Below are 72,089 nucleotides of genomic sequence, written 5' to 3'. Positions count from 1 at the left end.
ATTCATCAAGGCTTACGCTGTTAACTGTGGGAGGCAGGTTTAGTTGGCATCTGAGCAAACAGAAAAGTGTTGTGAAAAACATATAGCTTGGCAGATGATTTATACTGCTTATCATTGTATGGGATATTAAGTAGCACTGCGCTGCTGTGGAAGACCTTGATGATAGGCGGTTAATTACAAAGTGAATTAATTCAGAATTAATTACAAGCCATAGTTCTAGAAGAAAGTTCTTAATTGATTTGTTTTCCCTCTCCATCATCTCACACCTGAAATTGGCGAATAGAATGTAAACCTATGGTGTGTAGTGTTATTAAATGCTACCAAAATGTTTGCTGTTCACACACACCTGCAAAAATGGCCTCAAATGCACTCCGAAAGTGTGTCTTCCCAGGTCAAAGCCATCTTTCGGCAGTATAAGTCTTCTTATACTTAATAATAATTTAATGTACAAAAGGAATGCATCGCTCCGGTACACAGTGGCAGTGCAGTAAATTTACAATTCGCTTGAGCGTTGTGATGTAGTTGCTCATGTGGATACTGAACACATACCACTAATGTTGTCTGGACCAATATGCTGTTTTAAATCAATGAGCAAACCCACAGAATTTTTGAGAGTGATTATGACTTTGTGTCTGCCGCCTAAAAACAAGTAAAACCACATGACGTTGTGATCATTTCTACAACAGGATCATGGAATGTATATGTGAAAGAATTCTGGATATATGCAAAGATATGCTAGACTGTTTGGGAGGGGAGGCAATGGGGGTTTATGTCCTTTCACCAATGAAAGCCATTCTGTCTCTGGAAGGGAGAAAAAAAGACAGCGCAGTGAGTGACAGGTTAATTGGCAGGATCTTCGGACCTTCAGGTCTGGTCCTCATGTGGAGGATAGACGGGCGGGATGGTATTCCAGCTAATCCCCCTTTTGCTGACACTCCCCGCCCCACACACATGCACCCCACCCACCACCACCATGCAGGACAACCTCTCCATAGAGTAAATGCCAGCTCAAGGAGGAGGATCCACAACTGAATTGTTCCAGCTCAACTCTCATCAAGTCAGTGCATGAGTTGGCTTTGGAATCTATAGTTCCATTTTCTGAAAAAAAAAAAAAAAAAAAAAAAAGTATTCGGAATATACAGTATGTGTCATTGCATGAGGTAAATAGGTCAGTGTGACTTCATATTGTAAAAGTACCTAAATATAAACTTAATTATCAAACTGTTTTCTACAAACAACTTTTGCAGCTATACCCCCTAATCAAAAACAAAACCTGTCTTGTGTCTAAATTATACAGAATAATGGCATGCGCAGAAAATGTCATGTTTTAGTACGTTGTGTATAACGTTCATTTGTATACCCAAACAGTCACAGCGTACAATATATAAACGAGAATCATTTAAATGTGAATATTCTTTTAATATACTTGTTTTTTATAAATTTATACTGAAGCTGGATAAAATAACTTAATATCCATTGCGGGATTATCCTCCTTGATAAATGCTTGCATGTTTTTCTTTCTCCAATACGCCAAAAGACATATCAGACATTTTCCACTGTAAATAAATAACTGAACTGAAAAATGTGAGCCATTCATCATAATTTACTTGTTGAGTCCACTTCTCTACACCTGGTTGCCCAGTGTTTTAATGTCTGCTGCCTACTGTTATAAAGCACTGAGAGTTTTGAAAGTATTCAATCTGACACACTTGTTTCTTGCTTAATGGATTAATGATTCTTTCCACACATTATATTTAAAGCCTTGAGTCTCAATACCAGGAATTTGTCCCATATTCAAAAAAATTAATAACATTATTACAGAAGTAGGGTTGATTTCAGGCTTTAAGTAATCCTTGTTAAGCAATCTGCAGACAAATAGGATGCAATTCAAGTTTTAAAATGTCATTTCCAGCTCAATTATTCATCATTATTGGAATTCACCCATGTGTTTTGTTTTTCTCATCAGTTCTGACGTTTCTATTTGATTAATTTAAGAAAGTAATCTTAGTTTTACATTCAAATATACTTCTCACATAATGCTTCTCTTTCTTGAATTGAGGCCCATTAATAAATAATTTGCTATCAAATGAGCAGTTTTCTAACCTTTGTGGTAAAGTTTTATACACAAATGTAACTTTATATCCTCAAAAACATCTCACTTTCCATACAGTTAAAATAGCTACATAAAGAAAAATATTAATTTAGTGGACACAATGTTGAGTAATGTCTGCAAACATTCTAAATTTATGGCAAATGTTAAAATTTCGAGACACATTTTAATCAACATTACCTACACAGGCTGTTTAATGCACTCTTCAATAATAACAACCCTTTATAAGGTTTCTGCTAAGGTATAGTTTCTCAGTTTAAAAATCATTAGAACACAAGGTAAATATGTCACATGTTTGAGATGAGTAAAGCCAGAAAGAATGGTAGTTTGTATGACGGTGATGTTTTTTATGTAACTAAAACCCCTCAGTAAAATCCATTTTGAATATCAAATGCAAAATTACTGAGCAAAATGTTACACTTTTGAGTGTCATACAGTCTATTATTTGTATGTGTAAGTATCATTTTAATGCCACAGTGAAAAAAATGATGCTTAGTAGTGACTTTTTTTTACATGCATAACAATGCATGAACTAACAAAACCTTAAATTGTTTGTACTTTTGTAGATCATTCCGTACTTGTAAGGGGCCAATACAAACACAATAAAACAAGCAACTGAATCAACCTTTTCAGTACACAGAAGCCGTTAACATTTTCTTGGAGTGAATCAGTGAATATGTTTTTTTAAAGAAGAGTATAAATACATTTTATTTTGAGTCCAAGTCAGTCCTGCATAATACTTTAGTGAACGGAACTTCTGCACTTTTTCAAGAGCTGTTCTTTAGCTCAGCTCCCTAAAAGACCCGTTTTTTCGAGTCCCAAGTGGTTCCTCAATTGTTTTTGTTGCTTTAATTCAATTTATTAGCAAATTACGTGTACATAGAGTTACTAAAATAAAAAAATACATTATATCAAATGTGTGTTATTCATATTGCTTTATTAATTCACATACTGTAATCATAGTGTTGCACAAAATAAACTGTAAAAAACAAATACAAACACAAAAGTACCCTCAAAAAGATGTTATATTTTTGTGTTTTGTTGAACTGTTGTAGGATCAGCAACAGTTGCAGTAGACACACTTGCATGTTCATTGGCCCTGCTTACCTTTTCTCCTGTCACTGAAGTAATGGGTGAACAGTTCTTGTCTGCCTAATGCAGGTTGTTTGTGAAACCTGCTCGTTATGAAATTTTAATTTTGCAAAGTCTACATTCTGCCCCCAGTTTGTGTGCTTACTGTGCTGCATGCCTGTCACCTCCCATTTCCCCCTTCTGCTTAGTGTGGCCATACATCTTGCCCAATCACATACAGCTTTAACAGAAAAGAAACAAGAAATAACAACAAATCTGGCTATCATTGTTCACTCCAAATAGTTGGCTCTAAGAACCGGATCGTTCGCGACTGACACGTTACTAGACTATAATGTGGAAACAGTCTACTTGAAGTCAACCTGCTGCTATGCTTATTTAATAAGCTACGTGAGAATGATCTGCATACATCTAAGGCATACCACCTTGTCAGCCTTTTAGTAATTTTACATTTATATTCATAGCATGCCCCTTAGGGGCATTTCAAAGCAGGATACCACTGTAGGCGGTATGAGAGGGTGGAGAAAAATGCCTCCAAATCTGCATCTCAAAATGAAAGTATTGGAAAGATAAACATACGTAGGCCTACCCGTCAGTAGTAGTCTTGATTATTCACATTAATAGGTACTCATCACCGACTGAAGATTGTGACCACTGATGATTTTATTCCCCCTGATTTAACCCAAGCCAAACAGACACAAAAAAAAACCTTTACTCTTGGTCAGCACAACAAAAACATCCCAAATTAGTGGCGGTTTGTTTGTGAAATTGTTAGCCACTCGCTAATGTAGCAGTTTGTCCCATATAATAAACATACATTTGTTTGTATAAAATCAACACTATTTGGTGCAGATCCATCTTTTCCATCTGTCTATATCGATAAAGGAGAACTAAACCCCCCAAAATGTAATGCAAGAATACACTGCATGTGCCGGTACTAGACAAAACACGGTACTTTGATTAATACCTTTGCGTTCGTGGAATAAGAATTAAACAGAATAATTAATCACTGTAAGGGGGATACCATGTTGGGTGAACTAATTATGAGTTGCAGACCGGAAGTGACGTCAAAACTACAGTAGCGCGTTGCAGTGGTCTATTGAACTTTTTTGAGAGTACTGCAACCCATGAACTTCCATTCCATTGTTTGTTAACCAAGGATAAATGTCTGTTTTGATATTTTACGAACTCTGCAGAAATATTCCAAATGTATGCCTTGATGTCTGTGTCAGTGTGTCAACTTTACAAGCGCAGCTGTGAAATCTTGAGAACTGTTTGTCTTGATTTTGACTCCAAGCAGCATGAAATGTGATTTGAACCATAAGCAGTTGATTTTCCAAGACTAAAGTATAAACAGTCATCCGATATGCTTGACCTACGAGTAAAGAGAGTACAAAGTTGAGGGTATTTTATATTAATATCTGTTTTCAATTATGGGTCAAAATTGTAGAGTAGATCCAAGCTGATGGGTGCGGTCTTGTCTGGTCATCAGTCCTCTCCGACACGCCCCCGGGGTATTTAACTCCTCACTCCCGGCTTCTTGCTCTCTCTTGTGTTTTTTTCTCTCTTCGTGTCCTGGCTGGCTTACCTCGCCAGCCACGGACTGGCCTCAGCCACCCCTCCCCCCTCTCCTTTCTTTGTTCGGGCACGCGGCTCGGTAACCGCGGGCCTTGGGGATGGAGACTCGGCTTCCCAGCCCGTCCATCGGCCACCGCTAGGCGATCAGAGCAGGTGCTACTAAAGTACCAGATACGCTTCCAGCCAAGCGTGATCGCTCTGAAATTGCTAAAGAGTCCCTGAAAAGGCAGGAAGAGAGACTGTCATATTCTCCCAACGAGGCGTGACGAACAACAATTCTTCTTCTTCCGCCTCTCTTGTTTTGTTCCATTTTTCTGCGTCCTTTTTCTCATTCCACCAAACCTGTCTCCGTGCTTCCCAAGACAGACCCCCACCACCCACCAGCTTATCTACGTTTGTGAGTAACACACCAGTGTTTGCCAGAGTGTCCAATCTTAGTGCCTAATAATTTGGGGGAAATTACTAGCTTCACACCAAATCCTAACTTTGTCCTCTCTCTCTCTTTTCAACTTTAGTCCAACACACGGTGTTCTATTTATCTTTTCGTACGCCTATTTTTCTTCTTTTCATCATTATTAGTGTTATTTTCTTTATTTATTTAAATCCCTATGTGTGCTTCCCTATCAATCCCTCGTAGATTTCTTTAAATATTCTATAAAATTCCACTCGTGGTTGTGTTTTGTGTGTGAGTTTAAGCAAGCCTCTGTCATCTAGAACTCATCCATCCATCCATTTTCTGAGCCGCTTATCCCCACAAGGGTCGCGGGACATCTAGAACTTTATACACAATCATGACAATCACCTGTTTCTAATTACCCTGTACACCTGTGGAATATTCCAAAGGGGTGTTTTTTGAGTATTCCTCAACTTTCCCAGTCTTTTGTTGCACCTGTCCCAGTTTCTTTGGAATGTGTTGCAGGCATCAAATTCAAAATGACAGAATATTTGCAAAAAAAAACAAAAAAACAATAACGTGCATCAATTTGAACATTAAATATCTTGTTTTTGCAGTGTATTCAATTGAATATAAATTTGAAAAGTTATTTTAAATCATTGTATTCTTTTTCTTTTATACATTTTATACAACGTCCCAACTTAATTGGAATTGGGGTTTGTAGAAGAATTCTAGGGCCATAACAGGGTCATTTCAGAAGTGGAGGACATTTTCTTTCCCCTGGATAAAATTTCAAACAATTCATGCCAAAATACAGAGACATGCACTAGTTATTCTGAGACAAATTGTAATTATCTGAAATGTTTAAGTAATTTTGTTGCTCAACTGTCAAGTATAGTTTTAGTGCCATTTTAATGCACTGATACACTACCCAATGGGAATATGTTTGAGCTTTCACTCCTCCCTACTAAAAAGAAGTAGAAAAATATAGTAAACATTAGTTGGATGCATACTAATGAAGGAGGTGGGAAACGAGCAAGCCTCAAGAAGAGCCGCTTGCTTCAGTGTTTGACGAGTGTTGATGTGTCATGGAGCTGAGAGCACACAAGGGGAATCACATTGCTTTTCTATTTCCAGCCTCTCGTTGAGATAAGATGAACGGGGGAGTCTTTTGTGCATATCTTCGTGATAGACCATTTGGAGTCTTCCCACACTCAATACTCATTCTCACAATGATTGGGTTGCTCAATGTGAATAGTTAACACAACAAAATGTATTCAGAATACAGAAACCAATAAATAAATCAGCAACTTGCTACAAATGTCTCAGTCTTGTATTTGGACCAATCAATTTATACTGTGATTACTTTTTCCACACACCACAAACTCTAAGATTGAACTAAAACCTTTGTACACACATAAGTGCCATATTCCTTGTTAACCCTAAAGGCCAGCTCTGGCCCAGGAACTGCTCTCAAGATGGATTAAACAGCAATCGTTGAGGAAGAGGGCTCTTAAGCCTGAGGTTATGCATGTGCAAGATGCCCTCCTTCCTGAAGCTGAGGGCAGTCTTATCTTGACTTATTTTTTTCTGTCGGCAGGACATAGTGGCACTATGTCATCGGCTTTTCTGTTAACTCAATAAGTTTGTAATTTGGTCTTGTACTCTTGTATGTACCTTCAGGTTTTGGAGTTTAGAAGACAAGTAGATGCTCCAACAATGTATTTACGGTAGTTAACATTGTGCAAAACTCCCCAAAATACATCTTCAAAAGTGATTCACGATTGCATTGTACAATTCGACTTTGTCTCAGAATTTGTCTTTTGACAGCAACATGCCTAAGTCTTCTCAAGCACTATTTTTAAAAAGGCAAGACAAACTGCATTAACAAAAAAATAAAGCAAACATTTATTAGTAATAAGTTAACACCCGCTTCATAGTCAAACCTCCAGGTGGATAGGGGGCAGCTTCTGGACATTAAACTGTCCCAAACAAAAAACAATATATTAACAGAAACAATAGAATTAATTTCATATGAACTGAAGCTGCAATGTCTTAAATTCCGACATCACGTTGCTGCAGTATTTAACGATGGCCAAATGAAGACCTCTACACACAGTAACTTGTGATACAAAATTATGATTTTTATTTTTTTTACCAATCCAAATGATTGCAATACAGCTGTTATGTGAGATTAGATACAGCATATTGCAAGGAATGCACGTGGCATCACAGTACAATGGAACGAATAGAGGAGGGTGGTTGTCTGTTATTGCCAATTGTCAGTTATGTTGAAGCACTGTTTATTTTATTATTTTTTTGTGGCGATATGCAACTATATTATTGTACAGTACAAAATTATTGTTTTCTACTTTTTTCATGGCCTAAACTGCCCAGTATAGTACAGGGTTATCGTAATTAAATATAGAAAAAAGTTTGAAAACCTTTGAAAAGTTTCATCCAAACTTTGATTTCGACATTATTGACATTAGGGATGGGCTTTTCGAGAATCAGTGGGAACCGGCTCGATTCTATTTTAATTGATGACATCATTGCGCATCTTACGCAGTATATCCATCACATGGATCTGCTGGTATTCACACAACTACTGACCTCAATCCCACTACTACTTCCCTCAAGTGGTATTAATATGCTACAACACATTAACTATTCTGAATAAGCCACCAAGAGCAGCAGTAGACGCACGACTAAAACCGACACCAATTTAACTATAAACGGCGAGAAACTTTAACAATTAATCCCTCTCTGTACCATAATAACACAAAGATGCATTTTAATGCAGTCAAAACGTCCATCTATCTATTGTCTTTACCGCTTATCCTCACGAGGGTCGCAGGCGTGCTGGAGCCGATCCCAGCTATCTTCGGGCGAGAGGCGGGGTACACCCTGAACTGGTCACCAGCCAATCGCAGGGCACATATGAACAAACAACCATTTGCACTCACATTCACACCTACGGGCAATTTAGAGTCTTCAATAAACCTACCATGCATGTTTTGGGGATGTGGAAGGAAACCGGAGTGCCTGGAGAAAACCCACACAGGCACGGGGAGAACATGCAAACTCCACACAGGCCGGGGCGGGGACTGAACCACGGTCCTCAGAACTGTGAGGCCGATGTGCTAACCAGACATCTGCCTTGCTACAAGGATTCATTTGTTGAGGAACCAAGTGACATCATACACACACACATTCATGCAATTATTTATCATCCCGTTTAATTTACTTTTTGTGATTATCAATTTCGCCATACTCACAATCACTCACTCACGTCTCTTTATTACAATTTAATAATAATACTACGAGGGATTCAATGTACCTGTATGTGTTTGAGAAATTAATGTTGACTGTGTCTGTTGAATAGATGCAATGTGGATGTGCTTCTGAAGCCAAGTGCGTGACTCGATGTATGAAGGTCGGCTGCAGGGCGATTGTGTGATTTGATCTGACTTTGGTATCTTTGCGTTTACATGTGCAATGACAGTTTAGCATGAATGTATTGGCCTTCAAAAGTCAAATTCCCATGTCTCACTCCTTGTTGCGCCACAATTATGTGCTTGTCAAATAGATTTAAAACACGTATGGAATTACCATCGTGAAATTAAATATGTTGTTAATCCATCCAAAATGAACCACAGGCATCCATGGCCCTTAAATAAAGAAATTATCCAAACAAGCCTTATGTAGATCTTAAACTCAAGATCGCACTGGAAAAAACAATGCTCACGATAGTGTGCCCTTTTTTCACTACACAGACATGTTTCCTCATTCAAATACAGACACAAGGTATGATTTCTGGTACCCACACAGCTGGGATTCCAAGCGGGCTGTACTGATACAGTATGGGTAACAAAAACCACTCCTGGCCGCTCATTTGTTGAGCAGATTCGTCATTGCTGCTTCACAGTCTCCACTTTAGAATGGCAATCTGTTTTGTTGCTGACAGGAGCCTTTTCTCAAATGAAATGTGTCTCCTTGCTGTGCCCAACAGACTTACGCAGAGACATTCATTTTCTTATACCAATTTACATAAAGATGTAAATACACAAAAGGCCAGTCTACAATGAGCGTAGTTTACATGGCGATGCAGATACTTCTATAACTGGAATACAGGATTTGTTTTAATCAGACCAAATAGCCGATTGGCATTTGTGTGTGTGGAACGTAATGTTTTTACTTGTTGTCGGCAGTTCAAAAACACCACATTAGCAGTGTATGTCAATGCGTTGTATTGTTATATTATGCAAGTTTCAAATTAAGAGTCGATGATCTGCGCAGTGTGCTGTCTGCTGCCGTAACTTGTAGTAAAGTGAGCCTGCTTTTCATTTATTGGAACGCGATTGCAATATTTTTCATATTATAAGACTGTGTTTTGAACATACAGTTGAGCAGTATAAAAAAGCCCTCATGATGCGTTAACTGCATTTTCACGAGTGATGCCAGACCAATTTCCCGCACGATTGAAGCCGTCCTCTTTTGTAGTGGGGAAACAGCTATGTCACACGGAGGTGGGTAGTTCCAAGTTTAACTGTGCCGAACCAAACTGGAAAGAGGGCTTTAATTTGAATTTTTAAAGAGGTGACATTTTCAACAGATGTGGGCTGAGGCCAAATGCAATGTTGTTGTATTGTTTTTATTGGACTATATCTAATTTAAAAGTTGTGATTCAGAATTTTTACTGCTCCCATTGCTGACTTAAAGGCAAAAACTATTCAAAGCTCAGTATTGGTATACAAGTTCACTAAACAGTCACCAAACACCCATTATAACTCCCGATCACTTAGTGGCCTTAAAGACCAGGATTGCGCGGCTTTCTCAATATGTCATTCAGTAACGGTGCTGGCTTGAATGCCGCCCTGTGTGATGGCCATAGATCGCCCCCCAGGTTTCTCCTCAACGGACGGGGGTGGGAGGGGTAGTGAAGGTAGCTGACGAAAGATTTTTGCAATCCAAACAGTCATTCATTGTACAATCACAAATCAACGGGGGTGGACATCTTCTTAACGGGCAAAAAAAACTGTTAACGGGGTGGGGGTGTTGGTGGTGCACCCCTTGGAGATTACCGACCCGGGTGACTGCCACCGTCGCCCATATCAAAAACTTTACTACTCCGCCCACACCCACCCCCACACGAATCTTGAACCAAAGTCATACCCCTCACTGACACGAATGTGAACATGCACGAAACGTCCACTGTATGAACATGCACTGGAAAAAAGCCAATGTTAGTGACGGCTGCTACATTGATAGCAAGACAAACATGATAGAGTGTTGCAAAACACTAAATGTTATCGGTTAAAAGTTTTATTTTTCTGTAATGTACGATCATTAAAAAATCAAAAAGAGGTGATAAACGTACCCGTTGAGCTGAAATGATGCTAATTCTGCGTTGGTTATACCTGCGGTCCCTCAACCTCTAAGACAGCTCAAGTGCTGGTCAAGTAAGTGAACCTTACTCCCGAATGTCTTAAACAGAGGGCTTTGGCCTGTAGACTGACACCTTGGGCTTTTAGCCTAGCGGTTAGCGCACTTGGCTACCAACTGGTAAGGACGGTGGTGGTGCGTGTTCGAAACCCAGCGATGTCTGAACCCCGTAGTACACTACTGTCACATACGTTTACATTTACCATTGTTTTTGTCTTGAGATCTGTCTAGTACATTCTTTTACATTGTGTTGCTACCTGCAGGTGAATAATCAGTGATAATTTAAACAAAGCTTCTGAAGCCCAATTAAACAAGTGTGAGACTGAGGGTGTGTGGGTTGCACGGCTGCATCACTTATTCTGTCTCTGATAGGTTGTTCTTCCTCGGGGGTAGTGGATTCTTAAAAAAAAAAAAAAAAAAAAAAAAATGCATACTCCACCTTCAGGACGAGACTTTTCACTTCAACAGACAGATTCATCAGTGCCTCCGTTCTCGCAACGTGAGCCCGTCTTTGCCCTATGTAAACTAGCAAACTCAATGAAGGTATCATTCATTTTAGATGAAGCATATACAAAGGTGGCTAATAATGCAAAGGTCTGCTAACAAAGCCTTGGTGCAAATGCGCGTAATGCATTCCTACATACAGGATTTTTGTGTGAAAAATCAGGCTATGGGTAATAATCTCTTGCAGTATAATTTGAGTTTGAATTATAAAACAACACTCATACACTGTGTGTGCCCACATTAAGGGAAATATAGTGTTACAGAATAGCTAAAAAGATATAACACAGTGGTAAGTTGAAAAAAAGCACGGTAGTAAAACGTGAGAAAGGAAGCGAAGGACGGGGGCTAGTGAAGGCATCCTGAAGTATTTTGATCGCTATGTGTGCTTTTCTCTGGAGAGATGAGGTGCCAGGACACTGCATTACCAGGCAAGAGGGAGATTAAAATTCCTGGGATGCTACAGTATGAAGAGCAGCAAGAGCTATGAGAGAGCTTGTCTCCAGGGAACTGTCTCACTAACAGGATGTAATGGAGAGGGGGATCTTAATCTGATTCCAATTTTGTTCCAACATATGAAAATCAGTTATCATGTATGTTAAAAAAAAAAAAAAATCCACAAAGTGAAATTGTACACCTTTTGTTCTATGCAACAGTGTCTGACCAAGGCTTGCTATTTTTACAGTTACTTTAAGTGGGAAATTAAGTTTTGACAGTTTACAGAAGTACACCTGGGAAAGTTCTTATCTACCTTTTTCCCTCTGATGGTCATTAACTTCTTTAGTTCCCCTATGTAATATTCACACTGATGTGTGTGCGTGCGTGTGTGTGTGTGCGTGTTCGTGTGGATGTGTGCGTGTGCATGTGTGAGTGAGTGGTATAACAGCTGTCATAGGAGGAAATATGGGTGTTTGAAAGGAAAGTGTTGTGACATGCAATACAGTGCTGGGCAAGCCTTGTGTGTCTGAGTGTGTCTAATGACAGAGGACAGCCACTGTCTGTTCTTTGCCCTCCCACTACTTTGTATGAACACGTCTTTGGTCGCCGGACAAAAGGCTCCTTCAGTAAACTCTGTCTGCTCTCCTATCCCAGCTATCTTCGGGCAAGAGGAGGGCTACACACTGAACTGGTCGCCAGCTAATCGCAGGGCACATAGAAACAAAGTCACGTTCACACCTACGGGCAATGTAGAGTCCTCAATCAACCTACCACGCATGTTTTTGGGATGTGGGAGGAAACCGGAGTGTCCGGAAAAAACCCACCCAGGCATAGGGAGAACATGCAAACTCCACACAGGCGGGGCCGGGATTTGAACCCCGCTCCCCAGAACTGTGAGGCAGATGTGCTAACAAGTCGACCACCGTGTGTGTGTGTGTGTGTGTGTGTGTGTGTGTGTGTGTGTGTGTGTGTGTGTGTGTGTGTGTGTGTGTGTGTGTGTGTGTGCGCAGTAGCTTATGATGAACTATCTCATCTCTATCTTTTTGTAGTTTCTGACTCCATATTTTTTATTTCACTTTTTTATTTCACATTTTCTTCACACAAACAACAAGAGACAATATAATTTTTCACCTCATGTTTGCTAAATGCCAATGTAAAGGGATAATATTTTATTTAGTTACCGGTATTTATGATTGTATTATTGTTTTATTTATTTTATTTTATGTTTCATGTACAGTGCTTTGTTACAGCTGTGGTTGTTGTGAAAGTGCTATGTAAGAAAGGTCGAATTGATATGATAACTTCTGAGGTTCCTCTGTCAATGAGTGCCCTGGTCGTAAAGTTAAAAGCTGCTCTTGTACATTGTATTATGTCTACATTTATGTATTTGCCCTTTACCCGGCCATATTCTGTGACTGGGTGTATGTGTCTATCTTGGTCCTTGTGTGTACCAGTGAAGGGATGACACATGCTTTCAGACTGTAAAGTACAATGAGGAGTCAGAGGAGCTGCTCTCAAATGTTGTGTTCTCTGACCCCAAAGTGCTATAAATTTCCAATACTTCTCTCATTCCTTTTTCAAACAGAACTACTCTCTCATGTACTGGAAATTCCCTCATTCATAACTGACAAAGGCAAATTTGTGTATTCACTAGTTTCACAACGATAATGGGTTGACTGTCTTTATTTTACTATCAGGCATGTTTCAATTTTTTTCACTCTTTCCCTTGAGCAAACCCAAATTAATTAATTCCTCTTACTCTTAAAATAAATATTCTAAAACTACAGGCAATTAATGAATGAGTCTTGCCAAAATGCAGTTGGATTTAATCAATCACTGAACCTGCTGAAATCATGTCACAGAAAGCCCTTTGATTAATAACGACATCCCAGTGAGAGTAAACATCAGCATTTGCCAATAGCCTACAGTATTTACCGAAGTAACTTATTAGATATTAAATAATAAATCTAAAATTAAATATAGTAAAATAAAGTAAATATTTTAAGATGTTGTATTCATTCAAAACTCCAACACGTCTTATAAACAAATCAACATCCTGTATGCCTTTTTGTTTTTTTTTTAGAACGCGCTACCCTGTGGTTCTGTGAGGCCCTGGGTGCCAGTCACTCTTACACTCTGTTGATTGTTGCATTTTTAGTGAATTTACAGAGAGCTGAATAAAAATTTGCTGCTCAATTCACCTTTAAATCTTTTTTTTTATTGTAGTAATGTTAACCACAAAAGAAAAATTTTCAGAACCCCGCTGTGGGCATATATCAGGTTCTGAAGGTTTCATGAATCCAAACCCTGTGGATTCTAATAAGCGCCAATGTTTGAAGAAGGTGAACATGTAGCCTACCATTAAACACAGAGACACACAAACAGTATGCACAACAGGGATTCAGTGACTTTGTCAGGCCAGCACAATGACTGAAAGGACAACTGCAGTGTAGTATAAGGTTGATTTTTTATTTAGTGTTTTGAATTACAAAAACACATTGTGGAAAGAAAAAGGAAAACATGACATCCAGTGCATTTGGAACATATTCGCAGCATTTTACTTTTTGTTGTTATCCCTTAGTGTTGTTAGCCTTATTCAAAAATGTATTAAATTATTTTTTGGGCTTAAACGTATACACAAAACACTCATTAATGACAAAAACTAAGAAATTACATATCCCTAACTATTCACAGCCTTTGCCATCAGGCTCAAAATTTACCTCATGGGCATCCTGTTTCCACTGATCCTCATTGAGATGTTTCTACAACTTAATTGGGGCGTACCTGTGGTAAATTCCATTAATGGGGCATGATTGGGAAATTCACACACCTTTCTAGGTCTCACAGATGCATGCATGACAAAGCACAATCCAAGCATGAAGTCAAAGGAAGTGTCTAGAGATCTCTGAGACAGGATTGTCTTGATTGTCTGGGGAATAATACAGAACGTGATCTGTGGCTTTGACGGTCCCAATGAGCACAGTGGCCTCCATCAACTGTAAATGGAAGAGGTTTGGTACCACCAGGAATGTTCCTGGAGGAGGCCACCCTTCTAAACTGAGCAATTGGGGAGGAGACCAAGAACCCAATGGTCACTCTGAGGAGAACCTTCCAGAAGAAAAACCATCTCTGAAACAACCCAACAATCAGGCCTGTATAGTAGAGTGGCCAGAGAGAAGCCACGCTTTAGTAAAAGGCACATGTCAGGATGCCCCAAAGGACTCTGAAAATTCTCTAGTCCGATGAGACAAAGATTGAACTCTTCAGTCTAAATGCTGGACTCACAAGGGTTGCGGGTGTGCTGGAGCCTAGTAGGCACCGGTCATCACTGGTCAATACCACACCTACAGTGAAACATGGTGGTGGTAGCATCATGCTGTTGGGATTTTTATCAGCGACAGCCACCAGGAAACTTGTCTTGAGGGAAAGAGGAAATTATGAATGCAGCAATGTACAGAGATATCCTGGATGAAAAACTGAGCGATCTTGACCTCTGACTGGGGCGATTGTTCATCTTTCAGCAGGACCCTAAATACCTAGCCAGAGCCCAGACCTAAAATGAAATCAACATCGCTGGAGGGATCCGAAAATGGCCATGTACTGACACTCCCGATTCAACCTGATGGCGCTTGAGAAGTGTTGCAAAGAGGAATGGGTGAAACTGCCTAAAGATAGGGATGCCAAACTCCATATTACATATATATAGCATCAAGTATTGAGCAAAGGCTGTGAATAGTTATGGACGTGATTTCTTTTTTTCTCTTTTCATTTTTTTGACACTTACTATTATGTGTTGTGTGTAGAATCTTGAGGAAAAATGTATTTATTAAACTTTGATGCTCAGGATGTGAATACATTTTCAAGTGTTCATGGTGAGATTTAAAGTCCAAGTGAAATGGATTGGGATTGTGAGTCAGGTGCAGGGCGTATGTATTAATGTACTGTAGGAGTGAGGGTAGAGCAGCCTAAATGGAGCAAGCTCTTTTGGGTGGCTCTTTCCTCTCTTTTGGGTGGCTCTTTCCTCCAAGTTGATCCCACAGAGTTTAATCCTTCACATCATGTGAGCAAAATCCCACCTACTATTACAGTCTCTTCCGGGTACCCTGTGGATTTGGGTTTTATCAACCCAGGGAAGGTGTAAGGCAGCACATCAGTAGTAAATTCTGTTGCTGTAGTGCGCACTCTGAATTTCAAATTTTGAAACAGAGCATGTATGCAGATATGACCATTTCTTTCCTTTTTTTTTGTTTGTATGTGTGTGTAGAGGGGAGGAGGGGGGGGGGGGGGGGGGCTTTGTTCCGCTGGAGTAGCTTATATAAATCGATTTTTTCAGAAACTTCACTTGTAAAGGTTTGGCTCATTAATGGAGCTTTCAATGATAACATATTTAACATTCTTTTCAACACTTCATAAAATATCATCTTCCAGATAAATGAAAAAAATATGAATGACATTACAAAATACATTTTTAATGGTGGACAGAGCACAACTTGTTTTGTTGTCCACCACAAACACAAGCACACACAGACAGGTGCAGTCTAAAGTAATCAGATTAATGACACTAGTCCAGTGATTCTCAACCAGTGTGCGATGGCACATTAATGCTCTTCAGGTGTACTGTGGGAAATGATCAAATATCACTTAATTGTCAGAAAATGATTTATTTACAACAAATAATGTATCTTAGTTCATCATTCTATGTCAGTATAGTGACAGAACAAATAAATACTCATCTATTAGATGGCAAAAAGTACATAATTGACATCTATCCACTTTTTGTGACATTTTTGTATGGTGGTGTGCTGTAAGATTTTTTTCAAATGTAAAATATGCGCCTCGGCTCAATAAGTGTTGGGAATCACTGCTCTAGTCTGACTTGAGTCCAGGTCATGTGACTCGAGTCCACACCTCTGCAAGTTGATGTCCTGCGATAAAAAATCCATCTTCCATACAGCTTATCCTTGCTAGGGTCGTGGGCGTACTGGAGTCTATCTCAGCTATCTTTGGGCGAGAGGCGGGGTACACCCTGAACTGGTCTCAAGCCAGTCGCAGGGCACATATAAACAAATAATCTTTCTCACACACATTCACTCCGCAATGAAAAATTAATGCAAATAATTCCAGTACCCACACCAGTAAACATAAAATGTTGACTTTAAATGGTAATTTTCTTTATTCAGGGGGGGGACAAAAAAGAAAGAAAAAAATAACTATTTAAAGCTACCGTACTTTTTCGTGTATAATACGCACTTGCAAAGTTCTACCTATGTAAAATGATGCTACCCATATGATCAAAACATGAAGTATTATCAGTATTTTATTAGTTTTTAAAATAATTATTATGCAGTTAAGCACTTTATTTGAACAAGTAATACTTTCTTTTTATTTACTTGATCTTATTTTGAAATTCACATCCCTGCTTTTCTTTCGTGAATGAGAAAACACACAGTTTTGCTCATGTTTGATTACTCAGGAAGAATTTTTAAGATGTGTACAATTCTTTAAAGAAAACTTGAAGGGCCAGGAAAAACACATTTAATTTTATTTTAATGGGATTCAACTTAAACTGTCAAGCATTTCAGAAAAGCATGATCATTAAACAAAACATAACCATAAAGAAATTAATGATGGTTGATGTTCAGTCATCAGTCGCATTTAAAAAAAAAACAATAGTTCACAAATTCTACCAGGAATGTAAACTTAATGAGCACAACTGTACATATTTGCAGTCGTAGGTACCCCTGTCATATTGGAATGAAAGCGTAAGCTACACCTTTTTCATAACCTCTAGGTGACGGTAGCATATTAGAATGAAAGTGTACACCTTTCTCATAACCGCTAGGTGGTGGCATACATTTATAAAACGTGATTTTTTTTTCCATTTTCCCCTATACCAATGTATAATGTGCACTTTTGACAATTTTTTACCTACACTTGATTCATGATTTAACAAGGGGGCCGTTGTTAAATCATGAATCAAGTGTAGGTAATCAAATTTTTTGATTCAGCCTGTTGACCTCCAAACCTATTCAATCAAGAAATTATTAAAAATATAACCTGTTTGAAAAAAGGAAGGAGAACATCTAAAGAACTGCAAGCCTCCCTTTCCTCAATTAAGGTCAGTGTTTACGACTGGGCAAAAATGGCATCGATGGCAGAAGAGTTCCAAAGCAAAAACCTGCGCTGACCAAAAATAACATAAAGGTTTGTCTTACTTTTGCAAAAAAAAACAATTAAAAAAAAACATGTGAATGATTTCCAAGACTTTTGGGAGAATATTCTACTGAGTGACGAGACAAAAGTTGAATTTAATGGAAGGTGTGTGTCTTGTTACATCTGGCATAAATGTAACACAGCATGTAATGTAACAGTCAATAATGGTTGTGGTAGTGTGATGTTCTGTGGCTGCTTGTACCCTTCAGGAACTGGATGACTTGTCACAAATTCTGCACTTTACCAGAAAATCCTGACGGATAATGTTTGGCCATCAGTTAGTGACCTCAAGTTGAAGCGCAATTAGTTTCTGCAGTAGGACAACGATCAAAAACACAACAGCAAGTCAACTTCTGAATGTATTTAAAAACAAAATAAAGGTTGTGGGGTGGCCTATTAAAAGTCTGTACTTTAATCCGATTGAAATGCTGTGATATGACCTTAAAAAGTTGCTGAATTAAAACAATTCTGCAAGAAAGAGTGGACCAAAATATATCCACAGACAGTATTGGGAAAGTTCATTTTCTCCTCGAACTTATTCAAAGTTCAGGTCACTGTTCCAAAAAATGAACCAGTTAATTTCATAATTCAAATTTTTTAACTAAGTTAACTGTTCCATAAATGAATTAGATTATAGTTATTTTTTAACCCCCAAAACTGTATGTTGCTGACCGTCAACATACTTAAATTTTATTTCCCGATTTTCTTTACCCTACAATCTCAAAAACATGAATAAAAACGGCTTGAATGGTCTTCCTTTAAATCAGGAATTAAAACAAAAACAGAACTTTTGTCTTTAATCTGCAAACAAAAACACGAAACACAGTATGACAGGCTGCCTTCCTGGCTGACTATATTTACAAAATTTTTATCTTATCTGGTCTTGTATTACAAAGCAAAATCAATTTCATATTATGACAGTGGGCGACTGGTTAGAGCGTCTGCCTCACAGTTCTGAGGACCGGGGTTAAATCCCCGGCCCCGCCTGTGTGGAGTTTGCATGTTCTCCCCGTGCCTGCGTGGGTTATCTCCGGGCACTCCGGTTTCCTCCCGCATCCCCCCCAAAAAAAACATGCATCATAGGTTAATTGATGACTAAATTGCCCGTAGGTGTGACTGTGAGTGCGACTGGTTGTTTGTTTGTTTGTATTTGCCCTGCGATTGGCTGGCAACCAGTTCAGGGTGTACCCCGCCTCCTGCCCGATGATAGCTGGGATAGGCTCCAGAACGCCCGCGACCCTAGTGAGGAGAAGCGGCTCAGAAAATGGATGGATGGATGGATTATGACAGTGTGATCGTACAGTGTTTTAACTAAAGCATTCTGATACAAATCATAATTTTCCTCACAAAGAACCCATTCTCTCCCCATCCCTGAATGCACCTCATGCATGAACGCACCTCACGCATGTAAACTGTACTGAATCGGTTGCCAATTATGATGTTTTTCTCCCGCCATATGAAGCCTCGTACAGTGTGTGTTCAGATGGGTTTTGTGCTGGAAATCCTTAACAAAATCTGGCACTCTTGAATAAAAATTAACTTTGGTTCTAAAACCGCTCACAGACAACAGAATGTTGGACTCATTGGACTGTTCATTGGACTTGTTCAGATACAACACTGTCCACAGAGATGTAAAAGACAGGTTGTCAGGTATAGAAAACACTTGATTTTCGTTGTTGCTGCTTAGGAAGAGCCAACCAGTTATTAGGTTTAGGGGGCCATTTCGTTTTCACACAGGTATGAGCATAATCACAAAATCAATTAAACTCGTAAGTCAAGTCACCACTGCATTGAGTTCCTTGTATAGCACAGTTTCATGAGAAAGCACAGCAATTGGCCATATCAGTAAAATCCACGTCTAAATTTTGTTACTGTCCCATGACAAGAGTTATCTCATCATATCATTTGACTACAAATGGAAATAGTGGTTACAATGTGAATAGGAAAACTGCTTCTTTTATTTGTCAGCAAGAATAGTTAATGTTACACTTTCACTCTATGCTTATCATGCATGTTCATATAGAAACTTGATGGATGGCATGATTTAGTGCGTCATCGCTATCCATCTTGTAGGCTAGAATGTGAACAGCTTGGGAGCTTGAGGACCATTTATAATTCACCTTGAGATGAATGCAATGACAGAGGGATAGCAGTACACCTTGATGATATTAGTGCCCATTGTAGCACGTGGCTTAATGGCTACTTGAACAGGATATTGACCCAAGCAAAGCATTCCTGCATGGCTTTATGATTCCTATCAGAACGAATGACACTCCAGATCCCGCCGAGAGTGATACTTTAGCCATCCATTCCGAGTCATTCATCAGTGAGGTGGGAAGTGAGATTCTTATATCCATTAAGCAAAGAAAGATTCACAGTTCCCCTGTGACCATTTAAGTTAGCAAGAATGACCAGGAGAGGTCAGCACTCCTAAAATAGCCTTGAACTTACCTTGAGATCTCAAGACCTTCATTTTAGATCAGCAACTAAATATTGTTGACAGAAAATTGTGGCCATTTTTATTTTTTTTAACTCAAACAAACTTTAGGGTTTTTTGACAAATCGCTGATCGGTGGTTTGCAGAAACTGATCGTAAAAGAGTATAAAATATTCAGTTTGCCAAAGCCTTTAGATCTAATTAAATCAACAAAATGTTGGAGAACTTGTGGAGACTCGTATGTTGAAGTCATATATTAAGATGCGTAAAACAGTCTGAAGCTTCTTTTTTTGAGCAGTCACAGCCTTAGCAGTGTGAACCGTGGTACAGACAAGCATGATTATATACGAGAATGTTTGAATGAATGAATCTTTCCTGTTGGTAATGTTCTAATAGCAAATGATAATAAAGTAACTTATTACAAAGGAGCGTTATAGCCAAACACTAAGATTAAATTTGGCCTCCAAGGTCACATGGACAAATTTGAACCATTTTACCCTCACAAAGACATATTCTTTCATCACCATGAAGCAATTACTTTTCACTATGATAGATTGGGTGGGGAATTTCCTGTGGAGGCATTTTGTCCATTTTTTGATCAATGCTAAGATCTGCACCGCTGCAGGCTTTTTGCTTTGTAATCACCAAAAGCAAGACTCAATTTGTCGCAGACTCTACCTCAAAGAGGTAAGGTACTGGACCCTAAATTGACTTTCTTTCAGGCAAAGCGCAGCTACATTCAAACATGTTTGCCGACCGTCTCAATTAATGCTTTCGGCATGCCAGCTCTCATTAAGCTCTGAGAACAGAGGCACATTAATGGCCAAAACTGAGTATCAAAACTCTAGCCTCCAAGGTAAAGAACTGCTCTAAAATTGCATACAATGTGTAATATTGATTCAATCACTTCCTGAATTCATAGATTGCTGGAGGTTATATAATTGTAGCCATTTTTTTAATGACTGCTGCTGAGTCCAAATATAATGTGCTTCTAAATTTGAGATTACCTCTTGATATAGAAATGGGGTATTCAATCTTGAGGTTGTCGCTGTTGAGGCTTCTATATTTGATTGTGCGGTCAATGCGTCAACAGCATGAAAAGCTTGCCAGGAAAAGCAAATATCTAATGCAAGTAACTTGCTCATGCAGTATTTGGCCTTGTTACAAGCCATCAAATATGTGCCTCTCTAAGTGAACAACCTGACAGGAATTAGTATTGATTATATAAACTCTCCCTTTGTGCAGAAATACATCATGAGCCACAATGTCTACCATTATAATAACGGGTAAAACTGGCACATGGGGTGGACGGGGGGTGGCGGTGTTTAATGTGTGGATTTAATACTTGCAGTCGTGTCTTATTTAATTGGTAGCTTTAAAGTATAAAACTTGAGGAGGTGGCTAAATTCTGAATTATAAAAGTACAATCAATTAAGCAATTATGATGACCTCAAACTTCAGCCAATCTATAACCAACAATGACCATAAAATCACAAGAACAGGGGCTCAAATAGAGCAAATGTATTGCTCAGGAGGTAGAGCAACCAAAAAAAACAAACCAAAAAAAAAGGACTCTGCCAAGAGGCAAACAGAAAAGTTAAGTTAAAGGAACTGCAGTATTTTTGGTTGGTCACTGTTGTTATGTATTATATGTGTGAATAATCTTGTTGCCTTCAAGTCTGGCTATGGAGAAGGATGGCAAAATGGACGAGATTTTCCATACAATATCAGTGCCCAGCAATTTTTCATCAAAACATACAACAAAATGTGGAAACAATGAAAATGTGTCATCTCGTGCTAAAAACAAGGCACAATATTTCCATCCATCCATCCATTTTCTGAGCCGCTTCTCCTCACTAGGGTCGCGGGCGTGCTGGAGCCTATCCCAGCTGTCATCGGGCAGGAGGCAGGGTACACCCCTGAACTGGTTGCCAGCCAATCGCAGGGCACATAGAAACAAACTGTGAGGCTGACGCTCTAACCAGTCGGCCACCGTGCTGCCGGCAAAATATTTGTTGTCCTTAATTCCATTAGGTAAGTACGGTACAGAAAAGAAAATACTGTGGATCCCCAAGAATATCCTCTCAACTGGAAACGATGCTCTCTAAGTTTAACAGGTTGGAACTCAACTGAATGAAACAAACATTTTTTTGATAGCGAATGTGAGTGATCAATATATTTTCACATTTACAGTGTTGTTTTGACCTATTCACTGTACATTAACAATACAAAGATGACATACCTCACACACAATCAAGTCAATTGGTGTGAAAGTGTCATTTCCCAGCTGCTTCATTTCCTCGGATCCTTTCTAAGCAGCAGGAAGCCTTCACCCCAATTTGCCATTGTTTGTCACGACTTGTCCCGGTGACACGCACACACACGTGCCTGTGTGCACACACAGACACTAACCATAAGCCTCTTTCAGAGGTGTAACAGAGGGGGGATGCAGTGTCAAGATTAACACCCGAGACTCACTGCACATGCCTCTTTTGTGTTTAAAGTCATTGTTGCTGTCACAATGATGTTACTACACATCTAATTATTATAGTGGGGTAAGCTGCAGTTTCTTTATGCATTTTGCCCACGACAATGTCTTCTTTTGGCTGTTCTGTCTGAAAGCCACAATTAAATAGATTCCTGCGGTTGCATCTTTGATCTTCCAGTTTGAAAGCTGTGTGAAAATTGCTTTACTGTAGTGTTTTTCCTAAGGCAGGTTAAGACTGGTGATAGTGCTGCAGTTTTGACCTCCCCTGTTTTTCTACCTTTGTAGAGGCTTTCTTTAATGGGGATTCCCCTGTTGGCCTTTTGGCATCTGTCTTAGAAAGGCTTGTAAGAAACATGATTTTCTGTTCGCAGTACAAATGCAATTTACAGTCAGTTGTTTGTGGGTGGAAGCGTACCTTCATTCATCACCACTTAATGTAAATTCAAAACAGCATAGCTGTGTATAAAATACACAAAAAAATCACTTTGCCTCACTACTCAGAAGCTGTTCGAGATAAGAGACAGTTGTTATAATCTGAGAAGAACAGGCATATTTAAAAAATCTAAAACAAGAACAAATATAGAACAGAGATGTGTCTCTGTAAGAGTTCACCTTTTTAATGATTATGATAATGAAGTGAAAACATGTAGCTTCCTAATTATGTTTAAAAAGATGTTTAAAACAAGAGTGATAAAGAAATTAAAAAAATCAGGTATAAGGGAAAAAAAATAATGAGGATGATGAAGAAGCTAGCAATGCTCGCATGAATATAGTGGGTTATGTGTATTTAAATTGTTAAAAATCTCCATTACACTTGGAAGGACAATTATTATTATTTTTAGATACTTAGACGATACTGCATATGATTAGTTTAGTACTTTATTATGTCATTACTACTTTACATGGACTGGCTAGTTTAAGAGTCCGAGAATATAATATATATGATCAGCTTCCTAAATCATTACTATTATTAGTCAGGTATGTTCGCAGAATTTAGGGTAGGAATACATTTTTTACTTCTGCTTACTCATTTTGAATGTGTACATTGTACATTAATTTGTTAATTGTTGCTTTTTTTAATTGTTTTGTTTTCAATTTCTCATCTTTATCTTGTGTTAATTGTTTTCTGTATATGTTCAATAAACACAATTTTAAAAAATCAAGAAATCCTTTTTCTTTTTTAGATCAAATGCTACCCTACTCTACTGTATTGAGTAACCAAAAATAAATGGTTCTTGCTGTATTCACAAACCTCAAAGTTTTGACATTAAATCATAGCTGCACTATGAAGCTTTTTACATAGCTAAGTATCATTTCTCCAATCAACTCCATACCGAATTGAGCATTTGAAAATTTGAGGAATCATGCAGTGTGGATGCAGTACTCTGACTAGACAAGTCAGACAGCTACAAATCTCATTAAGCAAATTACCTTTTTGCAGGAAATTCTTGGTTACAGCCGTCCCTGGCTGAAATGTCCTTCTCCCTTGTCATCAAGGATCATTTAACCACTGGGAACAAAGTTGGAGTCGGATTTCATTACAGATTTGTTCCATTCTGTCATTAATTTGCTCTTCGTTTTACAAGCACTGGCACTCGTGTCTTACACGACCACCTGATTAAAGTCTCTTTTTCATTGTGACAATCATTCAGCATAGTAAATTCATATACGTGTGTCGTTTTCCATATCAGGGAGAACATTGCCAGATTTCTTTCAGTTTAATCGACTAAGTTGAAAATCAAGATTGTGCACGCTATCTCGCCATAAATTCAGCTCAGGCACCCTATGAAGTGGATTCATTTTGTTGATGGATGATGGTAGGGAAGACTCGGGAGGGAATTTGGAATTGATTTCCGTCTATTATTTTGGATACTGGGTCCTGACTGTTGCTGGCATGGTCAGTCAGTGTTCCCGCCTATTGGTGGGGGCAAGCCAGAACCCTGGAATGGGAAGTAAGAGTGCTGATATGAGGGCTTGATGCCATCTGGACAATGATGATGTGATGATGGCCTGAACTCGCTGTACACTTTCAGATGGATAGGAAGATGTCCCCAGTCCCCGCTGTGGTGGTGGCACCAAAACCCCAGTAATCAGGATGAATGGTTCACAATTCTTTGCAGAACCACCCTTAGTTCGTTCATGCAGACCAGAAAGTTGGAAAAAAAAGTGGATTTTCATTAGAAGTCTTTTTTTCTCACACACAAAGCCACTTGGCTATCAGCCATTTCCTGCCATCCAGGTCCAACATAATCACCTGCCAAGTGCCAAGAGGAGCTAAAATGAGCTTCTGGCACACAAAGAACACTAAGGTTTTACTAGTCTTGTGAAGTTCAGGAGATACCCGTTTTGGTATCTCCAGTGCTATTCACAGCAAATGAAAAAAGTTTGACTGACAAGCATAAATGGTATAGTGTTTGCAATGACAATAGGCCTACTCAATCTAAAAAAAAAATTACTGCAACAACCAAGTATATGACTGCAAAAAATGTCAATACACTCTCAGGGTGAGACTTAAAATCCCTGATCAAACATCACAAAATGTCTTTATTGACTATGCCTTCTTCATAGTGAATTACAACCTCAATTCCAATGAAGTTGGGATGTTGTGTTAAACATAAATAAAAACAGAATACAATGACTTGCAAATCATCTTCAACCTATATTTAATTGAATACACTACAAAGACAAGATACTTAATGTTCAAACTGATAAACTTCATTGTTTTTAGAAAATAATCATTAACTTAAAATTTTATGGCTGCAACACATTCCAAAAAAGCACTGAGAAAGTTGAGGAACATCTGGAACATCCCACAGGTGAACAGGCTAATTGGGAACAGGTGGGTGCCATGATTGGGTATAAAAGGAGCTTCCCTGAATTGCTCCGTCATTCACAAGCAAAGATGGGGCGAGGTTCACCTCTTTCTGAACAAGTGCGTGAGAAAATAGTCCAACAGTTTAAGGACAATGTTCCTCAACGTACAGTTGCAAAGAATTTAGGGATTTCATCATCTACGGAGACCCCGGACTGTTGAACAGCTGAAGCTGTACATCAAGCAAGAATGCGAAAGAATTCCACCTACAAACCTTCAACAACTAGTGTTTTTGGTTCCCAAACATTTATTGAATATTGTTAAAAGAAAAGGTGATGTAACACAGTGGTAAACATGACCCTGTCCCAAGTTTTTTGGAACGTGTTGCAGCCATAAAATTCTAAGTTAATGATTATTTGCTAAAAACAATAAAGTTCATCAGTTTGAATATTAAATATCTTGTCTTTGTAGTGTATTCAATTAAATAAAGGTTGAACATGATTTGCAAATTATTGTGTTCTGTTTTTATTTATGTTTAACACGTTCCAACTTTATTGGAATTGGGGTTGTAATTCATCCATCCATCCATCCATCCATTTTCTGAGCTGCTTCACCTCACTAAGGTCGTGGGCGGTTGTAATACTTAATTGAGATGGCATAGTAAATAAATACAATTTGGTATATGAACTTAATGTCAGAAAAATAGGTGTGATAAGATTGAGCAGAACAGGTAAGTTTCCACGACCCAAACCCAACATTCTTTTTTTTAATAGTAATTATAGCTAGGCGGTACGGTGGGCGACTGGTTAGCACATCTGCCTCATAGTTCTGAGTACTGGGGTTCAAATCCCGGCCTCACCTGTGTGGAGTTTGCATCTTCTCCCCGTGCCTGCGTGGGTTTTCTCCGGGTACTCTGGTTTCCTCCCACATCCCAAAAACATGCGTGGTAGGTTAATTGAAGACTCTAAATTGCCTGTAGGTGTGAGTGTGAATGTTTGTTTGTTTATATGTGTCCTAGGAATGGCTGGCGACCAATTCAGGGTGTAGCCTCTCACCCAAACCTGGGATAGGCTCCACCTCACCCCAACCCTGGTGAGGATAAGCGGTACAGAAAATGGTTGGATGGATAGTAATCATTGCCTATTTTAATAAATGAATTAACCAGGAAAATTTTATTTTGTGTCGACAAAAGTGGGCAATGTAACATCCCCAGCAAATAAAGGGATTGTAGCAATTTCAGTCTTAATACGTAAGTCTCCACTTTTTGGCACTTAGGCGTTTTACTGATCAGTGCTAAATATTTTATTATCCACAACATTCTATAACTCTTGAGAAGAAATAAGTTTTGGAATGTGGCATATCAGTGTTCTAGATCAAGTAATTAACCACTTCTGCGACAAAACAGAAGCTTACTTATTAACAGGCTCCATTTTAAGAGTGGCTGATTATTATCTCTGAACATACCCTTCACAATTAGATATGTGTTACTGATTAGCCAACGGCATGTGGCAAACCAGCTGATTCCCCACATACGATGCACATTTGTTTTAAAATTCCATTAAGGATCAGTTCACAACTTATAAGAATTCAGAAGCAAAGTTGACTGAACCTTTGACCTTTTCATACAATAGCTGAGTGAAGCATGTTTAAAGTAAACACGAATATCATGTGTATTCTCTTTCTGAGAACTGTGTTTTTTGTAAGGTAGTACTCTTTATCTTTATCCCTAATGTGTAATGAAATGTACAGCATTATGAATCACAAACCTTTTAAAATGACACCCCCTTGACTAGCATTCTCAATAGCATTATTAAGTCTATGAATTATATTGCAAATGCTGAAAACGTTAATACCTGTTGGTCATTAGAGGAGCAAAGGATTTATTCAGTTTGTTTTTTGTTTTGTTTAGTTTTTTTGCAAATACCATAATTTCTCATGTATAATGCGCGTTTTTTCCCAACAAATATCAAATAGTGTGCATTATACATAGGTATAGGGCAGTAGATCTTAGGGACGTAACCCCGCAAGTTTCATATAGAGTGTACGGAACCCTTCCTAATATGAACAATAAAACATGGTTTATTTCAAATTTAAAACAGGTATATATTTTATTGTCTGTGTAGATTCTCAGTCATCCAGGTCATGTACAAAATGAACCACGCATCAGTTGCACACAAAATTACTGTGTTTAAAGAACAAAACCAACAAAACATGAATCTCACACAAAAAACGAACAAAAAATTCAATTCAATGAAAATTTACTGGAAGTGAATGTGAATTTAGCTGTTGCCATTCCCCTTAGTAAGTGCCACTCTCATATCAGAGGTACGGACTTCGAATTCACAACAAAGTCTGTTCCTTTTCTTTATGTTATTTCTACAATCCTTGTAAAGGGTTCATTGGTAAGAGTAAATCTTTTGACTGTTTTTTATTATTGGATGCGCTGTGTGACGGCACAGCAATGCCACTCAAGTCAAATGTATCGTTGAAATTTTAAATAAAGATAGTTTAAAAATTTCATTTCAACTCGAGGCACAGCGCCGTAATGGTAAACGCCTCCATCGAACCCCAGCGACTGCCTCACCAAACCCCTTGGGGTCGATCGAATACAGGTTAAGAACCAATGGTATAGGGGCAAATGGAAAAAGCTTTCACATTTTATAAATGTATGCCCCCATCTAGTGGTTATGAAAACACTGTACACTTCATTCCAAAATGCCACCGCCACCTAGAGGTTATGAGAAAGGTGTACACTTTCATTCTAATATGGCACTGCCACCTCATGGTTATGAAAAGGTGTAGCCTATACTTTCATTCCAATATGACTGCATATATGTACAGTGATGCTCATAAGTTTACATAACCTGGCCGAATTTTTTTTAATATGACTGATGAGGCGGCACGGTGGGCGACTGGTTAGAGTGTCTGCCTCACAGCTCTGAGGTTCAATCCCCGGCCCCACATGTGTGGAGTTTTCATGTTCTCCCCGTGCATGCGTGGGTTTTCTCCGGGCACTCCGGTTTCCTCCCACATCCCAAAAACATGCATGGTAGGTTAATTGAAAACTCTAAATTGCCCGTAGGTGTGAATGTGAGTGCAAATGGTTGTTTGTTTGTATGTGCTCCGCAATTGGCTGGCAACCGGTTCAGGTGTACCCTGCCTCCTGCCCGATGATAGCTGGGATAGGCTCCAGCACGCCCGTGACCCTAGTGAGGAGAAGCGGCTCAGAAAATGGATGGATGGATGCATGACTGATGACTGAACAACAACCATCATTAATTTCTTCATGGTTATGTTTTGTTTAATGATAATGCTTTTCTGAAATGCTTGACTGTTTAATTTGAACCCCATTAAAATAAAATTAAATGTGTTTCGCCTGGTCCTCCTTTTCTTTAAATAATTGTACCCATCTTATAAATCCTGCCTGGGTAATCATACATATGACCATAACTGTGTGTTTTCTAATTTAGTAAATACAACCCCAATTCCAATGAAGTTGGGATGTTGTGTTAAACATAAATAAAAACAGAATACAATGATTTGCAAATCATGTTCAACCTATATTTAATTGAATACACTACAAAGACAAGAGATGTAATGTTCAAACTGATAAACTTTATTGTTTTTAGCAAATAATCATTAACTTAGAATGTTATGGCAACAACACGTTCCAAAAAAGCTGAGACATGGTCATGTTTACCACTGTGTTACATCACCTTTTCTTGTAACAACAATCAATAAACATTTGGGAACTGAGGACACTAATTGTTGTAGCTTTGTAGGTGGAATTATTTCCCATTCTCGCTTGATGTACAGCTTCAACTGTTCAACAGTCCGGGGTCTCCGTTGTCGTATCTTACGCTTCATAATGCGCCACACATTTTCAATGGTTAACACATCCACCTCACATCCGCCTCACAGCTCTGAGGACCGGGGTTCAAATCCCGGCCCCGTCTGTGAGGAGTTTGCATGTTCTCCCCGTGCCTGTGTGGGTTTTCTCCGGGCACTCTGGTTTCCTGGCAGATCCAAAAAACATGCATTAATTGAACACTCTAAATTGCCCGTAGGTGTGAATGTGAGTGCGAGTGGTTGTTGGTTTCTATGTGCCCTGTGGTTGTTGGTTTCTATGTGCCCTGCGATTGGCTACCGACCAGTTCAGGTTGTACCCCGCCACTCGCCCGAAGATAGCTGGCATAGGCTCCAGCACGCCCGTGACCCTCGTGTAGCTAAGCGGAACGGAAGATGAATGAATGAATATACAAATATTACTTCTATTAGTTTTATACAACCTTTACAGGCTTTATCGTTATGTTGTGGCTACTAGCTCTCTCCCGGTCAAACTGTGCGTAATACTTGTTTCCTAGTTATGTTGTGACTACTAGTGCAGCTGGACATAGATAATTGTTTGCTTTTCTTCTCTGTCTCTCTCACTTTGATATAACAAAGGGGTTTCCTGTCTGGGTTTCAATAAGGGGTGACAACTCATAAGACTTCTACCTTTTCCTCTCTTTGCAAAGAATTTTCTTTCTTTTTTGTAATAAAAACCCACAAAGACAGGATTGCTTCCTTACATATTCTGTCAGAAAAAGATTTGACTTTTCCCAAAACTTGATTTGGTCTGTAATTTTGACTTTCCACTGTATCTAATTTGCACACTTCTTTGTCTTAACCTGTCTATTCATTTTTAACGTTGATGTAATTGGATAGCAGGTGTTACTCCAACTTTTCCCTCTGAACATTCAGCAAAGATACAATTTAGGCCTGCTTTGTCTGAGGTTTTAATTATCTCCTAATTGGCCCATCTGCAGTCAAAACAGGCTGGCCCCGCTTGAGCAACTTTCCTCATTGGGTTGTATCACTCTCAGTGTTTTCTACGGTTTTGAAATTTCCCTTTTGTTTGGCATGTGACATGTTTCTAATTCTATGTTTTCAAACCAAATATGTTCTCAAAATGACATTTAAACATTTGGAGGGCAATAATATTTCTTTTTAGACAGCTGGCTTGAGAACATGAAACTAATTTTGTGTCAATCTATGGCACTGTTCCTCTGAATACAAAACATAAAGTAGGTAGTGTTGGAGATGTTGCTTTTAAAAACAGTTTCAGTTTCTAGTTTCTTATCCCATGAAGTAACTGAAATACCTACTAAGTTGCAAATTATAAAAGTAATGAATTACTAGGAAAAGTAATTTCCCCCCCCCCACTCTTTAATAGAATGCAAATCTTATGTGCATGTTCAATTATTCATGATTAATCAGAATCAAAGTCCTCTTTATTTGCCAAGTATGTCAAAAACACACTAAGAATTTGTCTCGAGTGTTTGTCTCCGTAGTTGGAGCCGCTATAGTCCGACAGTAGACAGCCATTTTGACAAAAATACTTTTGAGACATAAAAACATAGAAACATGCTACGGAGAGTCACTTTGCAATAAAAGGTTACCCCTAATGTGGTAATGCTGATACAATTACAGTTGCACAAATGATGTAGAGTCCTCTAGCAATTTAATGCAAGAGGGAAGGAGCTGGAAGAGGTGGTGAGAAGGATGTGGAGGGTCCAAGAGGATTTTGCATGATCTTGTCTTCGTTCTGGCAGCGTGAAAGTCCTCAAGGGTGGGTAGGGGGGTACCAACGATTTTTCAGCGAGTCCTGATTGTCCGTTGCAGTTGGAGTTTGTCCTTTTTGGTGGCAGTACCAAACCAGACTGTGATGGATGAACACAGAACCGATTTGGTGACTGATTCAATGACCAATGTGTAGAACTGTCTCAGCAGCTCCTGTGGCAGGCCATGCTTCCTCAGAAGCCGCAGGAGGTACATCCTCTGCTGGGCCTTTTTGAGGATGGAGTTAATGTTGGTCTTCCACTTCAGGTCCCGAGAGACTCTAATTCCCAGGAACCTGAAGGGCACGACGGTTGACACAGAGCAGTTGGACAGCGTGAGGGGCAGCTGTAGCGAAGGCTGCTTCCTAAAGTCCACAATCGTCTCTACAGTCTTGAACATGTTCAGCTCCAGGTTGTGTCGGCCAAAGCAAAGCTGCAGCCACTCCACTTCCTGTCGATATGCAGACACATCACCGTCTTTGATGAGGCCGATGACTGTGGTGTCGTCTGCAAACTTCAGGAATTTGACAGCTGGGTGCGTTGAGGTGCAGTCATTCATCTCATACTTTAATGAAATAGACCCTTAAAAAATAAATCCCATTACTAACAGTTACATCCATCCATCCCTCCATCCATTTTCTGTACCGCTTATCCTCACGCGGGTCGTGGGCGTGCTGGAGCCCATCCCAGCTATCTTCGGGCGAGAGCCGGGGTACACCCTGAAGCGGTCGCCAGCCAATCGCACGGACCATATAAACAAACAATCATTCACGCACACATTCACACCTACGGGCAATGTATAATCTTCAATTAACCTAGCATGCATGTTTTGGGGATGTGGGAGGAAACCGGAATGCCCGGAGAAAACCCACGCAGGCACGGGGAGAACATGCAAACACTCCACACAAGCGAGTGGAACCCCGGTCTTCAGAACTGTGAGGCAGATGTGCTAACCAGTCGTCCACCGTGACACCCTAACAGTAACAGTGAACACAAATATAAACAACATTAAAGTTGCTGTGGGATGAAGTGAGCCTAGCCAAAAATCAAATGTCACGTGTTATTGTAGCTATAATTACTGTTTATAAAGTGTATCAATACAAATATCACAATAGATGTTTTATTAATTAAGAAAAAATAAATGATGCCTGTTAAGCAATGTAGCAAACTAGAATAACTAAAGCAAATACATACAAAACATGAAATAAATCACTGCGACTTGACATTCAGCAGCAGAGGTGTCATCCTCATCCCCAAAAGAAATGAATTAATTACTAATTTTGTGAAATCAGGTAACGTTGAAAAATGTTTCTTTAATATGGAATTCCTTGATATTGACGTTGAGAAGCATTTTTCTGTCCAAGGCATAATGCGCATTTAATGTATCAAGTAAAACAAAGCAAAATAATGGCAAATACAAATAAAACTTCCAGTTCAAAAAGGCTGTTTAACGTTTAACCGTTTTCACCATTGTTGTCGTTGATCATTTAGTTACTTGTGTCATTTTGTGTGCAACTATTCTTTCGTTTGTGTGGAAACAACATCCACCCGTTTCTACCTCTGACTGGCATACAATGAAATTTTATTCTACCTCAGCCATCATTTTTTATGCATTTATCTCTTGCCCTCTCAGAAACAAGAACAGTAAAGAAAAAAAAGTATTTTGGTTTAGACATCTAGTTGGTCTGATGAAAACAGCTCCAATGAGCTAATAAAGTAACATGCTGCATTTTTTTGACAATAACGGTAATGGCGTTATCATAATTGTAACAGGAATATATTATATTACTCATAAGTGAGAAACATAACAGCGTTAAATACATGATATTAATAAAATAAGGGCTGTCAGACAAAAAATGTTTTATAGTTTCACCTCATCATTAGGAAGAGCTGATATGGCTGGCTGGAAACACTACTCTGCAGACACAATTGTATGGGGCTCTCCCTTGGGGACCAGGAGATCTAATGAAGCTATTAGTTCTATTGTAACACAACCCATTATTGAAAATAATTTAACATCACTCAGTTTTTGCTGGAACTCTTCAGGAAATATTATTTGAAATAATCATCTGCCAAAGAGTTGTGACAATAATGACAGAATAATTAGAGGAATTTCGAAAGTTATTCCATGGCCAAGACAATTTTCTCGGTCAGATAACGTCTTGAATGTAATGGTTTAAGTTGTTCTGTTTCATCAAGCTCTATCAAAACTCACCTTGAAGTAAAAATGCAAGTCCAGGATGGACAATGTCAAGTCTTTAAACATTTGTTTTAATTTTTACAGTTTGAGAGTGTGACTGCATTGTTATTTATTTATTTATTTTATTTATTTATTTATTGTCTTCACAGATCTAGCCCTTTTCTTTCTCGTGTCTCTGGTTGCTTTCTTGTTTCGGGACCTTCTCGGCGGTTTATCAACAAAGGCTCTTTGTTGTGATTGATTTTCACAGGGGCTCTAATGCTTCTGGTCTAAAAGGAATCAATGGAAGTGCAAAAAGTCTCGTGCTTCTTCACTCCTCTGTCTCACTCATTTTCTAATGACACAGTGAAGCTCAGACCAATCTCCATTCAGGAATCTTTCCTAATTGCCTCATTTGACAAAACTGAGCAATTATCCCATATTTTTAGCCATCTCTTCATTGATGATTCAAGTTGACTCAAGTTGTCTGATGCAAGACTGAGGTAAATTGTTACTCTTCTACCCCATAATTGTGGTCATCGTCCATCAAATCCAATTACACACTTCAGAACAGAAACTACGGTACAGTTTGTGTAGTTGCAGCACTCATTACTGAGTTACATAATTAAAACAGATAATTTTTTAAGCCATATTTTTTATTAAATTAATTTCATAGTCTTTATTTATTTTTTTTTTTTTTTTAAATTTTTTTTTTAACGTCAGCATGTTTCCATCCATCCATTTTCTGAGCCGCTTCTCCTCAGGGTCGTGCTGGAGCCTCCTCAGAACTGTGAGGCAGACGCTCTACCCAGTCGTCCACCGTGCCGTTGTTTCCATTCAACAGTATTTTGCATAGTTCCATTGTACCGGTACTTACAATTGTGGAAGGAGGCCAACCTACCCCAGCAGTAATATTGGGTGTATTGGGACCCAAAAGAATATAATTCAAAGACATCTAATGAAGCAACTGGGGCCAAAAAGTGAATGGATTCTGCCAAGGAGCCAGAAAGTTGAGTATTCACACCTGGTTATGGCAATTTAAACAGTATTGTGCGAAAAGCGCAATTATTTTTTTTTTATTATTTAGCAAATCAACAAGCACTGCATACATTTCAGCAAAATCGGGGAAACCGCATACATTTAAACAAAACACATCCATACAAAACAACAAAGACATGGTTATGGATTTACCAGTGAGAAATGAGTTAGGCCGTTGTCCGGTCTCTCACCTGAAGCCTCGTGCATTTAATCAAAAGGACACGTAGCTTTGAAAAATTGTCAATGTGTGAGAGTTAACAATATCACTGCTGAGATTTTTTTTTTTTGTTTCCTTAGGTCCAATCTAGTACGCTGAACCTGAAGTTTGTCTAGACGTATATTATAAGAGTATTCTGAAAAGTCAGGCAATCTATATGATAATGGACGTGGATTTGCATTTCCGATTGTCACAAAATACTTCCGCCTGATACCATACGAGAAACTTACCAGCAATACCATACAATGCCAGGATATGTACTGTAGAAGCTTGACATGACACACATTATCAAATGTTTAGGAATATCCAAGTAAAACACATCAACAAATGCACCACCATCAATAGCATTGCTCCAGTCATTCCGTGGGATTAAAAACTCAGAATAAATTGACCTGCTTTTGCAACTCTGTTTTGGCTATATTGTTGTTTATTCTCAAAGAAAGTTTCAAAGCCATCAACAACAATAGATTCCAAAACTTTTTTGATTTTTGCAGTCAATGAATAGATGTTTCTTAGAGCTACCTCTCACACCCCTGTCGTGACAGCGAAGCACTTGACTGATCATTTTCATATGCACCTCTCAGTTTAGTGATTATTTACATGCCACTTCCCAGTCCTGGAAAAATAAAAATAAATAAATAAATACACATTTTTGATTTTTACTTTTATGAACTACACCTTCACTTCGGTCTCCATAAGTGTTGCTTCCATAGGCCGGGTGCAGTCCCTGAATAGTGGCAATGCTATTGAGACAAACAATCATCCAAACATTCAAACTCACACTGACACACTCATTCATGTGGAGAAAAAGTCCTCAATCAACCTAACAACCATGTTTCTGGACTGGAAGCCAGAGTACCTGGAGAGAACTCATGAAAACAAGGAGAATGTGCAAAGGCTACACAAAGACCCAAGCCAACGCGAATGTGAATATCAATTTACTCCCTAACCATAGCTTTGACATGCTTACAAAGACAATTGCACATTCTAAAGCCTCTTTTTGATATGAAGTTTGAGAAGGTTGATGGGGCACCAGTCAATCTGCCTCTCCATAGTAGTCAGTCCCTTGCAGAGTTCAGCAGGCCTTAGACCGTAAAGCCTTGACCTTTCAACTGTGCTCTAATTACTTTAATGTCCTGGGGTAGACTACAACCACAAAACAACCTGTCGTCTTTCTATGAACTCACCACTGGGACATTGTCCCGGCCGCCCATCACCTGGGATCTTGGCTTCCCCCAATGAGCCCCTCCTGCTGTTCACCCACTATATGAATGAAGCAGGTCCAGCTCAGCAATGCCATGGTTCTTTCTGCTCAAGCATCTGGCTCCTTTCACATGTCACCCATGTTGGCGCAAATGTGGGGCCCCTATACCAGACTTCCATCTTAGAGGTCAGCATGTTGAGTAAGTTGGGTAGTGATCATCGGCAAGACATACAGTATCAGACCCCATCAGCTCAGCATGGGCATCTATAAAGGCAGCCGAAATCAGTCATGGCCAGCAGGCTTGGAAAAGCCTAGCTGGGATTTTTGCCCAGTAAAATGCTCCGAAATGCTTCACTGCACATACTGTATTTTCTCTGTTGTGTTGGTGTTACTGGTTAGAAAACAATCTCAGTCTTATATTGAAGCACAATTGGTTGACACTAAAGCTTTTAAGTGATGAGATAGAATACTAAGCTTCAGTTTTTACTATTTGTTCTGTTGTGATAAGAATAAAATCACTTAGAGTTTTTTTTAGCTTTGAGCTGTTCATGCAGAATTTAATATACAGTAGCTACTGTATGCATCATTCCACAAAATCATTTCACTACCTGACCACTATAAGCATTATGCTATAACCTGCTATTTCATAATAATTTTACCTCAACACTAGAGAAGATGCACTTTATTACATTTTAAAAAAAAAATGTTCTTCAAGATGCTGTGATTCGTGAAACTGTGAATGGGTCCAAGCTGAGGAGTCACAGGGTGAAAACACAGATGGACTCTTCTGTAAGAAAAAAAAAAAAAAAGGAAAACAAAATTCAGTTTCTTACATTTTTATCAAATACATAGAATTGGATTTTTTTTTAAAATTCTTTATTTATTATTTATTTTAATTTTATTTTTTTTGTCCTGTTCGGCTGTTAGGTCAAGCAGAATGGAAAATATGTATCCCTTTCATGCCGAAACAGTTTTACTGTCACAGCGGAGTTTTTAAGCTTCCGCTGTGGTATTATAATTGAGGTTTATTGAGAATCAGACTTGATCAGTCGAACACAACAGTTTCTAGAAGGGAGAGAGAAACAAAGACAAAAGACAAAGCACTAATTGTAAACAGGATGAGAGAAGTAAATCATTACATTACCTAGAACAATGAAACATTTAATATGAGTGTTGCATGGGGCTGTAGTGCTAGTGACTGGACTAGGTAGAACATGACAAGGACAGGAGAAAAAGCATGCACGACAAGGGTCGTGAACCCGACTGCAACTGAAGTGTGGTGGCATTAATTATGTGTATTATAAAAGTCTACAGGGCGAGAGTATAAGTGAGGGGATACACACGCAATTTGCATAAAACAGCACAGACATTGCCTCATTATACTCTCTAAGCTAGTACGATGATAAAATATTGCACAGATACACATTGTTTACTATTCAGATGTTAACATAGACTTGTTTGTGTGCTAAAAATACTACTTTATGTTAGCTCTTAAAATATTAAATGGTATAAAATATTTAGAATGATTATAAAAAGAAGAGTTCCAGTCAATATTAAATTTATTTTTAAGTAAAATAAAATTACTGTTAAAATATAAATTTTCCTATCAGTTTTCCATTTGGAAATTTTGAGGCAATGTTGTGTTAGGCAAAAGAATGAAACTAGAATGTGCTTTTCAGAGAGCACTTAATTACTTGAGTTTTACAGCCCTCCCCCCAAAAAATGCTAAACACAGGGGAGGGCTACTCTGTTACAGCTGTAGTTATTTTCTATAATTATTACTCCCTGAACATTTCATTATTTCAATGTGAAATTAAAAACATGATTGTTAGAACTGAGTACTGCTGAATACACATTGACTGACAGGAAAAACAGATCCTCCAAGCAAGCATTTCTGTGAAAAATTAAAATAAACTTCACTCTAAGATGATGAAATTTTACATTAAAGGTAAGATTCATTCTTATTTTATTTCTTTGGAATATACGTGTGTCAGTTCAGTGACAGCAGCACAGAAAGCGCACAAACACACACACACGCACGCACACTGCCTCTTGCAGGATTTGAATAGCTCTGGCATGGCTTGGATAGAAGAAATACTTTTTATTATTACAGTAGTTCTTGTTTTTCTTTTTTCACTTGTTTTACTTTTCTTCAGGGATCATCTTGAGACAAAAAAAAGGTTCTTCACTGTTGTTCTCCATTTAGATTGTCACTGTCCTTTGTTTAATTCATTGACGAGTTACACTATCATCCTGGTACAATGTCACATTACTTGCATAACTGCACAACGCAGATCAGAGTTTTCCATTAAAAACCGTACAATGTTTAATTTACATAGTTTACATAGCCACTCCCAACACACTCAGTTGTACAGCCGGGTCCACATCTCCTGTCCTGCGTGCTCCCCTTCCTGTCCCTGTCCTGTCCAGTCCTGTCCTATATTGTCCTGTCATTGTGACAATACGATTTTAACTGGACGCAGAAGCAAGCGGAGGCTGAGAGGTTTGTGGTGAAAGGTTTATTGATGAGGATATGGAGATGGATCCTTGAGGCGTACTGGCGGGTTGTCGAGACAGGGAATGTGCGGTGGGCGGCGTGGTGGAAGAGGTCAACATGGCAGGGAACACGGAAAGAGCACTGATGACAAGGAAAAACACAGAGGTCAAAAGGATAGCGAGGGCTGGCGTAGCTTACGTGTTGGTTAGAGAGCCGGTGTACCACAGGAGAATGTTAATACTCTGGTGAGGTTTTCCGGGATCTGGCAGGCTTTTATGCAGGTGATGATGAAGGCTGATTGATGACAGGTGGGCGGCCGAGATGGTGCTGATTACTGGGAAGCAAGAGAGGGAGGGAGAGAGTGAGGGCGAGAGGGGCGCAAGCCGCCACCCAAGCTCCAACAAAAGAACTGCGGGGCACAGCTCATGACAGTCCTTCCCTCACAGGGTGCAGCACTACTGACCCATACAACACTCAAATCCAATGTGTCATTGTACGAGTTATATAATGTATTACTTTCCTCATATTCTTCACAGCTAGTGCTTTTTCTTTTGTTGTCTTCTTTTCCTGTATTATTAAGTTACCTTTTCAACCTCTCTCCTTTGTTTTTTCTGTCACTCACCTTTAAAAACTTTGTTCAGTTTGAATGAACGACTGTAATTTTCAATAAATATCCATCAGAATACAAAGAAACCACAGTGCCAGCATAAAACGTCCATTGTGACACAATTCAAAATGTTCTGGCACAAAAGGGATACAGATATTCCTTTCTGCCTTCCTGCTTGACCTAACAGCTGAACAGGACAGACAAAAAAGAAAAAGAAAAAAAAAATACCATGGAAACTTGAAATTGTAAGCCTTGTGGCAAAAGATGACTTACTCGAATGTTGCAGACAGACAATTGTTTCTAAATACATTATACATGTTTGAAGATAATTGCTAAAATCATGTGCAAAGACTGAGAACTCTTTACTACTCATTTGTGGAACTATAATATTTAACTGTTTTTCACCATTTCAGTTCTTTTAATTTATTGGGGCGTGGCTTAAACACTGCTCAGTGACACACTAGGGCGTCCAGCATTTTTATAGAACGCAGCAGTGGTATTTGATTGACATTTGACAGTTGAGCGGGGCATGGTTTTAGCACATTCAGCGGACATGTCCACAGGGTTTGGGAGCCGAGAGAATGACTTGATTTTTCACAATTTTGACGCCTTATTATACAGACCTTTTTATTTTAATCATTAAAATTTAGCAAGGTGGCAGAACGGTGGGCGACTGGTTAGAGCGTCTGCCTCACAGTTCTGAGGACCGGGGTTCAATCGCCGGCCCCGCCTGTGTGGAGTTTGCATGTTCTCCCCGTGCCTGAGTGGGTTTTCTCCGTGCACTCCGGTTTCCTCCCACATCCCAAAAACATGCATGGTAGGTTAATTGACAACTCTAAATTGCCCGTAGGTGTGAATGTGAGTGCGAATGGTTGTTTGTTTGTATGTGCCCTGCGATTGGCTGGCAACCAGTTCAGGGTGTACCCTGCCTCCTGCCCTATGATAACTGGGATTGGCTCCAGCACACCCGCGACCCTAGTGAGGAGAAGCGGCTCAGAGAATGGATGGATGGATGAAATTTAGCAAGGTTGTTAACAGCATTATTTTTGGTGGTGTGTCAAATTTACATGACACATTTATTTTGACTTTCCAGGGACTTTAATTTCTAATGTCAAACTTTGTCATGCTAACAACATAACGATTTAGTGATATGAGCATTCTAGATGTCAGGATGTCTTTTTAGTCGTTTATAGACAATCTGCCTCTTATTTCCCTCACATGCCGTAGAGCAGAGATGGGCTTTTTTTTTTTAATCTCTTGAAGCCCCTCTGCCTTGTATCATTAACACATTGAGTGCCACTGCTACAGTTTCAAGCCAGCAGTTCCAACATGCTGTCCTGGGTGAAAGGGGGGGGGTTTAAACACCTGCCTCGTAACTTGTCAGGGCTCTGCTTTGGCGCCGATCCATGCTTGGGTCAGCTTGTCTGCTAATCTGCTAATATGGTGATATAATTGCGATTGAATGGTCGGAGGCGCGGTGTATCCAGGGGAAACAGTTTTTTCTCCCCATTGCCAATGTTGTGATACCCAATCAGAGGTAATCACCGCCATCACCCTGATCAGCCTAATGCAATTGGATGGGTTTTAATTCACACATCTGTCTGCTGCACAGGTGCATGTGTGCATGCATTTCTGGCTTGCAATTCTCTCCTATAAAGATTCCATTCCACTTTTCACATGTGTGGCTGTCTAAAGTGAATTCCAAGGTTGATTTATGGTCATTCAAAAACAGACTTGCACATGAAGAGAAAAATAATACAACTCAGGTCCTAGCAACAAAGAACTGTCACAGCTAAAATAAAGAAAGGCTTCCATGTGCAGAGAAACTTACTATTTGTTACTATCAGCTAAAGTGGTGTGAAAGTGTATTGTGTTAGCCTACCGGCACCAGAGTAAGCCAACATCATGAATCAGGTGTTGGCCACAGCAAATACAAGCAGGGTGAGATTAAGAGCATCGTTCTCCTGGCGACATGAGTCTGTTGGTTTTGGGAGACAAAAAGAAGCAACATCAGAGAAGAAGAATCCTTTGCCTCATCAGTGCCGTGGTGTCAAAACTCCCTGCATATTTTCTGTCAAGTTTTTTCCTTCCCTCATAAAGTTCTTTGCAGCCTCCCCACCCGCTCCCATTCCATGAACTTGTGCACTACACAACATAAAAGAAAAAGAGATATGAAAATAAGAAACACACACATACACTTGCCTATACAATTATAGGCAAGAGCAGGTAGCACAGGACAAAACACTTATTCATTATTTCATCCGTTGATTTTATTAAGCTTAACAATTCCAACGAAACCCAGTGAAAAAGGGGTGAAGGTGGCTCTGTAGCGGCTGAGCTTCCATATTTTCTAGGCATTTCTGAACATTTTACACAAGGGTGTCAGTGACTATAAACCAAAAAGGAAAATGTTTATTAGGACTATAAAACCAAAATAAGGAACATTATGTTGCTCGTCAAGCTAGGGTACATATTTAGGGTACATTGTTTAAGATATATTTTACCAATTTATGAATCTTGTTTTGCACTCTCGATAATTTACTATGCTAAAATGCAATTTATTATGAAGTTCAAAAACAGATTAATGTATGTTTTATGGGCAAAGCCAGCTTAATCTAAAAACAAACAAATTGAACGGACATTATGGTTCCAAAGGTCAACCGTACATTGTTAACAAGTTAAAGCCCTTTTTTTTTATTAGCAAACCACTGGAATGCAGGAATCCTCTTTTAATATAATCCCCACAAAATAAAATGAATTAAAACCACACACAAATTCTTATGGCATATAATTTAAATATTTATTACCATCATCATTTGGTTTTAGGTACGGTGGCATGGAAGTGCAAAACAATATAACAAATTGTGAAACACTTTTATATTTCCTAACACTAATTTACAAACGCCAAAACACTTTTACATTTCAGAAAACAAATTTACAAAATAAATGAAACACTTTTACATTGCAGAGAACACATTAACTAAACACGAAACACTTTTACATTTCAGAAAAAAAATGAAATTTTTTTACAAAAAAAACAAAAAAAAATTAACAAAAGACAAAACAAATTACAATTGTTGACAGAAACTGGAAAGGAATTCCCACATGCATTCTTAGGATTCCCAGGCATTTTCCTGGAAGAACACGCCCTGCTCCAAAATTACTGGCTCCAGGACACGCGCCGCTGCACTATAATTGGCTGCTGTATCCCGGTAGAACACACCCTGCTGCTTCCAGACGGTAAAGGAAGTATGTGACTTATTAAGTGTGGCGGCCTTAATATAAATTCCATTAATGCACAACATGGTCGAACCCGACTGGACCGAACCGCCACATAAAAATAAGTGTTGCTGACTCACCCCCGCACATTAAGCGATTGTACACATTGACGCCGTGAACACCGAGCCTGTATAGGCATTTGATGCTGTATATACAATATATTGTACTTGATGACATTTCTTGAACCATAAAAAGATAGATTAATAGTTAAGGAAGAAGCAGGTCGCTAAACAGAAAGGATTCAAAGCTGTTTAGACTGCACAGACTGGAGTGTCTTTGAGAATTCAGCTGGCAGCCTGGATGAATATACGGACACTGTCACATCCTATATCAGTTTCTGTGAAGAGGTTTGTGTACCAACAAAATCATTTCGCACATTCAACAACAACAAGCCGTGGTTCACTGCTAAACTTAAGCAGCTTCGCCAAGCTAAGGAGGACGCATATCAGAGTGGGGACAGGGCCCTGTATAATCGAGCTAGAAACCAGCTTACTAAAGAAATTAACATTGCAAAGAGGATCTATGCAGCAAAGTTGGAAAAACAGTTTAGCGCAAACGACTCTAAATCAGTCTGGCATGCATTCCAATCGCTGACTAATTACAAGCGACGATCCCCCAAAGCTGAGAACAATAGCACACTAGCCAACGACTTGAATACCTTCTACTGCAGATTTGAAAAGGACAGTTTCACACCACACCCCCCCCCGGCCGCACCCGCGACCACAACCACACCTCTGACTTCTGCGTTAACCATCCATGAACAGGATGTGAGACGCATCTTCAAACAACAGAAGATTAACAAAGCGGCAGGCCCGCACCATGTGTCCCCATCCTGCCTCAAAGTCTGCGCGGACCAGCTCGCTCCAGTCTTCACTCAGATCTTCAACAGATCTTTGGAAATGTGCGAAGTTCCATCCTGTTTCAAACGCTCCACCATCATTCCAGTCCCCAAGAAACCTGCAATCTCTGGTCTGAATGACTACAGGCCTGTCGCTTTGACATCTGTGGTCATGAAGTCCTTTGAACGTCTCGTGCTGGACCACCTCAAGAGTGTCACAGGTCCCCTGCTGGACCCCCTGCAGTTTGCCTACCAAGCGAACAGGTCTGCGGATGATGCAGTCAACATGGGACTGCACTTCATCCTAGAACACCTCGACAGTGCAGGGCACTACGCGAGGATCCTGTTCGTGGACTTCGGCTCAGCGTTCAACACCATCATCCCTGAACTACTTTCAACCAAGCTTCTCCAGCTCAGCGTCTCACCTGCCATCTGCCAGTGGATTTACAGCTTTCTGACGGGCAGGACACAGCAGGTCAGGCTGGGGGAGGCCACCTCATCCACACGCAGCATCAGCACTGGGGCGCCCCAAGGTTGTGTCCTCTCTCCGCTGCTCTTCTCTCTCTACACGAACGACTGCACCTCAGCGAACCCGACTGTCAAACTCCTGAAGTTTGCAGATGACACCACTGTCTTCGGCCTCATCAAGGACGGTGACGAGTCTGCATATCGACAGGAAGCGGAGCGGCTGGAGCTGTGGTGCGGCCGACACAACCTGGAGCTGAACACGCTCAAGACTGTAGAGATGATCGTGGACTTCAGGAGGCATCCTTCGCCACAGCTGCCCCTCACGTTGTCCAGCTGCCTTGTGTCAACCGTCGAGACCTTCAAGTTCCTGGGAATTACAATCTCTCAGGACCTGAAGTGGGCGACCAACATCAACTCCGTCCTCAAAAAGGCCCAGCAGAGGATGTACTTCCTGCGGCTTCTGAGAAAGCACGGCCTGCCACCGGAGCTGCTGAGACAGTTCTACACAGCGGTCATCGAATCAGTCCTGTGTTCTTCCATCACAGTCTGGTTTGGTGCTTCTACAAAAAAGGACAAACTCCGACTGCAACGGACAATCAAAACTGCTGAAAGGATTGTGGGTACCCCCTTACCCACCATTGAGGACTTGCACGCTGCCAGAACTAAGACAAGGGCGTGCAAAATCCTCTCGGACACTCCGCACCCCGGTCACCAGCTCTTCCAGCTCCTTCCCTCAGGTAGGCGCTACCGATCAATGCAAACTAGAACTAGTAGACATTCCAACAGCTTCTTCCCTCTTGCGATCAACTTCTTAAACACTTAACCTATAATTCCATTACAATAAGATGGCAATTTTTTGACTTAAGTTCGTTGTCACATTTCTGTGGGGCCAATTATGTATTACTCGTGCACTCACTGTAGTTGTCTCGCCATGCTGCACTATTTGCATATACTGGCCACTCATGCCAGAGTAGCATCTGCTCCATTTGCACACTGATTGAGGAGTATCTGTAACATTTGCACAACCAACATTGTCCCAGATTATCGCACTACTCGTCACTTTAAACCGCATACACTCCTTGAAGTCTCAGCGCCCTTTGCACAATGGTCATTGCACCGGACTATTGCAATATTAGTCATTCGAACTGCTCTAAGTGCTAGAGGACTCGGCATCTTTTTGCACAATTGTTTTTTGTCAATGTCTTTATGTCTCCAAAGTGTTCTGTAAATTTACTGTCTGTTGTACTAGAGCGGCTCCAACTACCGGAGACAAATTCCTTGTGTGTTTTGGACATACTTGGCAAATAAAGATGATTCTGATTCTGATTCTGATGTTGGCGAGAATTAAAGGGAGAGTGTGAATATTTGAAAGGAAGCTTGCCGGTTCCATTCATTTGAACGTACCAGAGCGAGGGAGCAACCTTGCATACATTCTGGTCACAAGCTATGCTTTTTTCATCGACAGGCACATTATACATTATGAATATAGTTTAGCATTGATGCAAAACAACATTTGATGCTTTATGTACTTACCAGAGAGGCTGAGGAGTGTGATCCCCCTGTAGTTTGAACACACCCTGCGGTCCTCCTTCTTAAAAAGGGTGACCACCACTCCAGTCTGCCAATCCAGAGCCACTGTCCCCGATGTCCAGTCGATGTTGCAGAGGTGTGTCAACCAGGAAAGCCCCACAATATCCAGAGCCTTTAGGAACTCCGGGTAAATCTCATCTACCCCTGGGGGCTCGCCACCACGGAGCTTTTTAACCACCTCTGTGACCTCAACCCCAGAGATAGGAGAGCCCGCCTCAGAGACCCCAGACTCTGCTTCCATGTGGGAAAGCGAGAGAATTGAGGTCTTCGAAGTATTCTCCCCACCTTCCCCCTCCTCAGACGCCGGATGGTGGACCAGAATTTCCTCAAAGCTGTCCGGAAGTCTTTCGCCATGGCCCCACCAAACTCCTGTCATGCCCGTGTTTTTGCCTCAGTGACCACCAAGTCTGCATTCCGCTTGGCCAGGCGGTACCCATCAGCTGCCTCAGGGGTCCCACTGGCCAAAAAGAGCCGATAGGACTCCTTCTTCAGCTTGACGGCACCTCACCACTGGTGTCCACCAATGGTTTCAGGGGATTGCCGCCATGACAGACACCAACCACCGTACGGCCAAAGCTCCGGTCATCTGCCGAAGCAATGGAGGCACGGAACATGGGCCACTTGGACTCAATGTCCCCCGCCTCCCCAGGGCCGTGGGTGAGGTGGAGGTGGGAGTTGAAACTTCTTCTGATAGGGTATTCTCCCAGAGGTTCCCTGCAGAACCTCACAATATGTTTGGGCCTGCGAGTTCGGACCGGCATCTTCTGCCACCATTGGAGCCAGGTGGTGATCAGTTGACAGCTCTGCCCCTCTCTTCACCCGAGTGTCCAAGACATGCGCCCGTAAGTGCGATGACCTGACCACAAAGTTGATCATCGAACTGCGGCCTAGGGTGTCCCGGTGCCAAGTGCACATGTGGACACCCTTATGCTTGAACATGGTGTGCGTTTTGGATAATCCGTGGTGAATCTAATAACAGAACACCACACTGTGGGGGGTGGGGAGGCGTTCCTCCCTATCATGCCCTTCCATGTCTCACTGTCATTGCCCACATGAGCATTGAAGTCCCCCAGCAGAATGATGGAGTCCCCAGCGGGAGCGCTCTGCAGCACCCCCTCCAAGGACTCCAAAAAGGGTGGGTAGTCTGAACTGCTGTTTGGTGCATAGGCACAAACAACAGTCAGGAACTGTTACCCCCACCTGGAGGCAGAGGGCGGCTACCCTCTCGTCCACCGGGGTGAACCCCTATGTACAGGCGCTGAGCAATAAGTATACCCTTCTCTCACCATGGGCAATGCCAGAGCGGAAGAGAGTCCAACCCCTCTCGAGAGGACTGGTACCAGAGCCCAAGCTGTGTGTGGAGGCGAGCCCGACTATTTCTACTCGGAACTTCTCAACCTCACACACCAGTTCAGGCTCCTTCCCTGCCAGATAGGTGACGTCCCACGTCCCAAGAGCCAGCTTCTGTAGCCGGGGATCGGATCGCCAAGGGCCCTGCCTTCGGCCACCGCCCAGCTCACACTGCACCCGACCCCTATGGCCCCTCCCGCAGGTGGTGAGCCTATGGGAAGGGTGACCCGCGTTACCCTTTTGGGCTGTGCCCGGCCGGGCCCCATGGATGCAGGCCCAGCCACCCACCAGGTGCTCGTCTTCGATCGCCACCTCCAGGCCTGGCTCCAGAGAGGGGCTCCGGTGACCCGCGTCCGGGCATGGTAAAACGTCTTCCTGGATTTTTTATTATCATAGGGGTTTTTGGAGCTGTGCTTTGTCTGGTTCCTCACCTAGGACCTATTTGCCATGGGTGACCCTGCCAAAGGCAGAAAGCGCCAGACAACTTAGGTCCTAGGATCACTGGGGCACACAAACCACTCCACCACTATAAGGCTCAAGGAGGGGTGTAACAATTTGAATAGCATAATACGTATATTTGGCGCTGGAACTGGAGTGGTGTGTACTTGTTTACCTGTATTCTGGTTGTTTCAGGTTTTCAGTTAATGTAAGCATGGTGATATTGGAACACTCGAACTAAATGGACACTTTAAAACAACGGATATGAACTGGAATTGGGGATTTGGCCCTCCAGTATAAATTCAGCCTCAAAGCTTTTTTCTTTTCGATTGTTTGAGTGTAACTTAATGCAGTTATCTCATTTAATGACTGAGGTCACCATTTGGATTGTACTGTAATTTTCTGTAGCAACCTTATTCTCCTTCATTCCACTTCGCTTTCATTCAGAAATGTAGTCCATCCATCCATTTTCAACACTGCTTATCCTAGTTAGGGTCACGGGACGCTGTAGCCTATCCCAGCTGACTTCGGGCGAAAGGTGGACTACACTCTGAACTGGTCGCCAGTCAGTCACAGGACACATATAGACACGGACAACCATTCGCACTCACATTCACATCACTGAGTGGGAACTGAACCCACGCTGCCTGCACCAAAGTCAGGCGAGTGTACCACTACACCATCAGTGACTCAGAAATGTAGTATTACACAAAATGGCACTAACTCAAGATATACTTTACCTTCAACTTTGTTATCTTATTTGCCACATATGTGATTGAATTCAGTTGTGAAGTGAGAGACGTTACCTCGGTAAAAAAGGTGTTTAATTATGTTCACCCAGCAATGTAAATATGACTAACAAGGTAGCTTCTTTTTCTGGTTTGATTAATTGTGGTGTGGACTGCTCCAGGACTGTGTATTAGTGTGTATGTATGCATGTGAGGCATGTAGTGAAAATAGTGGAATAGATACGTGCATGCATGTGTAAGAAAGTCAGAAACAGACAGTTGAAGGGCTTCTCCAATGATTGTGGAAGTTAATAGAAGACGTTTCGCCCAGTTGCTTTCTAGGACATGACAATCAGCTCCCCCTGTGCCAACCCCCACTGGCCACCTCTTGTCACAGGTGAAGGAGTTGTGGAATAATTACCTCTGTAGCTCCAATGCACTGTCTCCTCTATCTTTCCCTCCCTTTTTCACCCCACTACCTGCTGAAAGCGTTTCAGACATTCATTTCCATGTTCATTTCGGTTTGGCCCAGGAGGAAACACCTATTGTCGTTCCGAGTGTCTGTGTTTGTCCCTGTAACTTTGCCATTTCCCACTTGATAGTTGACTCACTTCAAAGGTAATTACACCCTAACGTTTAGTTTGATAGGATGTGAAGACAGCTAAATGGAAATGAGACAAAGGTGGTGGGGTGGAAGAAAGCCAACTTGGGAGCTTTTTGTTTTTCCACTCATGTCACTTTCAAAGTCAACAGCGTTGACAATAGCTTGTGAACATCCATATCTTAGCATGTAGGTGCACCATTCTTTATCTTCTGCTGGTGCTTTGAAAACAATAAATTTCTTGGCTCTCTGTCCACTTGCTTTTGACCCACTTGTGTTTTTCCTTCCTTGCTGTCTACATTCCTCAAATGAGCTATATCCTAAAGTTTAATTATGCTGCACTTTGTGTTCAAGGATAAAGTACTGTTCAAATGCAGACTTTTAATGTTGTCCAAAATTGGTTAAAATGCCTCAATATGTTTTTAGTGAGGAGGTATGGAGTCATGTCTTGTGAAAATATTGGTTTCCAGGCAACCCAGAATGCATTGAGTTACATAGTCAACGCCACCATCATTAGTGAATGCACCTCCGCAGTAACCTATCATTTATCTGAATATCTTGCACAACATGAATCAAATCATCAACCTCTGAAGTTAGTTTAAGGTTGTCTGTATGGCCTGGTATTCACATAAGGATTTTTCAAATGCAATTTTGTGTGACAGACCTCACACATGAAGATAAAAAAACAACAACAAAAAACAGGCAATTAACAGTTTGGTCATACTGTGTGTGGTGTGCGCCAACTAGCTCAACACAGAACACCACACGTAAAGATTCTCTTCCACCACCGATCCCGAATTTAGTTGGTCCAAGACTGAAATCTCGCGTGATCAAACAAAAACGAAGAAGAAATATAGTAAAGCAACGTTGAAGAGGACACACGAGAAGATGAAATGATGGTGTCCTTGGGACTATATTTATAGAAAAATCCTGAACTTAAAAAAAAGACAGTGGAATAACTTGGCAGAGACATTAAATAAGCACTCTCGGGCTTCCAACAGCTCCACGAGCTGGCGCTACATTTCTGAGGTCCACTGGACTTTATGTTTCGGGTGTGTAAACTGTGTTATTTTGGCGGTATATTTTTATTTTGAAGGCCTGTTGAAGAAGGGACCAGAGGCAGGAGTGTTGTAGAATGGTGATGTTGACTATATAGACTTGCTTTGGAAAATACTTCTTGCAGTCTGGTGAACCCACTTGTACAAAATACGAAATCGGGGAGGACGTTTTTTTTTTTAATTTATGGCTGCTTCCTTTTTCTTCACTTAGGTCGCTTCTTGTTTGGCTACATTCCATTCCACATAATTCACAATTCACGGAGTGATGACTCGCGAGTAGTCGACTTTCTCCAAACACGAAGATCTTTGGTCGTCAATATTAAATTTTAATTTTTAAGATTGTCGGCCCGACATGTTTTGGACCCTATTATCAGACACCTCAGACCAAAGGATAATCTTATAGGGTAATTTTATTAGACATAGGACACTCTGCAGTTTGTCATCCTTTGTCGGAAAAGGATAAAATCTGGAGAAAAAAAAAACAGTCTGATTATCTTTATGTGTGGTCTGGGCCAACGAATATGTGTCAATAAATAACTATATGTTGTAAATGCTTTCCTCAATGGAACTGAGTAAGCAAAATTACAGAAGTGTTTAGTTTTAAAATAATACAAACTAATAACTACAGACATCTATCATATTCATTAAATGTGACTTGAAACACAATAGATAACTACAAACTTTGGCCTTGGCCTCTTCTGTCATTCCATCATTTCAATGCTTGGGAACAGTCCCAGTATGGGGGCCCTATTTCAATGACAGACCAAAGGGCAAGTCAAGTTTCCCACTGATCCTGAAGGACAAAAGCCAGTCATAATAAGTCAAGGCTGATCCGTGGACCCCAGGCCCCACCACCAAGAGAAGACAAAGCACTGAGTTCTCCTCACAAAAGCAAGTTATTACAGCCAAGAGCCTCACATTGCTTCAATGTCAATCAAACAGGCCAGTTAGAGGAGTGGACCAGGACTGTTTTTCTTCTCTTAGTTTGAGGAAATCAAAGGTACTTTTTCTTTCACTCAGCCTTACCTACTGCTAAAACATTCTCTTGCATTCCCTTTTTCACGTTCTCATTACCTCCACTTGCTCTGTCCTCTCCAGTTACAGACGAGTCTTTTATCTGCATGTCCAAGGAATAGAGTGATAGGATCAGCAGGAAGAGTGAAGAAAGAAGCTTCGTTGCCCTTTGCTTTGCCTCTCCAATACCCAGGCCCTCTAATAACCCACAAGGCTGCTCAGGCACTTCAAAGATTGCTGCCTTTCTTAAATACTTTTTGAAAAATTATTAAATTCAAATGAGACTTAGCGGTACAGAGAATGGCTGGGTGGATTTTCAGTAATTACTTCATTTAGTTGTTTCAAATATGTTTCCACTTTAAAAAGTATAAAACTTGAATCATTCCTCTCCTTCATTACGCAGTGACATTATGCAATTTTGTTTTTGCAGAGTTCGGTTGCAAAATTCCCCTCAATACAGCTCAGTGGTCAAAAACATTGGATTGCTGTAGCATTGTTTTGCAGATAGCAGTGAGTTTGTCTTTGCAATGGTATTGTTGAGTCAATGCATCCCAGACACAATGCTCACGCTTGGACAAACCAACTATGATTTTTCCCCCGTTTGCTCATGGGTCTGCAAGACCAAATCCCGAGTTGGCTTCCTCATGTCGTCTTGGGTTTTTGGAGACTTATTTACTGTTTGCTCTGGCGCTCCCCAAGTGCTCGCTAGTCTTGCCGCCTTGGATTTCTTGGTCTACCGCTGCTATGACACTGAAGTGCTGAAGAACATTGAGCCTGACAAAAAAAATAAATAAATGGAAATGGCTAGTTATGAAGTAAGGCCTAAATAAAATCGTAACATTAAACCATGTATAAGATATATTTTTTACTTTGTTTTTTTGTGCATTGTCTCTGATTGAAGCTTTTCCATTCGAATACTAATCACCTGTCACCTTTTTGTCATTGGTATTTGAGCAGATGCTCCTCTGCACCAGCATTGATGTCTGCGTTCAGTGTGGGATCCCCTAGACTTAGAGCCTTTCCCAGGAGCAACGACTCCCATCGGGTGAGGGTAATTAGGCCAGGTGAATAGGCCAGGAGCCTGTTTACAGTGGAGTCTTGTTCCCTTCTGTAGCAGAACCCATTGTTGAAAAAAATGGGATAGAGGAGGAAGCATTGTGTCAGGAAATGAACCATTGACTGGGACTTTATTAGAGCCACAATAATTGCGTATAATGAAACTGTAATTTGAAAAGTCACTTCAAGAAGGCAAAATGTATGAAGTGCAGGATAGGGTGGGTTTCATTTTTTTCTTATAACATGCACAAACTGGGGCTGCGTTGCTCGATCCGGTGCAAAGTGTCTTGAATTTTTGCAGGGTACAATATGAAATATCAAAACCATTGGTGAATTCTGAAGTAAAATGGGCTTCCGTGTCAGACAACTTGGTCTCTGCCACAGATCATGGGTCCTCAAACAGTATAAAGACCCAAAACACACAGTTAAAACCACACAGGAATGGCAAAGAACAAGGAATATTCTGAAGTGACCTTTGATGATCCCTGATATAAATCCTATTCAACATGTGTGGAAGGAGCTGAAACTTGCATTTGGGAGAAGGCACCCATCAAACTTTAGAAAGCTAGCGTAAGATAAACTAACCTGTCAACAGACACAAACGTCTCATTGCAGTTAGACAAATTGTTAGCTTGCTATGATCACTTAAAAAGGGTGAATTACAAAACACTGTATTAACCTATTGTCCATCATACCATCATTTATAATACTCTTCCCAGGTGGCTTTCATTGAATCTTTTAAGTAATTCTGTTGGAAGCAATGCATGACTTTCAGTAGTTAATATTTATTTATTACTATTTATTACTTTTTTAATTTAAAGGGTTTTTTTCCCCTTTCCTTCTGTAATGGAAGGCTAGCAACAATTTAGACAGCGTGCGGACCTGTTTGAAAAGAAAGAAAAGAAAAAAAAAACTCAATGAACGTGACCGTAAGTACCAAACACCTGGGGAGGAGTTACTTTTCACTGGCCAGTTTCTGCCTGCTCTCTCTTCCACTGTTCTATCCTAGCCTGTAGCTTCACTCTCTTCTGGGCTGTTTTTGTCTGGTGCATGGAGCTGCTACAGGCAAGATAAGGCTGGTTTCCCCGAGTTAGAGCTTAGCGTAATCCCTCTTCCTTCATTGGAAAAAAAAAGAAAAAAAACATTGCAGAGGCTAATCAACATATGACTGAAGTAGAGAGGAAGTGATGGAGTAAGAAGACAGGAATGAGGGAGGTGTGAGAGGGAGGTAAAAGCAAAATAGAGAAGCCTTGTATAAAGGAAGACTTCTACCAGACATTTGACTAAATTTCACCAAACATGAAATAACAAAGGAATAGTGCAATGCATCAGGAGAGGAGAAAAAGGTTTTGCGTACCCGATGATCAAAGCGAAAGCTAATCCTTTAACAAGAGGTCTGGGGAAACTCAAGCCCAATGCCCAGAGGCCTGACATGCCTAAAGCTGGCATCCCAACTTTCAGTGGCAGGGTTCAGACAAGGCGAGTTGGGAACTGGTGCTATCTAATGCCCGAGAATTAGCTTTAGCACAGCAGTTCAAAGATGGCATACATAAAAAGCTGCAGCCCATGAACCTCCACATTACATGGTATGCTGCTAACTGATAAAACAGCTTATGTGTGATGGATGTGTTGAAGGCACATGGATGCATGCTTTGCTGAGAGACCAAATAAATGGATTAGATTTCCAAGATAATTTGCATCATATCTGCAGGTGGAATTTGAAAAAAAGAGAAATGCATGGTACACTTTACCTGTACACTATATTCCAAATTTTAAAGGTACATGCTGTGGCGGCACATTGGACAACTAGTTACCACATCTGCCTTGGCTGGCAACCAGTTCCAACCTCTCGCCCAGAGTCAGCGGAGATAGGCTCCAGTACATCTGTGACCCTAGCGAGGAGAAGCGGTATGGAAAACGAGTGAATGAATGAATGCTGTTTTTGTTAATTTCTCGAAATAGTCAGTTTGATGAAGAGTAAACATCCATCCATTTTCTTTACTGCTAATCCTCACGAGGATCGCGGGCTGCTGGAGCCTATCCCAGCTATCTTCAGGCAGGAGGCGGGGTACACCCTGAACCAGTCACCTGCCAATCGCAGGACACATATAAAGAAACAACCATTCACACTCACATTCAAGCAAACTCCACACAGGCGGGGCTTGGATTCGAACCCGGTCCCCAGCACTATGAGACAGATGTGCCAACCAGTCGAGCAGTGTGCCGGCAAGAGTAAACTTATTTTTTTTTAAATCTTCAACATTTTATATTAACGACTTTTTCAAAAATATTTCTAATACAGTGCCCCAAATGATTATGCATAACAATTAGAAAAACAAACCCAAAAACCCTATTTCAACCCAAAACATCTTTACAGATAAAGTTACTAGGCTTTACACGATCAGGATTTTTGGAGCCTATCACCGATCAACAATCTGAACAAACTGATAACCGAGCCGATCACAAGATGGAGCAATATGTCTATTTAAATGAATGTTAATTTACTGTATATACTTGTGTACTGTATACTGAGTATCTTAAAATATTCTCTATTCAGGTCACACACTGAAACTTTAGAGCATGATTCGACATAACGCCGGTATGTTTACGTACAACCGTTACTTCTAGCATAAGCATAACGTTTTGTTGACTGCTTGCGTGCGGTATCGTATTAAAAGTACATGAACATACCTCAAGTAATCCTTGAATTAAATCCTCTCCTGAGCACCGGTGACCACCAACACACGTTTTCCCCATTATGTTCTTATAATACACACGACGCGATCCATTGTTGTTGTCGTCGCCATGGTAATGAGAGTATCTGGTCGTGTTTGGGTTGAGAAGATAAAGTCCAGTGATCGTAAAAGACGGGATGCGGTGGTATCGGAATACAAGATTTTATTGCAGAAGTCTGACACACAAATCTGAAATTTGTCTTGGAGTCTGATCTGGGCATTACGTGTTGTCTGTCTCAGACGTGTTGTCTGTCCCACACCACCGCCATGTTTTTTTTTAAAAATAACTTTATTGGCGGTCAGATATTTACAGTACTACATCAAAAGACATGCGACAAGGCTAAAAATAAACTAGCTTTTGGATTCAAATATACTGTTCACGATGGTAACGCGGAGTAAATGTCTTTTGCGGAGCCGATCAATGACGTTATTGATCGGCTCTGCGAATTATGACATTAAAGTTGATCAGCCAATCAGCATAAAATTCTAATTATCGGCTGATACCTATCACACCGATCAGATCAGTGTAAAGTCTAAAAGTTACACATGTTCTAAATAGTGTTGAGGTCGGGGGATGATGATCGCATCTCCATTAATTTTTCTCCAAACTGTTAGAATCCCAAAGCTTCAATTGTATTATTATGCAGGGTGGGTTGATGTGTTTTGGAGAATGAGAATTATTTGATCGGACTTATTTATATACCAAGGTAAAAAATGGTCACTTAGAAATTTCAACACCTTCAGGTACCCGTAAGGTGGCCATGCACCAACCATCCAGAACTTCATCCATCTAGACCATCCAAAGTAAGTAGCACGTCATTCTTCAGTACATAAAACTGTTGGAAAAAAAAAAAAAAAAAACTGTTTCTGGGCCCGCTTCTTCATGTGAGTATTTGTTAGGGGTGGTTTAAAAAGATCTTTATGCATGATCGCAAACCAAGGATCCTGCATCAAGATTTCCATGTGACTCCACAGGCACCAGTAGCTTTATATACCTGATTGCTGCCCATGCAGTGACTATTTCACGGCTGCTCTCTAAATACGTTGCTTTTGCTGAAACATTTCTTATACACCTTTATCTGAATGAACCTGTTTGCTATCTAAACACACACATTTTACAGTACATACAGTATTGCTTATGTTTTCTTGATATGCCCAGTGTTTTCATTCCTTTTGGAAGGCATTAGATTATTTCAAGATTCAGTATCAACATGAGGAGAAAGATCCCTTTTCCCCCTATTCTGACTAAAAATTGTACCTTGCCTAATAATGTGAAACATTAGAAAGTATTTTTTTTCTTTAATTATACCCAGCTAGAAAGCTAATTACCAAACCTGTTTGATAAAAGATTAAATCAACATCAGCGATCTAAATCGCAGAAAACAACATATCGTTACTGTCGGGTGGATATCCGATATGCCCAAATATGGTAAATTTCATATTATTTCACAAGTCAATACTTTTGCTCTTTCCACACTTTGTCTGTTATTTTTATGCAATATTAACCAATTTAAAGTGGTGAAAATAGCTTGAGAACAATTGAGTTATTGAAACGCTTGAATGCTCAAAATGTCTGAGAAACGTAAAATTTCCTCGTTCTGCAGAAGCCTTTGTTAAAAGTCTGGATGTTTTTAGACAATAACGACTGAAAATAGTGATGTTGGGTGGAGTTGAGTAGGCTTGTTTTGTTAAAATCAGATGTTAAATGTTTTTTTGTCTCCTCGGGGGCTCGGCGTGACAACTGACTTTGATGTGTACAGCTGGTGCTCAGTGCTGTTTTTGTACCACTTAAATCAATGACCACATAATAAATTAAGGATTTTGTTTAGCATTTTAAATTAGCAATTAAAGATAATTTTAGGGTGATTTGGTGTTGAGTCTGTCCATTTTCTCCAAAAGTCAAGCGCTGAGCTGTTAGTCATTTTGTGGAATGCAACTTTGAATAGAAACCAGATGAGATTAATGTTTTAATCAAATGACTATCTGGGCGCGGCACAGTGGGCGACTGGTTAGCACTTCTGCCTCACAGTTCTGAGTACTGGGGTTCAAATGCCAGCCCCGCCTGTGTGGAGTTTGCATGTTCTCCGTACCTGCGTGGGTTTTCTCCGTGCACTCCGGTTTCCTCCCACATCCCAAAAACATACATGGCAGGTTGATTGAAGACTCTGAATTGCCCTTAGGTGTGAATGTGTGTGTGAATGGTTGTTTGTTAATATGTGCCCTGCGATTAGCTGGCGACCAGTTCAGGGTGTAGCCCGCCTCTCGCCCGAAGATAGCTGGGATAGGCTCCAACACGCCCACGAACCAAGTGAAAATAAAGCGGTACAGAAAATGGATGGATGGATGGACTATCTGGGCCAACATCAGATTGACTAATTGGAAAGTTTAATCATCCGGAAACAATTTTTACTGTCTGAATGAACAGTGAGTGAGGAAAGACCTCAACACAAAACGCGAGGTGTGAAGCGTTCCAAAAAACACTTAAATAACAACTCTTCAATACCAGGTTGGCACGCAGTAATCAGCCAACAAAGGCAGATGTATCCAAAAAGATGGCCAGTAAACGGATATGGTCAGATCTCATTTCAATCAATAGCAATGGAAAAGAATACTGGAACGTGAAGATGAAATACACCGAACCGGCGACGAGACAGGATGAGACACAAGGTTAAATACATGGGGTAATTGCAAGCGATCAGACACAGGTATGAGAAGGAACAATCAGGCAGGTGAGCACAAGACAGGGTCAGGGGCAGGAAAAACACACACGGAGAGACACACGCACACACTCGTACACGCACACACACATACTAAAAGTATGGCAATACCACACTCTAAAGCAGGGGTGGCCAACCTGCGGCTTGCGAGCCTCATGCGGCTCTTTAACTAGTTTCATGCGGCTGTTCAGTAGCTGTCACATGACATGCGTCAAAAATGAACTGAGAGTTTGTGTGTGTCAGACAGTGCACACAATGTTAACTGTTGAAAATTACTGATATTATCATGTTGGTGTGGTTATTTACATTAGATCTGGCTGAGCAGAGGTCTGTGTATGCATGCATACATGATTAAAAGATGATGTTCATGTGTACCCATGTGTATGATGTGGCTCTTTGCAGTAACAGAAAAAAAAGTGGCTCTTAGTCTCTGACTAGTTGGCCACCCCTGCTCTAAAGGGTTACTCTTTTTAATTTAATTTACCAGTTGGTGTGACCAAATAGATCAAATACATCTTTAAATTTATAAAGTAGCAGCACTGATGTTTTTGTTATGGTTTTCTGGCAACAGACAAAAAAAAAATGTCCTGCATAACATAAGCCAAAGGTTACAAAAGAATCAAATGCATCTTAATTCAGCTGCAGAACAATGGGCTCATTTAATGTATTTCTTTTTTAAATCTGGGTTGTTAAAAATGTCAGTCAGTCGCAGTAAAGGAACATGTGCTGCAACTGCATTCCAAGACTGAGTATAATTTGTACATACAAATCATCTGAATACTTTACTGCTGGAAAAACAATTCCAAAGGCCTGAAGCTTTAGTTAACTTCAGCTGCTAAAGTTCAGATTCAGAGGCGCCCCTTTGACATTTCCAGAATTTTTTTCAAGCTGGTGCAAAGTTTAAAACTAAGAAAGAACCCAGTGGTTGTTTTTGAGTTTACACTTTCGCCCAATGGTTAAAAAAAAGAAAACATAGTAAAACTGAAAATTATATGTGCAGACTAAAATATGTATTTGTTTAGGGTATAGAAATTTGCCTGTGGTTTTATAATCCTTGAAAAACTGCTTTCCCCACATACACATTCAAAAGAGCCAAAATTATTGACTGACCAATAATACAGTGAAACTTTAGGTAGAGATAATAATGGTGTTTTTTTTAAAGGTTTATATACACCTCGAAAGCTTTATGAACAGCTTTTTGCCATATACAGACATTGCCTTGACAGCCTGCGGCTGAGTTCTCACTTTTATATGGTCATTCAGACAATCGTTTCGCAATCTTTCTCTGACCTTAAACAGTTGCTGCGTACTCTGCTCTACACAGTACAGTACCTCAAAATGAGCTATTGAAGATAACCACATCACCTCTGTGATTGGTCAAATACGGCAGACCTCAATTGAGCCAACTGTTATTGGTCATGCAGACCTGAAGCCTAAAATCCATGGAGAACACTACTGAGAAAAGCTTTTCTACAAAACTATTATATTGTATAGAGTTTCTTCTGAAAGCATCCGAAAAGCCCACTAAATTCTGACCTAAGCTGCGATATCTTAACCTCATATGGATTTGAGGTTAGTTATAGCTCATAGGAATAATGATATGGAAGCTTCTTCTGGAGGATTCATACCTTTACAAGGTGGTTGTTGTTTTTTCCCCTCTTGACAGTTGTAATATAAACAGACCCTTTAAGAGCCCACGAACATGAGGAAAAAAGAAAAGATGTCAATCAACACACTAGGCTCCAGCAGGACTTAAGTTTAATGCAGGAACTCTCAAAAAGTGATCTAATGGTGAGGTAAAACAGTATTAGCCAAACTGTTCAGTTGAAGGTACACAATCACAATCTTGATTTTTTTTGTTCTTTTTTTTAATGTAGTCGTTCACATTATAAAAACAAATGTGACTTCTACTGTGGACAGAATGGATCTGTGACGTCACACGCATGCGCATAAACACGAGGCACTGTGTTTACAGAAGTAAATATGGCCCCTCGGTCTCCCCATGATGCATTTGTGGCAATTTCAAGGATTTTGTGCAACCACTGACTGTTTTCTGCTAAGGATTTCTATTGCAGTTTAAAACATGTTCTGGTAATGCAATTGGAGGGATACATCTGCAACTAGAAATCTGTGACGACAGAGATAAAGTTTTGCTGGACTGGGTCATTCCATGAAAAAAACATTGAAAACTGCCATTCTTGTTCTAAAGAAAACAGTGACTCATTTCTAAATGTTGGGAACAGTGCCAACCTAAACTTATAATAATTCCTCAACTCAAGGACAGAGAACTTTCACCAGGTGTGGGAAGAATGAAAAGTAAAACAAAATATAATTGCTGGTGTGCTTTGTAATTAACATCTAAGTGAGGCTGAGTTAACAATTGCTCGACAAGTATTTTCTGAGACGATACCATATCACTTTGGAATGCTAGTTTATTTTATTGTTGCAATAACAAAGCACACCCTTCAGTGAATTATATTTGAATCGTTCACATTTGACATTTTAAAGCATATTATTTTCCATCACACACAAAATGTAAAAAAAACCCAACTTAAACATTAATAATAATGTTAATAATAATTAATAACCTTAGCCCAATCAAAAGCAGTAATTTTGCTCAAAGGAGTTGTTGCTACTTAATGATAGATTATTCAGATAGCCGTCCATCTCCTTCCGAGTATCCCGTATTGGTAGCAGGTGCTGCAAATATTTCTCTCTCTCTCTCTCCAGCCACTTTGTGTGCCGTTTCTGAAGAAATCCCGAGGTGTTCCCACGCCATCCGATAGATAGATTCTCTAGCGTGTCCTGGGTCTTGGAAAGCTCCTCCTCATGGTGGGTCATGCTCGGAATGCCTCACCAGGGAGGCGTCCGGCTCTACTTTGAGCCTCTCATCTCTATAAGGGAGAATCCAGACACACTGTGGAGGAGAAGTTTTAAATGAAGTATTACGAGACAGGTTCGATTAAGCAAAACGTGATTGTTATGCGATTTACAGCTTCCCCAAAAATGATCAGAATGATCGATATATTTTGTGTAACTGTTGTTTGTATGTGCCCTGCGATTGGCTGGCAACCATTTCAGGGTGTATGTACCCCACCTCCTGCCCAATGATAGCTGGGATAGGCTCCAGAATGCCTGCAACCCGAGTGAGGAGAAGCGGCTCAGAAAATGGATGGATGGATTAATGTGTTTCCCTCTTCCACTAACACTTCCAATTCCATCACTTTTAAACTTCTTTTTAGTGATGTGTCGGTAGCGACAGGAGGCGGCTCATGATTGGGAGCCGCTCGACACCCCCGCCACACACACACACACACACACACTCACGCACACACACACATAAGCACACACACACACACACTTCGTCTATTAAGAGCAGCACAAGCAGACAGCTTCAAGCTTGCGGTGCACCGTGCATGCTTGTGATTCGTCAGTTGCACTGGGTAGAGGTGGAGGGGCGGCTCTTAGCAGTGAGAAGCACACACGCTTGCTTATGCATGCTGCATTCTCGTGATTTGTCATTGCAGTTGGTGGCAATTATGCACAGCACTTGGTGGCAATTATGCACAGCGCACGGAGTGAGGGAGGACAGTTCTGAGGACCTGGGTTAAAATCTCCGGGTTCTCCCTGCGCCTGTGTGGTTTTTCTCCGGGTACTCCGGTTTCCGCCCACATCCCTAAAACATGCATGGTAGGTTAATTGAAGACTCTAAATTGCCCGTAGGTGTGAATGTGAGTTTGAATGGTTGTTTATTTATATGTGACCTCCGATTGGCTGGCGACCAGTTCAGGGTGTACCCCGCCTCTCGCCCGAAGATAGTTGGGATAGGCTCCAGCATGCCTGCGACCCTAGTGAGGATAAACGGTATGGAAAATGAATGAATGAATTAATTTTACAATTCTGCTGGTAATAATTTGAGCGATGACAAAATCCGAGGAGCCGTTTGTGACGCAAAAGAGCCGCCTCTTTTAAGTGAGCCGAGCCAAACGAGCCGGTTCGCTAAAAAAAGACGGAATTCCCATCACTACTTATTTTATTTTGGGCGCCCGCGGTGCTCTCCCAAATGTTCAATGGTGAAAATGATCAGTTACCTAAACCGAAAAACACCCTTAAATATGACGGTTTCCATCACTTTTACACCTGTTGCCAACAGCGCACAGATTTTGGCAGCAACCATTTGGGATTTTAGTAAAAGCTTGCAGGCTTAGTGGATCCCGCACAACGCGTCCTAACATCCTGCACAATCTCAGTGGACACAATTTAACACAATATTTGGGATCATAGTAAATGAGGCCCACAGTATGTTTACAAATCAACTTTTACTATATACAATGAAATTCATCACAGTTGCAAAGGTAAATATATTTCACCAAACAATGGTATGGGGAACCTTCAAGCATAAGGGGGAAAAAGATTCTTACTGCTAATTTTATGTGGGGAAAAAAATGTGAAAAAAACCTTTTACTCATTGATTTGTCACTTAGAATATGTGTGATGTTCACAAGGAGAATGTGAGTACAGCATTGTAATTAACAGGACAGTTGTCATAGGGTATTCTTTACATTGCATATGATTAATAATAAGAGCCTAACTGAACAGTCGTCTGAGACACGCAAGGAATATAAAGGTTGTAATCCTTGTTTAAAGTATGAAAGTCATGGATCTCTCTGGGATTAAACCCATCATGATTGCATGGGAATGGTGATTTTATATTAAATTGAAAGTGTTACATAAACATATTCTTCAATAACAACAAACCTTGTAACCTACAGTATAGGCCTCTTCTGTCCTCATTAGGGTCGCAGGTGACCTGGCGCCTCCCAGCTGACATCATACAGAGTACAACTTGGACCGATCGCCATCCAAACAGAATCAGAATCATCTTTATTTTGCCATGTCAAAAACACACAAGGAATTTGTCTGAATTTTTGTTGGAGCCGCTCTAGTACGACAACAGACAGTCAATTGACAGAGAACACTTTTGAGACATTAAGACATTGAGAAAAACAGTCACTGAGCAATAAAAGGTTCCTAGTAATCTGGTAATGCCGGTACAATTTTTTATTTTTATTCAGTTTTTTTGACAATTGTGCAAAAAGATGCAGAGTTCTCTAGCAATGAGAGCAGTTTGAATGACTAATAGAGCAATAGTCCAGTGCAATGACCATTGTGCAAAGGGCGCCGAGACTTCATGAAATGTATGCAGTTTAAAGTGACAAGGAGTGCGATAATCTGGGATAATGTCGATTGTGCAAATGTTGCAGATACTACTCAGTAGATTGTGCAAATGGTGCAGATGCTACTCAGGCACATGAGTGGCCAGTATTGGTCAAGAACAGATATGCAAATAGTGCAGCATGGCGAGACTACTACAGTGAGTGCACGAGTAATGTATAATTGGCCCGACAGAAATGTGACAACAAACTCAAGACAAAAATATTGGCAGCATGTTGCAATGGAATTGTAAGTTAACTGTTTAAGAAGTTAATGGCAAGAGGGAGGAAGCTGTTGGAATGTCTGCTAGTTTCAGTTTGCATTGTTTGGTAGCGCCTATCTGAGGGAAGGAGCTGGAAGAGCTGATGACCAGGATGTGGAGGGTCCAAGAGGATTTTGCATGCTCTTGTCTTAGTTCCGGCAGCATGCAAGTCCTCAAGGATCGGTAGGGGGGTACCGACAATCCTTTTAGCACTTTTGATTGTCCGTTGCAGTCGGAGTTTGTCCTTTTTTGTAGCAGCACCAAAGCAGACTGTGATTGAAGAACACAGGACTGATTTGATGACCGCTGTGTAGAACTGCCTCAACAGCACCTGTGGCAGGCGTGCTTCCTCAGAAGCTGCAGGAAGTACATCCTCTGCTTGGCCTTTTTGAGGATGGAGTTGATGTTGAACTCCCACTTCAGGTCCTGAGAGACTGTAATTCTGAGGAACTTGAAGGTCTCGACGGTTGACACAAGGCAGTTGGAAAGCGTGAGGGGCAGCTGTGGCGAAGGATGCCTCCTGAAGTCCACATTCATCTCTACAGTCTTGAGCGTGTTCAGCTCCACAATCAAGCTTGGAGCAGAATAGTTTGAGGATGAAGGTGTTGAACACAGAGCTGAAGTCCGCAAACAGGATCCTCACGTAGGTCCCCGCACCGTCGAGGTGTTCTAGAATGAAGTGCAGTCCCATGTTGACTGCATCATCCTTGGACCTGTTTGCTCGGTAGGCAAACAGCAGGGGGTCCAGCAGGGGACCTGTGACGTTCTTGAGGTGTTCCAGCACGAGGCGTTCAAAGGACTTTATGACCACAGATGTCAAGGCGACAGGCCTGTAGTCATTCAGACCCAAGATTGCAGGTTTCCTGGGTACTGGGATGATGGTGGTGCATTTGAATCTGTGAGATGAATGTGGCAAACACTCATGCTGCCCTACTCGAGCAATTGAATTTTCGTTATATAGGCCAAATTCACAACAGAGGCTTATTCCAAGACACTAACTATATAGTGCGGACCAGGTCTAATACTAAGCTCATAAATTGAATCAGCATCTTTACGAGGTCTAAATCCACTATCAGAGAGCTGGAGCGATGGAAAAGGTCTTGGGTTGGAGATGTGTTTTGTTATAGATAAAGAACTGAGATGACAGGATTTGACGCACAAATTCTCTGATCAAGGGAATTACCATTAAAAATATGCAGATGTCAGTAAAAACATACATCAGGCAGATATTGGGATATGGTTACCAGGGTAAACTCAGATTATTCATTATTATTCAAACCCACATAAACTAAGGCTTCACTGAAGAGAAATTAATACAGTGTTTAAGATGGCATCTTGCACTGATTTAAATAATCAGTTGTGTGCCTAACAACCTCAAGTTGTTAAAAGAAAAAAAAAAAAAAAACATCGTGGGTCAATTGAATACAGGGAAGGTGGAGGTTTATTTGTTCCGAGTAAAGGAAATTGACAGACATCCATATTTATGTTTTTTCCAGACTGTAAAAAGGCATTTCTATGTAGAAATAGAAATTAAAAATGCATGAGATTTCTTAATACTACAACTTCTCTCCTAGACTCCCACCTAAATCCGCTTCTTGGTAATGCTCTGTTTGCTCTTTTACTTGTGTTTTCTTATTGTGTCAATCATTTTAGCCTTTCCCTGCCTTTGTCAGTCTAATTGCCCATCTCATTTTAAATCACACTGTAAATGTAGCAGAATGTGGGCTTTGCATTTCTAATGTTTTTCATTTCTTCCTTGCTACTTATGCACAAAACATTAATCATTCTTAAAACTCTTCACTGTATATCCATATGTCCAACTTGTATCCTTAGCAAAAGAGCTCAAGATAATTTTTGACCAGAAGCTAAATATGCAAATGCAATTACTATACAAAGTGCACATTCCTTTGACTTGCATAATCACAATATGCCACACATCTACATAATTTGGTACATCTGATGCATTTCGCTCCATCTGCCCACATTATTTGCTCCAGCTATTTATTTTTCTTTCATGATATGGTGATTCATTCGCAAAGAAGTTGCAATCCTATTCCTAATTGCTTTTTAACCTTGGGAAATAAGCATGCTCAGGCAGTCAACCAAGTGAATGCAGTCTTGGTTTAAATTGTTGGACTGGCATACATTGGCATAGTTTTGAGTGTTCCCTCAGGGGATTCCTGTAGCATAAATCTCTCTGTAGCCCAAGCTGTTTTGTTTGTGTGTATATGTTTTATATGTGTGTGTGTGTGCGCGTACGAGCAAACGTGCGTGTGTGCTTTAACATTTTATTTAACCAGGTTAGGTTAAGCTGAGAACCAATTTTCATTTACAATAATGATATGGGAGGAACTCAGAGTAGAGCCGCTGCTCCTCCACTTAAGTAAATTGAATGTACTGGAGAACTGCACAAGTGAAGAGTGATTCGTGCAGTGAATTGGTGTACTGGTGTACTGAAGAACTGAAGAGTGATTCGTTCCTTGAGCTTATCGTTCACGATCGGTTAGACACGAGTGATTTGTTCGTGATCCGCTAAGGAGCGATGTACTAGTATGATGAGATTTGTTTGTGCAAGGATTGGCGTACTAGGCAGTGAACATACTCATGAGTGATTTTAACCGCAAGTCCTGATGTCCTCGCGGGGATAGCTTTCACTAGCAGCTGTTACTTCAAGCTAACGACTAATGTTTAGTCAGTCAAGCACATGAAAGCAAATAACCATATTTATAATAAATGTAAATTAATAATAAATGTATATTCGTACACATACATATCATTCCCTCTGTGTCTCTAATGCGATTATTAAAGCTTTTTATTTAATAATAATAATTATTATTATAATAATACAGTCAACTTATATAGTGCTTCTCAAGACACTCAAAAACGCTTTCCACTAATCAGATGACAATAACACTAAGGTGAGTGAGCATGAAGCCCGGGTGACGGGTAATGGTGTCAGCGACGCTGTCCACCGCGGTGAAATGCAGAAAAGTCACACCACCCGGCGAGAGCCTAGCTGGACGTAAGGGGACGCGAAAGGATGTTCAGTACCTGAGCTCGCTGCACGCATGTTCACGAGGCACAACCGAAGCCGGGTGTTCGAGAGTTTTCTAAGAGAGAGATAGGTGATCATTTAGCTTAAGCTTTTTTTTAAAAATATTATTATTATTTTTTAAATCTCCCCGCCTTTCCTAGGTTACAATAGGTGACAACAACAACGTGTTGTCATTCGGTGAACGTGTTGCGTGATCGTGAACCTCAGGGATGGATCATTACCTGAATGAGGAAGCACTTGAATGATTTTGTGAAAAAGAACTGAACTATTCGGTGAACGAATCTTTTCAACAAATCTTTCTAAAGAACTGATTCGAATGATTCAGTACACTCCATAGAACTGCCGTGCCCATCACTACTTTGGAGCAGCGAAATTTCCTGCCAATGAGGTGATGGTTTTCAGACGTGTGCGTAGGCCTGACAGTACAAAAAAATAAACTTGTTGAGGAGGATCATAGCGGTTAGTCTCGAGTTGTGAGCTTCACCAAGTATGATTGCCGCTAGTCTTAACAGATTCCTTCCAGCGGGACAACAGTACTCGCGGCAAGGAATGAGTGCACCTGCTCAAAGTGAGGCTTGATCTTCAGCTCCAAAATGTTATGTCCAATAATGGGCAGACAACAACTGTGTGCTAACGAGAACTTTATTCATCATAGAAGTTATATGAAACAACAGGCACCAACATCAAAACATATGTGTCACTTAAAACTCGCTTATGACACTGACGTTAGTGTAGCATACGGTATACAAATTTTTGCTAACATATGGAAATATTTTACAAAAAATTAGATCAGTAGCACAGTCCCTTGCAAAATATGCAAGTCTATCCTCCAATACAATAAACCCACAAGTGAAATAGAAACAGTGAAATGGAGAAATGCTCCATTTTTTCAAGCATGGCTACAATATATCTTTCTACATGTTATGCTATGCATTACAAGATTAGACCAGCTAGCATGACTCCCACTAATTACAACTACATTAAGCGAATGTATATCAGCGAATGCATTCAGTTGAATGTATATGATGTTACATGAAACAATTGTGGATTTTACTTAAAAACTTGTGTATTTATTTCAAGTTTCTGTATTGTATATATATAATATATAATACTTCTCAACTTAGAAGTGGGCTGGAATATTCACGTTTGGGGAGACAGTGGTAGGTAACTAAAACTGTGCATGAAAGCTGTTGTTTTTGTCGTCTGAAATGTAAACATAGTCGCATTGCCTTTTATGGGAACGACGACCTTCCCAACAAAGCCGTAACCACGTCGATTAGCCAGGCTGGTATATATAGTGTTTAAACATATTCCCGCGAAGCCTAATAGAAGACGTTGTGTGCGGTCATGTGACTGTCTTGTGTCGTTTGATTGGTGAACTAGAGTTAAACATCACTAGCATTTACGTTGTATCGGAGCAAAGCGCCCAATACGTGAGTCGTCGTCGAAACAGATCGCACACACACACAAAAAAAAGATAAATAACCAATAGCGAGCAGCATGTAGAACATTGCAACGGAGTAAGTATCGATTCTTCTTAAAATAAATACTCAAGTAAAATTAAAATGTATGCTGCATTAAAACTACTCTGAGAAGTAAAATTGATCCAAAATGTTACTTGAGTAAATGTAACGCATTCCTATCCACCTCTGCCTGTCAGAAATACTGTACTTGGAGGCAAGCTGCCAAGGTGAGAGAAAGAGACTGACCCTGGCCACCTGTCTCTGACATTCATCTCACAGTGTATACACCCCCACCCACCAGACCTCCATTTACATGTGATTGATTAAACCACAAAGCCAAGCTTGGGCATTTCAGGCTGACAGGTGAAGAACAATGAATGGTGAAGGATTAATGGCTAAGCATCAGGCCTTCTGTTCCAACATAGTCAGGTCAGAACAGCTGGAAAATATAAGTAAGTTGAGCAACGACAAAAAAACAATCAACTCAGTTGTTTTCCCAGAATCCTCCTTACTAATAAGTGAACAAGCAGTTATCAAAGCAATGCACGCTGTCTCGAATTTTCAAGGTTGGCAAACACAGCGAGAACCACACTTAATAGAGCACAAACCTTCGGTATGGTGGAATAGCAATACAAATGACTTGGGAAAGAACAGCTTAAATATATATACAGTATTTTGGGTTAAAAAGTCATAAACTACATTAAGGGGCTTCACATTGTCTCAAGGTGGATTATGTAACAAGCAAACATTCCCACAAAAAACTAAGGTAGGTATCGCAAACATAAAATATCTGAAACTCATGTGAGTTGATGTTGACTTGGTTGGCTGATGTTTCCATTAAGACCAAATGGCGACAAAAGAAGAACAAAAAGACAAAATTCTTGCAACATTTGTATTCTGATGTGCACCAACAGGTAACAGCCTCTTGCTATTCACGTGTGCCATGTAGCCTCAAAGATTCATGGAAATTGGTGGTGTAGTTTTAGTGTAACCCTTCTAACACACGACAAACAGATGAAAATGATGCTGCTCACTGTCATGCTTGGCCGAGGTAATAATTAAGCTCAGTGAGACGATACTGTATGTGGTGGTACTGTAGAATTACAGATACAAATCCTGGCTCACTGTGACAGCAGACGTTGCTAGGACAAAGTCAGACCATTTGTTTTTGCAACACAAACCTCATTTTTCTTCTCTTTCCTGTCTTGAGGAAGAAGCACATCTGTCAACTGCCAGTCATGGTGGTTTCTGTTTTCTTTCTTTCACCTCCATTCCATGCTTAAAGGGCCTTGTTGACATGAAATGAGGTGTATCCAAGCTGGACCAAAGAGAATACCTTGTCTAGTTATAGAACAACATAAGGGTGGTGCTGCTTTCAAAACTTGGTAGACTTGGCATGAAAATGGCCTTCTCCTCATTCAGCCCTCTGAGTTTATGCTCCACTGAGACCTGTGAAAATAAAGGTCTCTTTGGCAGCGCTGAAGCGATGCCGCACAGCACTCACACTTTGGGAATCATTACCGAGGATCACCATTCACAAAGCAAAACAGCATTTTAAGATTTTTTTGGGCTCATTAATTGAGAAGCTGCTGACTACGTTGTTGTTTTTTTGGTCAAATACATTATTATTTTTTTGTATAGAATTTGAATTTATACAGATATATATAATTTATATAAATATCTGTTGAAACTTGTCCTTTGCCTTGATAGTGTTCCTTGATGGTACGTTTTTTTAAAATACTTAAATGTGTTCATAAACGTAATAAATTCTGTCCCAGTAACACTGGTAATAACAGTATTGATAATATTTTTGATTTTTGTTTTGTGTGTGTATTTTTAGACTAACACAAAAACCAAAAATGTGCTGTACTTTATGGGCCCAAGAAAAAAAGCAATCAGACAAGATTTTTAATAATCTGATATGTTACTTGTGTTCTTCAGTCAATTCTTCATTAATTGTAAAATATGCATGAGATGATCTTAATCATTGAAGTTTGACAATGACATTGTAGGTAAAAGCCCTCCTTTTACCCATATACTGTAGATGCATTTGACTGTTGGGTCTGTAATTCAAAAGGACAGGCACTGCAGCAGTAAGTAACATAAAATATTGTTTTGTTTACCTATTTTGGTGTTTTTTTTGTTATAAAAAGTACTGCATGAATAAATTATTTAACCACAGTTCGATTTAAATCAAAGCAGTTAAACCATAATGCATGGAAGACACAAGAATAGGGGAATATAAGTCTTACACAAGACAAGCATCTCCTTTTAATTCTCAGTACATTCTGTCTTTGTTTAGTCAGGCAATCCAATAACATGCCACAATAGATTCAAATAAATGAATCAGAATCTGACGTCTCACTTCCGCTCTTAAGGGGAAGAGCGGGGGTTAATTTACTAAGTGTCCATGTGTCCTCGTCCAAATAACTAAATTAAAGAAAAAGGACAAAATGATTGATTAAAATATGATTTAAGTGAAAGGCCACAGGGAATTATTAAAGGTTTTAGTGAAAATGTCAAATGCAAATTGCTTTGGCAGTCTGAAAAATCTAATGTATTGTCTAGTGATCTCACACTGTCCTGACCGACAGATGCAAGCAAAGTTTGTGCTGTACGAGCTATTTCCAGTGCATTCTATTGTTATTGTGCAAGGCATTAAAGGGAAAGTATGCCGTTTTCAAACTGGTAGCAAGATTGGAATGTAGCCTCACTCACTCCCCACTCCAACGCCTTGCATCTGTGCCCAAAGTCACTTTTGCGCATGCCAAACACGAAATACTTGTTGATGTTGTATTTTTTTGGGAATGAATAGTCAATTTAAAAAACAAGATCAACATGATCAACGTAACTTATGACCCGGTGAGAACGAAGACGTTCGCCTGTACGTTGGTGCGGTGGTTTTCCAAACCCAGCAATATGCGACAGTCTATGTGTCGGACACCGCCTTTACATACAATGGGTACAGAAAGTATTCAGACCCCCTTATTTTTTTGACTGTTTGTTATATTTCAGCCATTTGCTAAAATCATTTGAGTTTGACTCATTTTTTTTCTCATTAATGTACACACAGCACCCCTTATTGACAGAAAAAAAACAGAATTGTTGAACTTTTTGCAGATTTATTAAAAAACGAAAAACTGAAATATTACACAGCCATAAGTATTCAGACCCTTTGCTCAGTATTTAGTAGAAGCACCCTTTTGAGCTAATACAGCCATGAGTCTTTTTGGAAATGATGCAACAAGTTTTTCACACCTGAATTTGGGGATCCTCTGCCATTCCTCCTTGCAGATCCTCTCCAGTTCTGCCAGGTTGGATGGTGATCGTTGGTGGACAGCCATTTTCAGGTCTCCAGAGATGCTCAATTGGGTTTAAGTCAGGGCTCTGGGTGGGTCATTCAAAAACAGTCACAGAATTGTTGTGAAGCCACTCCTTTGTTATTTTAGCTGTGTGCTAAGGGTCATTGTCTTGTTGGAAGGTGAACCTTCGGCCCATTCTGAGGTCCTGAGCACTCTGGAAAAGGTTTTCGTCCAGTATATCCCTGTACTTGGCCGCATTCATCTTTCCTTTGATTGCAACCAGTCGTCCTTTCTCTGCAGCTGAAAAACACCCACACAGCATGATGCTGCCATCACCATGCTCCACTGTTGGGACTGTATTGGACAGGTGATGAGCAGTGCCTGGTTTTCTCCACAAATACACCTTAGAATTAAGGCCAAAATGTTCTATCTTGGTCTCATCAGAGCAGAGAATCTTATTTCTCACCATCTTGGAGTCCTTCAGGTGTTTTTTTTTTTTTTTTTTTTTTTTTTAGCAAACTCTATGCGGGCTTTCGTGTCTTGCACTGAGGAGAGGCTTCCGTCGGGCCACTCTGCCATTAAACCCCGACGAGTGGAGGGCTGCAGTGATGGTTGACTTACTAGACCATTCTCCCATCTCCCGACTGCATCTCTCGAGCTCAGCCACAGTGATCTTTGGGTTCTTCTTTACCTCTCTCACCAAGGCTCTTCTCCCCCGAGTGCTCAGTTTGGCAGACAGCCAGCTCTGGGAAGGGTTCTGGTCATCCCAAACATCTTCCATTTCAGGATTATGGAGGCCACTGTGCTCTTAGGAACCTTAAGTGCAGCAGAATTCTTTTGGTATCCTTGGCCAGATCTGTGCCTTGCCACAATTCTGTCTCTGAGCTCTTCAGGCAGTTCCTTTGACCTCATGATTCTCATTTGCTCTGACGTGCACTGTGAGCTGTAAGGTCTTATATAGACACGTGTGTGGCTTTCCTAATCAAGTCCAATCAGTATAATCAAACATAGATGGACTCCAATGAAGGTCTAGAACCATTTCAAGGATGATCAGAAGAAAGGGACAGCACCCGAGTTAAATATATGTGTCACAGCAAAGGGTCTGAATACTTATGGCTGTGTGATATTTCAGTTTTTCTTGTTTAATAAATCTGCAAAAATGTCAACAATTCCGTTTTCTTCCTGTCAATATGGGGTGCTGTGTGTCCATTAATGAGGAAAAAAAATAACTTAAATGATTTTAGCAAATTTAAGGTGGTCTGAATGCTTTGCGTATCCACTGTATGTTCACCCTTGATTTGAAGCGGTCCAATTCCTTCATTTTAACTTTTGTTGCTAACCAGAGGTAAATAATGTAGCCAAGAAACTACAATAGTCTCTTTTTGCACAAGGCTGCTGTGTGCCTCCGCGAGGCTCATCAGCATATTAGTGCCGTGTACAAAAGATTGACAATTTGGTCACACTTCCTGTCTCTACAGTCTCTGATTGACTGTTTTTGCTGTGCCATGCCTGGTTATAAAATAATAATTAAAATTAAATTAGAGGCAGTAGATGAAGCCGGAAAGGGATAATCTTTCAAAAAATATTTTTATAATATTCTACTGTCAGGGGATACAGACAGCTTTAATATATATATGACAAAAACAGTTTTTTAAACTGCAAACTGAATTGCTAGTCATTCTCTATTTTTATTTCTTCACTATCGTAGCTTCAGCAACACAAATTGACAATTTTTTATATTTCTGTTCTTAAACAATTATTATTACACTCGCAAAGTCCTCCGTTTACCGGGGGATGTTACCCATCCATCTCACAGCCTCTTCAGTCTGCTGCCATCAGGGAGGAGACTGCAGAGTCTACGGGCCAGGACCAGCTGACTTAAAGACTGTTTTATTCATCAGGCTGTCATGAAGCTGAACTCTCTGCCCGCTCTACCCCCTCTACCTCTCTTGTCCTCTTCCCACCTGAACTCTGAACCCCTACGCACATGCGCATGCACACACATGCGCACACCTCCCTACACTGCCTTCTAATTTATAAATGTCTTTATGTGCTTTGGCACTCAGACTTTGAC

General features: G+C 40.3%; 1 long non-coding RNA gene across 1 annotated transcript; it reads right to left on the bottom strand.

Annotated features, from left to right (window-relative positions):
• Positions 1 to 38,449: 38,449 nt before the first annotated feature.
• Positions 38,450 to 54,047, bottom strand: LOC133406058 (uncharacterized). Its single transcript, XR_009769018.1, has 3 exons — positions 53,959 to 54,047; positions 40,730 to 40,825; positions 38,450 to 38,574 (listed from the first exon to the last, which is right to left on the bottom strand). It is a non-coding gene; the product is annotated as an uncharacterized LOC133406058 (long non-coding RNA).
• Between the last annotated feature and the right edge of the window lie 18,042 nt (positions 54,048 to 72,089).

The sequence above is a fragment of the Phycodurus eques genome, chromosome 8 (assembly GCF_024500275.1).
Source record: "Phycodurus eques isolate BA_2022a chromosome 8, UOR_Pequ_1.1, whole genome shotgun sequence".
Lineage (NCBI taxonomy): Eukaryota > Metazoa > Chordata > Actinopteri > Syngnathiformes > Syngnathidae > Phycodurus > Phycodurus eques.
The sequence above is the reverse complement of the archived record's forward strand: the minus strand, read 5'-3'. Positions and strand labels throughout refer to the sequence as shown.